The sequence below is a fragment of the Patiria miniata genome, unplaced genomic scaffold (assembly GCF_015706575.1).
Source record: "Patiria miniata isolate m_02_andy unplaced genomic scaffold, ASM1570657v1 HiC_scaffold_6, whole genome shotgun sequence".
NCBI lineage: Eukaryota > Metazoa > Echinodermata > Asteroidea > Valvatida > Asterinidae > Patiria > Patiria miniata.
Genome location: NW_024037073.1, coordinates 581,263 through 653,351, shown reverse-complemented (window position 1 = coordinate 653,351; position 72,089 = coordinate 581,263). Strand labels below are relative to the sequence as shown.

The 72,089-nt window shown below is 39.8% G+C and overlaps 2 protein-coding genes and 1 long non-coding RNA gene across 3 annotated transcripts; all 3 read right to left on the bottom strand.

Moving 5' to 3' along the window:
- Positions 1–23,667: 23,667 nt before the first annotated feature.
- Positions 23,668–28,614, bottom strand: LOC119742710. Its single transcript, XM_038218878.1, has one exon. It carries the CDS (start codon positions 28,612–28,614, stop codon positions 23,668–23,670), a length of 4,947 nt encoding a protein of 1,648 aa, XP_038074806.1.
- Positions 28,615–36,178: 7,564 nt separating this feature from the next.
- On the bottom strand, positions 36,179–38,499 carry LOC119742709. The gene is made up of 4 exons (XM_038218877.1): positions 38,474–38,499; positions 37,523–37,582; positions 37,065–37,160; positions 36,179–36,590 (listed from the first exon to the last, which is right to left on the bottom strand). The coding sequence occupies exons 1-4, from the start codon at positions 38,497–38,499 to the stop codon at positions 36,443–36,445; spliced, it is 330 nt and encodes a 109-aa protein (XP_038074805.1). The 3' UTR covers positions 36,179–36,442.
- A 12,918-nt stretch (positions 38,500–51,417) lies between these two features.
- LOC119742513 lies at positions 51,418–66,919 on the bottom strand. The gene is made up of 2 exons (XR_005272865.1): positions 66,856–66,919; positions 51,418–51,568 (listed from the first exon to the last, which is right to left on the bottom strand). It is a non-coding gene; the product is annotated as an uncharacterized LOC119742513 (long non-coding RNA).
- Positions 66,920–72,089: the final 5,170 nt, after the last annotated feature.

Below are 72,089 nucleotides of genomic sequence, written 5' to 3'. Positions count from 1 at the left end.
CTTGCGGTAATTGTTGCTCTATTGTTTTAACGGGGTTAGCCGGTGATTGCCGGACCTGTTCTAGTTTAACCGCCTGTGACGGTGCTTTATCTATTAATCTTGTCGTTTCGTCATTTATTGCCTTGATCACGCCGGGTAATCTCTCGACCCATTGCGTGTTTATACTCTCGGGATTTAACATTTCTTGGGCGTACTGATGACCAAACAGTCTCTCGGCTAGCGTTCGATTAAATCTTTCTACGATACCATGCGATCGGTGGTTTCCGGGTTCGCCTACGATAATCTCGACGTTTTTTGGGTGGAATCCGCCGTTTTAGAAACCAAAGGTTCTGCTTCGTGGTATCGACTCGCAACGTCGACAACCGTCAAAGCGTATTTATAAGTCTTGCGTTTTACTTTATCCCAGGGTAGGTATAGCACATCCATTTGGTGAAAGTCGTTTGGTGTTTCAAACTCTCGCGAAGTACTCGTAGGCCTGGGTACATACGCAGGACCCGGTAGATAAATTTGCCAGATCGCTTGTTTTTTAAGCCAATCCCTGATTACCTTTTTATCGATTTTGGTTTTTTCGTGTAAATGGTCGACGGCGCTTTCACCTCTCCAATAACCGCTCGGGCTATTTTACTGCAAAGATAAAACTTCGTACCCATTGAAGAACGAGATTATATAAAACGATGTTTGAGAGATGTGAAATATAGTAAATTGGTCGTATACACCGAACTCCAGTTAGTTACGAGCTATTGGAATAGCTAGATAACCTAGCTGCTCAAGTTAAATAAGCTAGGTGCGCAAGTTAAATAAGCTAGGTGCTCAAGTTAAATAAGCTAGGTGCTCAAATTAAATAAGCTAGGTGAGTAGCAACCTACTCAACAAGCTACACATGTATTACAATTTGGTAATCAACAAAAATCAGCAACCTATTCAACAAACGTCAACAAAATACATTTTGCTGTTAGTAAATGATAGCAATATTCGAGTATTTACAATTTCTGGCTATTATCATCATATCGCTTAATTTATCTTTTTACACGTACGAATACCTTCGCTTTTGTAACAAAGTTGCAAAAGCTACAACAAAATTAAATTCGTTTCTAATTAAATGGAGGACCTAAAACTTGCTTTAACGAACGAACAAGATCACAACGCAGAACATAAAGATCGTTTGTGCGGTGTCGTAGCAGCCGGAAACTCTAGAAAGTACTTGGGAAAGGAATACACCGTTAAACATATCGAAGCTCTTGACAGTAACGAACTCGAAAAGCTGTATCATCTGTACGAAACTAAATTTGGAAATGAAATTGTTCAAACCTTTGGCAAATACACTTTAAGTCTATTTTCGCGAGTGTTATCTGTTGTTACACCCGTACAAGTTTTAGGATATAACGTCACTATAGATTCTGAAGAAGAACTCACCAACGACTTGAGTTCTGATCCTATTATAAGCGCGAGTATGGCTGGTATGTTGAGCGACGTTTGTTACAAGTACGGAACCCTTTTATCACCCTTAGTAGCTACGATTATCACAACAAAACATTTGAAATTTAACAAACCTAATATAATAAATGGAAGATCAGAAAGCAGCGACAGCAACGCCAGCGGCTCAACCAGCAGAAACAGAGACACCCCAACCGATAAAAACAACGTCATCACCGACGGTAACGAGAGTGACCAAGACTAAAAATCCTAAACGAATACAGCAGGGTAAAGCTTTAGCCGAGCACAATAGACAGATGAAATTAAAATTAGCAAAAATGGACGTAACATCGGACGATGCTACGAGCACACCAGACTACAACTCTTGGGCGATGTGGGGAGCTATAGCGTCGATAATAGGAGTGGGGTTGCTGGTACTAAAAAGTAAGGCAAATGCGCCGGTAGTACAGCCAGTGCCGGTAGTAACGCAACCCACTACACCCAGCGCCCCCAAAACGCTAGACATGGAATAAACAGCAATTTAAAAATTGTTATATTAAAAACGATGAGTAACTTTGACACCAACGGAATAGCTAATACGATTTATCACGGAGCCGTCATATCGGGTCTTTCGATGGGATACGCCATGGTAGGAAATAAACTACTCAAAATGAAAGCGCCGGATTTAGACAAACTAAGCGTAGAAGATGCGGTTAAATTGACGGGTATTATAAGTGGAGCTCTGGCCACGCAAAATTGGTTGGTGGCCCAGGGTATACTACCGGGCAGTATAATTAAAACGGCATAATTTAAATAGGTTTATTAAATAAATGGCTGAGGGAGGATTTGACTTTGACCCCGTTGATGATTACGATTACGATGACGATGATGATGATGTAGCAGAGACCAATCTGGATGACAACTTTGATACTCCTGCACCACCAATCCTCACTACCGACATAGATGACGTTTTAGATCAAGGAAGAAGCATGGTCACTAATGGTCGCGTTGATGAGTTTTACGATACTTGTGACATATACAATAAACCAATATCTCCGAGATACGAAAAATTTATTCTCAAAACAGACGGTTTATTTTATGACACTGGTAAAGGCTTACTAAGGTTAACGGATCAAAGAAACCCAAACAAATATTTGACTCTGAGGACTATAGAGTTAAATGTAAGAAAGATGGGTTTAAACGGTAGAGATTTTATTAGAAAGGAATTAGGCTTTACGCACTACGAACGTAAGACACTCAGTGACGATCAAAGTCAACAACTGCGATCGATACAACCCGAGAGTATCCCCATGACAGAACTACCCAGAGTCACCGATGAGGTAACCTAGATTATAGACGATTTACAACGCGACACCGGCGCACAAACAGAAGGATTGAATTACAGAGAACTCCATGGTTTAGACAAAACTCTTCAGACGTTGAGAGGTAACCTAGAACTTAATTTAGCGCGTCTCACAGAACTAGACCGAGAGATTGCAGCCACGAGACAAGAACTCGACGAATCTCACAGCGAAGAGGGTCGACGAGAGTTAAGCAATAAATTGAGCGACTTAAACGTTGAAAGATCCGCCAGATTAGAAGCCGCAACTCTGTAGTAAGTATTTTAGCAGCTTTTACTTTAGCCAACAGCACGATAGTGAGTAGCATCGTCGCTAGCGTGAGAGGTGCGGGTGTCACACCTGCGCCATCGCCAACACCTACACCAACACCAACACCACCAAAAGGCGGTATCAAAGAGTGGATTTCAAAACAACTCGCTAATTTTGCATCTGCTCTTCAAAAACTCGGAGTGAGCGCGTTGGGTGCTCTGCCGGGTATCATAGGCAGCGTACTCAGTTGGATATTTAACGCGCTGAGTAAGTCCGTATCGTGGTTGGCCGAACACGTGTGGGCTTTGTTTTTGGGTGTGGGAGCCTTGGTGTTTGCGTACCTACAAAAACGATGGTAGTTATAGTTGTAATTAAAGTTTAAAAACAAAACAACAACAAAAAAAGTTGGTAAGGCTTTTTTGTTGTTTTGTGATTAGAGTGTGACTTATTGCGTTGCCTCGTAAGCCAAAATACCCATACCAACGATAGCTAATATTCCTACCGTCAACGATAATTTTTCGTCTTGGTGAGTTTGTAGTTTCGTGGGCTCCTGGGTTAAAACTGTAGGTGAGGGTGTAGGTGTTGGTGTTGGTGTTGGTGCTGGTGTTGGTGTTGGTGATACAATATCGTTCTCATAGGCTCTGGGGGTGTTGGTGGCGCGACGTCATCGGTGTCATCAAAAGAGTCGTCCGGTTGAGGTTGTAAGTTTAAATCTGGCACCAAACCAGTTTTCATAATCTGGGTAGCGATTTGAAGATTGTTGTTATAGCCGTCGTGCGTTCCAACCCTCAAGTTCATATCCGATGCAATTAAATACAACCCCGGTTTCACGACAAAATTTAAAGGCGATCTGGCATACTGCAAAGAGTCTTGAAATTGATTAATACTCGTTTCCATGTCGTCTACTGCATTGATGATATCTTCAACGAGGACGTTAAATTGTCTCTGAGCGTCTTATCCGGTGCGTGGTGATAATACGCTCGTTTTTGTTTGAGCCTGCGCACCGAGTAAAGTGTACACGTAAGATCTAATCGATTCGTTGATCTTGATAATTCCCGCGGAGGTAAACGAACTCGTGTCGGGTATAAAATCTAACCAAGCCTTTTGTACCGATTCATTTTGTTCGATAAAGGCTACGGTGTAATCGCTGTAACGCCCCGAACCCTTGGGTGGATCTTCCAAACCAAACCCCATTTTAGTCCCACCCATCATATTTTTACGATACTGACTATACTCGAGGTTAAGGTCGGTTGTATCATAATCGTTTCCGGGTACGGGTACGTAAGACGTGTCCCAGTAATAAGCTATACCTAAACCGTTAGAGTTTGTGTCTCTCGTCTGTTTAAAAGACTTGTTTTGATCTATGCCAAACAACAAACAGGTATCAGTAAAAGCTCTGAGATTATAACTGTTGTCTAGAGCTTTAAATGCGTCATCTCCCGGTAAAGGAGCGGCAAAGTCGTACAGGATCTTTCTAACCGTAAAATATAAATGAAAGTTAAAGATGGCCCAAACGTAACGGTTGCTCGCGTTTAAAAGATCGAATCCAACACCGCAGCCCGTAGTAGCGCAGTAGATCGCAAAATTTAACTGATTTTGATAAAACGACATGGGGTGTGATTTCCAACGATCTACATCCTCATCCGTTGTGATGCGAGGCAATTTATAGTCCGAGGTTAAGTCGGGAAACAAGGTTAAAAACCCGTTGGTATTATTAACTATGACCTCCAGTTCACTGGGTTTAGTGCTGTTTACAAACTTTGCTTGGGGTTCAGCTTGATGCTTTAGCTCGGTTGCCTTGGCTACATTTTGATTTACTTGTTTCGTTACCTGATCAGCTATACCTAGTATCTGCTTTTTTAACAACACAAAAGTAGCCATTATTTTAGTTTCAGTTTTAATATAAAAAGACTTTTAAATAAATGCATTCGTTTCACTTGTTTCAAAATGAGCAGACGTTTAACTTAGAAGACGTCGTAGATAATTTAAACGGTCAAAAATCTGTACGCGTAAAAAGGGTGTTGTTTAACGCCGGATATTTTAATATTTCCAGCGCCACGGAGATTGATTGGTATACGAATATAGACGGGAGACCAGCTGAAAGACCTGATGATGATAGAAGATACGAACGGGTTGACTCATATATAGCAGTAAGAACAGATAGAGATTTTATTGAATCGTTGATACCTGCGATACCCTACGACTTTTTAATTAGAGACGAAAATTATAAACGATCTTATAGAAGCGTACGAAGAAGAAAGACTAGACTCTGCTTTAGAATCGATCGAAAAAGAAAAAGAACAAATAATTGAAGACAAAGAAATTTACACAATAAAAGTCAAGAAAGAACACTAACCGACGTACAACGCAATACGATTATATTTTTAATAACAACTTTATTCGAAAGAAAAGGTTTCATTAATGAAGGTAAAAAGATAGCGCTAGAATATATCGAAGGTATAATAAGCAAACCTAGGGTTAGACTAATTAGACAAGCTGGGATAACAATACGGGGAAGTCTTATCGTGTCTGGTGATAATTTAGATTTTATTTCTCCGAGTCTTTTAGCGCCGTTACCAGCTGGAGTCACCGGTTCGGTCACCATACCACCGGAGTGGTACGACGTCGATTGGTTCGATTTCATTTTAAATTATATACCCGGGGTAAGTTTTCGAATATTTAGAGAATCTAAAAAGGTGACGTTGGTGGTTACCGACGTAAATCTCAAATTGCGCTTGAACAGAGAAGTATCTCGATTACTCAATTTACCCAAAGGAAGACTGGTACCCAAAGTGGTGTATACGGGGTCTTACGACGTTAATCCGTTTAAATTTTTGTTTATTCGCTTAAAAACTTAAAAACGGTATAATCGACAAACTGACATTTTCAATCATAGGTGAAAAAGGACAGATCATCAAAAACAGGGGTGTGAGTATAATGATAGAGTTGGAGATCTTTTAATTTTAAAATCTTTTTTATATTAAAACATGAGTATAGATAGTAAGGCGTTATACCCTGATATTTCTGGAGATGTACTCCGATTAAATAGTAACGTTCACGAAGAAACAAAAGTGTACAGACTTAAAAAGATTGAAGAGATTCGATCTTTAATCTTGAAAGAGAGAGACCACCGAGAGCGCACTCATAAAAAAATAAAGAGAGTGATCGATAGGATTAGAAGGATTGGGAGCTGTAGCGGGGGCTGTCAGTATTCCCGCTCTCTTGGGTGTTATATCAGCGCGCCCCCGTTGGATTGGTGTTAGAAGGAACGTTAATAGGCGCTTTTGGTGTAGATATTCTGCTTAGAATCGCGTCTAGGCGATTATCCGCCGAGCTGAAAAAGCACGACCAGATTAAAATATTAGCAGACTCCAAACTTAACACGATTGAAGAATACGTGTCTCAAGCCATCAACGACGGAGATATAACGCACGAAGATTTTATATTGATTACGAGAGAGCTCGCAAAATTAAACGAGCTTAAACAAAAAATTAGAACAAAGACCAGCACAAAGCTTCAAAAAATTAAAAACGATACAGACTTTGAAAAAGAAGTTAAAAAAAGGGTTGACGAACGGCTGGCAAAGGAAAAAAAATCTCTCATCGAAAAACTTACAAGTTCAAATTCTCGGTAAATAAACATTATGAAGGCGATCCACCGAGTTATACCTCTATTTCACCTCTTAGGGCGTCACCCTCGGCCCCGCTTTTATTGTAGTGTCATCGTGTCTTTTTAGTGCTTTATTAAATTGATTTTGATTCACTTTAAATAAATCTCTAACTCGTTCTTTGTCTAATCGAACTACATAATAAAAACACGCGGCTATTAACGACCGTTTAACGCATCCGTTTCCCCTCAATGTTTTGTAATTAACGAGCTTGTTATATTTATTAATTGTTTCTTGGACATCTTCTAAGACTTGCTCTGGACACACAGAAAAAATAAGTTTCTCCACAGTTTTTCTTTTATTTCTTTTTAAAATTGACCAATTGATACGATCTTCTTGCGTGAGAGTATTTCACCGCACGTTTCACAAATTAAAAAACCATTCTCGATGATTATATGGTGATCGCATTGATCTGTTTTATCAGATAGCTCGAGGTTTTTACTCTGAAAAAGATTCATTGATATATCTAATAAAAACCGATACTATTTTTTATAATTTTTCAAGTACTCGTCGGTCTGAACATATTACTCTCCATTTTTATATAAAAACAGCTTCTCTACCTTTTCACAGGTTGAGAAGCTAATTTGTTTATATTCCGAGTTTCAAGGTCACGTGGTGGTGACATCACCTCATTTTAGCGACGACAGATTTATTTTTTAACTCCAGAGCGACAGGCCCTGACTTGGCACACATTTTTCTATTTTGCTCCCGAACCTGACGTCAGATTTCTAAAAATTTGCCGCGGGGGATTCCCCTATATTTTTCCCCCAACTATTTTTAAAACTGAGAGCGGCGTGTCCAGGCTTGCCACATATTTTTTCCATTTTGGTCCCGTACCCCCACCTTCCCTACTACTGCAGGAAATGTAAGTCAGTCAATTCATCCAATTTCTCCGATTTCTTTTCATTCACTATTTTTTGAGCTACAAAACACCACTCTGTGAGTCTGTGAGTTTGTGTATATCTTCCAAAAAAAATATGTTAACACAAAGATCCCATCACATTCATGTCGTGATGACTTCACCTCAATTTTGTCAACTTTTCGTGAAACACATGCCCCCCATATCATCCCAGTATAGTTAACAACACGTAAAAAGTGGAGTATTTGAGCCACATTAATGTGGGGGGGGGGGGGTTACACCCGTTTTGGGCCACGATACACCATGGGTACACCTAGACCCGGCCGGTACGTGGCTTGTATACATATCCACGTGATACACCATGCAGCTCTGCATACATTATCCACGTGACCATGGTGACGTAACCATATCGTCACCAGTCGTCAAAAAATCACCAATTATACAATTAGGCCTAACACTTCATCTGAAACGTTTACATACAAAACAGTATTCATTATCCAACAGACATTTACAAATACAAGCTAAACAAAACAATCTGCTAACATCACTAAATTTTCCGCTAACAAAACTGCTCGTATATCGCAGGTCGTACCTCGAAAGCTGATATATGGTTCTGGGTACTATACTTTATACAGTACATGCACTAGGTTTGCTCGTAGCAAAGATCCTAGAGCGCGTTCGTAGACATGTTCTGAGGCACCATACTAACACAAATAAGAGGGCGCTCTACTAGGCCAAGTTCGCGCAAGGACTATAGTTGACCAATGGTTAACTAACGTTTGCCCGAACTCTGTCTAGTCGACGGCGGTTGACTACGCTAGTCGACTATTTGGAACCAGCCTACTGGTGTTGGTTGCTTCGCTGGTAACCAATAGCCGCGCGCATTCATAACGCTAGCAGAGAGCCAGGATCCAGCAGTTTTGCGATGACATTTTGACCAGCGTTTGACAAGAGACGTTCCGGCACGTTGCTATTAGTGCGCAGGCGTAAGGTATGTCACAAATCAACCACTAGTCGACTAATGGTCCTTGCCCGAACTTGGCCCTAGTTTTGTCCTTAAAACCACTGGCGGCATAACGTATACACCGCCGCGCCACGCGCGCATACATCTCACTGCCTAAACAATATCGCATGGCATAGCTCAGTGCACCGGCGGCGGAACCGGGGGGGGGGGGGGGGGCAGAGGGGGCAGTTGCCCCCCCCCCACACTTTTGAATAGGTAGCTATTTTGCCCCCCCCCCCCTATTGACAATAGGCCTTATACCTAAGTGAGTATGGCGACACAAAATTAGAAAAATGATTCGAAAAATAGGGATATACCGTAATTTTTGGAATATAAGCCGCGCGGTGTATAAGCCGCAGCACGCAAAAATCTGCAAATTAAGATCTGAAGTCGGCGTATATAAGCCACCTCCAAAAATTCTAGTCAAAAAGCTCTGAACCAGTTCCAGTTACACTACAGAAGCTATAAAAAGGGCCACAAAATTTATATCAAATCATTTTCAATCGATACTCTTACAAACAAATATGGAAATTGATGATTAGAAATAAACACCGGGAAGTGCTGCCGGCTGCCCCGTCCCGGTCCCCGGCCTTAAAAGTTAGTGCATGGCCGGCCAGGCAGCCTAGCTGCGCCGCGCCGGTGAATGACAACATTTTCCCGCAGTACGTGAGAGAGTATGCAACCCACCGAGTGTTGTCTGACTGGAGCGCTACAAATCTTGCTTTTGTGGCAACAGATGCTGACATGTTTTGTCTTAAGAATAAACAGGTCCGTTTTTATCTCAAAACTTTTAAAATTTTTGTTAATACTAGCGAATAGTAACGTAAAAAATTCAAGTTTCGATCGTAACTTTCTTCAAAAATAGTCAAAAACAAAGACCCTTTAGCGCCGTAGGAAACGATGCTGACATTTTTATGGACGAATCCATTAATTTTGTAAGGGGTGATTTAGTCCCTGTTTTGAGTTTTACATCGTTTCTTGAATTCGTTTCAAGAAAAAAATATATACTGTGACGTTAAACAACTTATTATCTAATAAAGAAATGTTTCGAACACCATAAAAAAGTATTAGTCGTCTTTTTTCGTGTTTTTTAAATGCAGAAATATTGGTAAATATTGTTCCCAAGAAAGTACACCCCTTCATTACCACAAATGGTGTGGTCCGCTGGGGGAAAGCATGCAGCTAGCTGCACACCACCCATGGTATCACTTTTTACCGCTCGGTACCTTGGTTTCGGTTTGTTAATGACTTTTTAATTGATAATTAATTTCAGCAACACCTCTCTTCTTATACCAGTACATTAACTACACATGTGAATCTTATTTTTATTTTTCAAGGCTCAGCGTATAAGCCGCCCTGTGTATAAGCCGCAGTAAACATACGTAGGTCACACGTTTCGGACCAACTTCACACTTTTCCCATTTGCTTTGATTTTGCTCCGGAAACAGTAACTGGACCTTGCCCCCCCCCCCCCCCCCACTTTTAAAAGTGTTCCGCCGCCGATGGCTCAGTGCCACTGTGGAGATATGGTTTGTGCGCAGGTAGCACTAGAAACCATGGGCCCAGCCCCAATCAACCACAATGCACCCGCAAGTGTATGGCTAAACTGTCCAACAGTTCGCCCGCGCGTAGCATATAGCGCCAAACACCATATAGCAATACACACCACAGCGAGAGCACACTCAACTCATGTTTGTATAGCTCGCTGCCACTTGCCAGATACTACATGGACTGTCATTGCTTTTCTTTTCATTCATTATTTGTATAATTTCGTTCCCTTAAATAGGTTATTTTTACAGCAATTTAGGGCATTTTTCTTTTGTGGTTTGGAAATGTGGTTTGGAGAATTTTGTTTCTCAAAGGAAAACAAGTATCGATGAATGTAATATCGCTTCAATTGTGCATAATAGTGGTAAAGATCTGGCGATTTTTCGTTTAAACGGAAGGGCACAATTTTGAAAGAGAGAGACCTAAAATTAGAGATAATCTTGGAAGATAAGAAGGGTATAATACAATTTTAAAAGGTTACGTATTGTAAGGTTGTGCGTTTACATTTTTTTTTATGGATATGACCTTATATCAGGAGTGTGGTTTCGTTTTGGAATATACAGAGGTGAAGGGATAACTATAGTGTCGAAAATGTGTAGGTACACGTTGACCTTTGGGCTATTTTTGCCCTCCTGGTTGCTACTTCGGGGTAACCTTATGACCCGAAATCACTTTGTTCGGCGATTATGATGCTCATGGACTTTTTGTCTTTAAATTGTATACAAACAGCTAGAAAACAGAACCAAAACCGAAAGAATTGTAGGGGTGGGGCGTTGGGTACGAAAAATGTGTCAGTGTTTCTGGGCGCTCTCTGTTGGTAAAATAACGTCGGTACAGATGATGACGTTAACTTGATTACGAGACTTTGCTTAACAGATGGAAAGAAATACAAAGTGGGTAGTTTGTTCACTTTTCATGCATTTTATTTTATGGGCGGGGGACAATCAAACTTGAACTGACAGCAGGTCGTTTCGTTCATCTCATCTTTACGCAAAGCACATCGGCCGATGAAATACAAATTAAGCTAGAAATGTGTTTGTGTACGAAAACAAGCTGTTTCGTCTGTTTTTGAAATGGCTCTGTGAGATGTGATGACTCATCATAATATTTCATTATAAATGTCATATACATGAATAATACACAACACTATACACAAAGTACAACTGAATCAGACCTTTACTTCTCGGGAGACCCCAGCAAATTGCGCCTTAAATGTGAGGTCACATGACACGTCATCACGACTTAAATTTCCATTTATAACACGTTCCTGTCTGTAATGATTCAACCCAATTGGATTTGTCTTCAGGAGATGTCTTCAGGAGATATAGGGCTTTCAAAAATGCACCTTTAATGTGACGCAGCTTGACACCTGATGACGCCATGGTGACAAGAATCTTTGGGGACCATCTGCGGGTGTCGGTCTATCTGTATACTGAGTCTGAAGTCGAAATTCCATCTACAATCGCGATGTTTAATGATGACCTGGATGTTCAATACTAACATATGAGGTTATCCGAGAACTTGGCACAGGAGCTGTCGTTGCCAAGAAATTCGAGAAAAAATTTGAGACCCGATGAAGATTTTGGGTTCAGCGGAATTTCTGAAAAGTCACGCACGGTCGACTGAATCCTTTACATGCCGAACAATAGGAGTCCTCCGGGGTACCTGTTGAATCGTATGCGCATGCGCTTAAAAATAACAATGATTCATGTTTGTAACCTTATAAATAATTCAACCAAGGCCTCATAAAATGTTAAAAAAAGGTCTCGCGGCTTCGCCAATCTTTCGCGCCGAGTTCGCCCAGGCTCCGCTCTGCTTCGTGGCTTCGCAGCTTCACCAAAGCCAAGATAGCCAGTATAGCGCAAGGTTCCACTGTTTAGTAAACGCTCTAAGCCATTTGACGGCATTTCAACAAATGACGCGGTAAATGTCAACATCCCTAGATATAGATAATGTTTTCAAGATCCCTATAGGATGTTTCAGGAGGAAACTAACCAAGTACCTACTAAATGGGTCGTTCATCGCGTCATCTATTCATGGTGCACTTGTCGGACAGCATGTACAATAAAGTAACATGGGAGTCACGAGGAGGGGGACCAAGGGAATTTTCTTCTTTCCCTTGACAAAAATAAAATAAAGAAAGAAACACAAAATGAAGAGAAAACAATATACAATATACATATTTCCTTGCTGACGAAATAGTGGTCACTTTTACAGACAATCAAATGTGCACTGGCCGCAAATCCATTCTGCTTTCTAATCCTATCGCAATGCACATCTGCTGATCCGATTCGAGTTATGATTCGATCATGGAACAAATCAAGCAAATACTAAACAAGCAAGACCAAATACATGGTTTATTTATAGGCATTTTTTATTTCACAAATAGGAACATAACCGCTGAGCAAAAACAGCAGTTGAATAATAAATGTACAATATTGGTGTATCCCTCAATGAGATCAAGATGGCTTCTCTTTTATTCTTTTCTTTTCTTAAGATTCCTGCTTTCACAAAAGCTAACCTCCACTGTATTTGACCTCTAAAAGTTTGTAATTTTGGAATGCTGATAAACCTGTACATCCACAGCAATAAGGCATCACATTGATAAAATTGTATTACAATATATTGGCAATAAAATGTTACTTTGCCGTAACAATACACTATACATCTAACACCAAAATATACACCTAAATTATTGTACAATGATTTAATATCGTGACTTAAGGTGTCTTATATTTACAGCAAAATACCACAGTGAATAACATCTAGAAGCAAAAGCCCCATCATACTCGGCACAAAAGCGAACGCGAACGCGAGTTTGTGTTGTCACGGCAATTTGCCGCGCTGTGAGTTGGCAAAAGAAAAACCACACTTTTCAACTCTGGCGAATTTATCGGCGAATGCTTCCTGACGTCAGATGCGCTTCGCAATCGAATTCGAGTGTAGTATGAACCGGCCCTTATTCAAACAGTTTGATTACTAAAATATTTCAATTATCGAGAGGTTCCCACAATTCACTTTGATTTTGCGAGTTTATTGTTTTGGTCAATTATGTATTCCGTTTTTAACAGTTCATTTTTCTATTCTTTTTTTTATTCTGTATTTCGAACAATGTATGAACATAATACATGTACATTGTATTGAAGATTTAAGATGGCAGCACAGCTTAATATATATTTTGTTTTTACTGTACAACAAAGTACTACAATTATAGTTTAGACGTTTCTACTTAAAGCGAAAATACTATGAAAAAAAGGAAAAAGAAAACCGCTATAACTTTTCAAGAGATACACAATGCCAAGTTTTCACACGTACCGCGCTTTCACTTTTCTCAAGATACAAATTCACGCAAGGGCCCTTATAGTGATTATTCCAAATCCTCAGTTTGTTTTTACTTTCTGAAAAATATTCCTCTTACCAAATATACTAATTTTTCTAATAATCAATATTCAATATAGTTGTCGAATTTCTTTTGCATTGAATGAAATGTCAGCGCTGTCGAACACAATAACCTGAATGTTTCAGCTGAATTAATCACGGCATCCAAGCAGCTCCAATCGCAGAGCAGCATGCTCATACCGTTCAATAAGCTCAATGCGGACTACCGTGGCGACCACACTCTCAGCAAACAGGTTAGTGACCGGGATTTGGCCATCAGTGTTACCGATGAACACCTGAAATGAATCCCAATGCAATTAACGCGCGTTAGCAACAAAAGTAGCCTCCTTGCAGTAACGTCTTAGACCAAGACCATTAAAAGAGCGGGCAATCTCAACAGAGGGAGTCGTCCTTCCAAACAGAATGCCAACAAACCGTAAATATATAAAAAGTAAACTGTGTGTCCTGGGTGGGACTCACTTTAAAGTTCATATTCAGCCATATAAACCTCACTAGACTGGGCTCCATGGGTTATTACTTCAGCTTCAGAGCATTTTACCTTTTTTTTTAATAAAAGCAATTTTCTCATGAATAACCTTTCTATAGGAGAATGTAGCATCAATATTTTCTGTCGTTGCTTCTTTGGTTGCTATAATTAGACATGATTTCAGAATGGATGAATGATTGCATTAGCATGGAACCGAATAACGTCGTACACAATAAAGCTATCAAAATGCAAGAAAAGCCCAAACGAAATTATAATTTAAAGAAAAAGTTACGTGTACAATATTTTTTTTTTAACTGTCCAACGTATAACAGTTAAATTCAGCTTACAGCAAGACTTAGTCACGATTGATACTCACCTTGATATTTCCGTTTCCATCTGTTACGTGTTCATAGTCAGATGAGGGCTGCTTCTTGTACGCCACCTTGTACTTCTTCACATGCCAATTTTGATTATGGTGGCCTTGTGTGATGACCCCGCTCACCACTGTAGGCTCAACGAGGTCCACCTCGATCCAGGGATTGGCATCGCTCCTGTACACAGAGGGAAGAGAGGATGAGGAACAATGAAATAACAATACTCCGTAAATCCGGTTGTGGAATGGATTTGAAAATTGAACACAATTATTGAAACTTGTTACAGTGTGCAATTCAAATGCGCATCCGGGTTGGGCTTTGGCCGGGGATGATATTTGTTTTATAATGAAAAACAAAACTAAGCAAGAAAAAGATTGTTGAATAAAATAAAACAAAACGGAATGTCATTTTTATATAATGAAAAGGAGAACCAAAAAGGAAAAACAATGCCAAACAAAATAAAACAAAATAAAAAACAAAAACAAAACCCCACTGATGCGATTACATGTGGATGTTCATTAATGAAACACACTCAGGAGCGTTTTGTGACATTATAATTATACTGAGTGAATACTAATATTGATGTAAAAGCGCTTTGATATTGGTTAAAAGTGTACGTAAGAACCCGTTATATAAACATATGAGAGTGAAGTGTCAGGTGTTGTATTTCCCTTTGATACATACCTATAGGCTAGCCATCCTCCGTTATTGTTTAGGCGTGCCTGACTCACAGGGAAATGGGTGTAACTACTGGACGCCGTGAAGCGATCATCGTGGATTGTCCCGTCCTCCATACCAAGGGGTTGCGGGCTTGAACACTCCGCTGGTAACAAACGAGTAAAGCAAACGAAACTGATTCTAATTTAAATAATAAAACATGGAAACATTGTGTGAACTATAATTTGGGGTAGAAAACCTGATGACACTTTTCATCTTATAAACCTCAATGATGAGTAACTGAAGATTCACGAATTCACGAACATTTTTATTCCAATGTAATAATGAAAATGCAAAACTTATTTCTCTTTTTTTCTAGTACTGATATGAAAACGCGATTCCATGATGCTTTCCAAACATTATTGTAACCTGGATTATTCTCTGCAGGCTGACAGTCGAAGTAAGCTTGAATTTCGTCGGAATCCTCGCTCATGAAAAGCTCGTTCAGGTAGTGGGGCGCCCCCTGGCGGTATGACGAAGCAGTGATGCGCATTCCGCCGAGGCGTATAGCAGTGCATTCGCACGGATCTTCGTACGGTAAGAACCAACGGGGTGGCATACCAGAATGTGGGTTGTACTCCGATCCGATGAAGCAGACTTGATGACACGAGATCGTCACTATAATGTACGTTTGCATGGAAAAAATACACTAGTATTAGTTTTTTTTTCATAGATCGGAGACAGTAGGAATGCGCTATATTTTATCATAATGAAAAGTTTGGGGCCCAAACGCGCAAAAGATCAATGTGTGTGAGACAGCTCCACAGCTTGCCCATTTGACCTTGCGATTTGCATACCACATGCAACACGCTGGCCACGTGAACTCACACAACCGACCACTGCAAGAAATTTTGTTTGGTTGTTTGTATCAAATATTTGAAAGAGAACTTCATCCTCTTTACAAAACCACTACCCCCAGTGCGCTCTGACATCGGGTTCTCGAGATACGTTGAGATAAACAACCCAAGGTCTCTCACAAATGGTCATTTTCTGTTCCGCTCCAAGGCAATTGCCTCATACCCCACATTTCCAAGCCAGACATAGATAGACGTAAAGCCAAAAGAATGAATTTTCATAATCTGCAACCCCCAGATTTGTGCGATCGATCTTTCTGGTAATTTCCCCACGTTAAAGCTTGTGTGTACATTTCCGGTTGAGCAGATGCGCGCTACTTTTCATTAAGTTGGGTAAATTTTAGTAAATACAACAGACTAAAAAAACCAAAAAAGCACATTTATATTGTATCGCCATGAAGGCTAACGAGAAAGATAAAATTAGCTCCCCACTCATGAAACTAATATTGCCTTCTTACTCTCCAACATACTGTGGCCTCACGCAGAAAACACTACTGAATCACCGAATAGTAATTGTGCCGCACAGGTATTAACACGGCCAAAGATTGAGGGGGTTGACTGACAAATGGGGGCGCTACTCAAGGAGCTCGGCAGTAGACTCCTTTTTTTTCCATACAACACATTATTCGCTATGGTTGCATAACAATACAAATTAAAAAAAAACACCTCCAAACCATAGATAAGCAAAGGTATAATGTTTCAATTGACAAACAAACAAACAAACACAATTTCAGGGAAACAGGAATTAAAGAACAAATGCAAGGTCACACTTAGTGGGACTCAAACCCATGACCTACGGATGGGGACTATTGTCTGTTCAACTGAAATGTCATCCTTGGTGGGCGTCTCTGTGACCCTCGATAGAAATACTACGCGTTAAAATTCTAGATATGCAGTTATTTTTTTATAATATAAGAAAGACATCCCCGAAAAGGCTTTGTAAATTGCAACTAGAATATCAATTTGTGATAATTGATAAAATCGCCTGATCTGAATGAGTTATACGGCCAAAAATGTACCTCTCAATTCCCTTCCGATAATCTTAGATACATGCAGACTAGTGCCATATTAATACGTACACACAGCCTTAAGTCGACGTATAATCCTACAATTTTGATGATCACTTGATGGAAGTTTTTAATGAAATTTTAAAATATCTTATTTACTTCAAAGATTTGAAGAAAAATATAAACCTGACCATTTATCGTTGGCCCAGTCGGATGCTTATAGCATGGCACCAGTAATCTGCTCAGACAAACTCAGTAAAATCTAGAACCCATCGAAACCTTCACAACATTCTAACATTTCCCATTCTTGTGGAAGTGATGCGAAATAAAACTAGCGGCGCACAGCGAAAGAGACTTAGGGACCGTAATATCGGAAATGAAAGGTCGTAAATGAAATTCTTTCAAGTGATTTTGTTTTTGCAAATTTACTCGTAGAGTACCCACGCAGATAAAATTCAAAAAGTAATTTTTCATGGCGTCGTTACAATTTGAAATCATTTTCCCCAAAAATATAAGATAGAAGGCAAAATTGCAACACAATGAAAAGTACTCACAGATGAGCCGCGAGACCTTTCAGTTTCAGACTCTATATTCATATGTCACCGATACACGGCAAGTACCTCCTCAGTAGTGACGTCTGGTGGTAAACCCATTCTTCACTAGATTTGACCCAAAAAATACTTTAGTCTGCCTCGGACGACCAGGTTTGCACAAAACAATAGCAATCCTTCAAAATATTCTCCAAAAGAGCGTTTTGGAGCCTTTGAAAAGAAAACAATGTGAAGGACAGTGTTCAGAAATGCAAGGTTCGTAGACATCACATAATTGTATCAGGCGCGGGCCATATGTGAAATCTTTTATTACCCAAACCTGAGAGAATTCACAGATTAAAATTTATAGTCACGTGACCAAGTACAATTACTAGGAATCAAATGTGGCCGCCATTGACGCGAAAAGCGGCTTTTTCCTTGTTCCCCCATTTTTTTTTTACAAAACTGTCTTGTTTTCGGGTAGGCTAATTCAAGACTTCTTAATTTAAAAGAAATCAAGAACATATAATATTACCTTATGAATCGTATTCTGCACATATTTAACAAAATCTCGGTTTGCCCCCACAAATAGGTAGACCTATAACGCCCTTTTACGATGACTTTATAGTACCAAAATGTTGACTAAAAACCCAAATTATGAATGTATTTACACATCTGAAGTGACATACCCTCTGTTGGCCAACCAACACAACTGATAATTTCAGGACAATCGGCCGACGTAAAAATTCAACGGAGAAGTACCATTGCAACTTGGGGTTTTATGTTGGAAAGTAAATAGAGGGATGCATATTATGTCCCCGATCCTGATCTAGCTAAGCTTGTCTGCTATTGCCAACAAATCAGTCAGGAATTTGAGGACGTACCTCCCCGGATATATATTAAATCTTACCTGCCATTGCTGACAGCATCACAACCAAAGCTGCTGCTCCGTCCATTGTCCAAGATGCAGTGAATTCCGGGCACAAACGCACTACGATGTATCACGATTAAACCACTGAACAACACTTGGGTAACAGCCTCAACTCGAAAACTTGCCCAAAACTTTGTCTGATTAGTGCAAGGATTGGCAATCCGTCAAATTGTTTGTATTCATCTGATACTCACACACCACAACGATGAGGAATGCGTCTAAAACGGTACCGTGTATGACGCTATGATCCAGAGTCTGTTATGTTGATCGTATATCACCGAGTATACAAACCAAGGCACAGCTCGCCCCAGCAACAACGCAGCCGTGTACCACGGAACAGGCTTACGTCATAGGAAGCCTAGCCAATCATGAATTAGCCTGGAACGTTAAAAAATAAAATGAAACGTGAAGTATTGCAATAAAGAAGTTTTATCTTTGATATTAACGTGATCATATGATATTGACGGGGACGTGAGAAGGCTTTGAAAAGGCGACTAATTAAAACGCATTATGCCCTGTAGCCACCAACTTGCTCAATTAACGAACCTTCATAATAAACCACTAATGAGTTTTTGGAAAAATGTGAAGCGAGAGCGCAGACATTGTAATTAAGACGTTTTGTCCGTGATATTAACGTGATCGTAGAATAATGATGGGGAAGTTAGAAAACCTTCAAATGGCGACATATTAAAACGAATAATGCCCTGTAGCCAACAAGCGTGCTTCAATTAACGAACCTTCATAATTAACCACAAATGAAAGTTCGGAAAATGTGAAGCGAGAGCGCAGATATTGTAATTAAGAATTTTTGTCCTTGAAATTCATAGTGTTTACATAAATAATAATTCGAAGGCATCATCAGCAGGCTATCAAAAAGCAACATATTAAAACCAATTTACTCGCGCAGTATGGCCGAAGGGTCTTCCTATATTTTTTTTATTCATTTAAACTTCTTAGCCTATAATAGAGTTGTTTACATTTGAGAGGTTATAAGAATTTAAACCAATCGAAAAGTGAAAATACATTGTAATTGAAGTGTGGCATTATATATCCTTCGACAACTATTCACAAGAAAAGAAAAGAAAATTTAATGTTCTCTTATGCATAACAGAGGTCTCTATGGAACAGTGACATTATATAAGCGCCTAGTATTGAAATATTTCAATATAGTCGGTTGATGTCAAGCATGGGCGTAAATCCTGCAGGTAAAAGGGGAGGACATATCGCCCACACATGACGACAAGGGGTTAGTTTTGAGGTGGTGTACGTGTTCTACGGGTGGGCGTGTGGGTTTACATTTTACACATCGTGGACCTTAAACACAATGGAGGACAATAGGGTCAACGATTGACCGAATGTCCACTTTTGATTTGCGTGTACAAAACACATGAGATGTCTTCCAAAAAGAACTGGCCAGTATGACTACAGAAACGTTATGGGCCAATGCATTCTGGAAACAACCAAAACCCGTCGGGAATTGGCTTACTCATAATTGAGGTTAATAATAGTAATGTGGCTGTTTTTCTTAATAGTGTTAGAAAATAATGAAGTAGGAAATTGTAACGAGTTAAAATTGGCTATGGTTGCACTACTTTGATTGACTGAAATATATTGTATTCAGTATAATTGAAAGATTTTCCACCAGAAAGCGGTAAAATTTGTTTTTGGAAGTTCTAAGCGTTGTACCCAAAAGTTTTTTTGTGGTGGTGGTGGGGAGGGGAATCCCCTGGCCATGGTTTCCCATAATTGGCGGGATATTGTATTGCCTTCCATATACTTGTGTACAAAACATAGGAATGATCACGGTATAGTGCATCTTATATGGATTACACCGTTGATACTAGAATTGGCAATGCGTTATTACTTAACTTATTGCGCATGAAGGTTACCGCTGCCTTCCTGCTGTCAATTAATCAGTCTGCCGACGTGGTTGACCTTACATTATTATAATTAACGGCCAGTGTAAAAGAAATTACTATATGAAGTCAAAGCACTGTCTGTAATATTACATCAGTATATGACGGAAATGACGGAATGACGGAAACATTGTACTTTTACCCAATTTCTTTCATGGTATATGCAACATTTACAAATTTTACAAAACAAAACTTCCAAATTATTACAAAATATCGTACTTGATTAGTGCTTTCACATCATGGTACTTGCCGTCAGTTTTAAGAAAAAGTAGATTTTTTTGTAGCAATTGTAAACGGTGGTTATGCAACCATCATTGGGGAAAAAACTGACTATTTTTTCAAATACCAACTCCAATTCACCAAAGATAGTTTGTCCACATTTTATTTGCGATCAGTTACACATCCGTAAACGGGTGCAAGCCACCTAGTCTGGTTCCCTGAACTGAACATTCCCTGCCATCTGTAAATTACTGCGTCTCGTCTGCAGTAGCGTCAAGGAATCGGACTACAATGATTTTTCCTTGTATTTTTGCCAGTATTAATGACCACAAAATTTAGCTAGGTCAGTGTAACAATATTTGTTACAAAATACTTATCTCAAACTTTGTCCATTTCTACAAAAATACAACAAAAGCAAATGTTCTATATTACCTATTAATACAAATGAAATAGGAACAAAAATTTGATGATATATATGTGTCACCATATTTCAGTCTGTACAGATCAGGTACATTGTTTTTTTTTTATTTACTAGGATGACTAACTTATAGCAGCAGCAGTAACAGTAGCAGCAGCTGCAGCAGCAACATCAGCAGCAGCAGCAACAGCAGCAACAGCAACAGTAGCAGCAGCAACAGCAGCAACAACAACAACAGCAGCAACAACAACAGCAACAGCAGCAACAGCAGCCAGGAGCAGCAGCAGCAACAACAGCAGAAAAAGCAACAACAGCACTAACAGCAGCAGCAACAACAGCAACAACAGCACCAGCAGCAACAGCAGCAACAACAGCAGCATCACCAACAGCAGCAGCAGCAGCAACATCGCAGCAGCAGCAGCAACAACAACAACAAAAGCAGCAGTTACAACAGCAGCAGCAGCAGCAGCAACAGCAGCAACAGCAGCAGCAACATGAGTAGCAACAGCAGCCAGCAACAGCAACGGTAGCAGCAGCAGCCTGCAGTAGCAGCAGCAACAACAGCAACAGCAGCAACAACAGCAGCAGCAGCAATTGTTTCAAAATTGGAGAAGGTTTATTCGACATTAATGAGAAGGTTCTTCTTACAAGCCGGATTCAATTTGTGGTCTCCCGCTCCAGTCGCTTCGCATCTTCGCCGTTTGGTATAATGCCGGTAAGATAAGGCATGGTGGCCTTGACGAAAGGCTACCTATGTCTATGCTCGCACGCAAACGCACGCACGTACGTGTACATGCATGGAAAGCGAGCTCTGTGACTTTCCATTTTTTTTTTTTTTTAGCTAATTTGATTCATGCATTGTTTTGGCCTGGATCGAACATATTTCAGGTTGGAAAATTATTCCTATGGCATGTAAAACAAAATTAGGCATCACGCCGATGGGGGCGAAGATTCCCGAATTAACTGCGCGCGACCACAAACATGGATCGTCACCGTGCACTGACGATCACCAAGGCCGGCGAGTACAAGTGCGCGCACAATGCCCAGCCAACAACGATAATTATAACTGTGCGTGCATAATTACGCAAGCACACACGCTTACACAAGCATATAAGTGGGGTTGTCGCTGTATCTCAGATCGCAAGTAACTTGTAGACTCACACTAGTCACAGTACATGTATTTCACTGAAGTGTCAAGTGTTTAATTTTAGGTGTTCCATTAATCCTCCATGTTATAACTCACTCCGTGAAAACTATATTGAAAAACACAAAAGGAACCGCAGTTAAGTACATGAGAAAACCCTAATGAGAAACCCTAGTTTGAACCAGTCACATTATCAGGCTGACCTTAACTTACATGTACATGCACAGTACACTTGTAAACACACATGTGGTATGGCAGATTAACATGAACAATATGAATGAACATGTGTCAGCGACGAATTGCAACATGTATCCTGTCCTTAGACAATCACAGAATTTATAGAAAGAAATTAGTCAAATAATTCTTGATCAGCACTCGAATAATTAATCAATTGAACTTGTAAACCTATGGAATCACATGTGTACATGTACATCGCTACAATAAACATTGGGCAGGATCTATAATGCATGTACGATTATTGTGTTTAAGTTTCATTTCTTATAGCAAAGTTTGGCCTTACAATGAATTAAAACTATCTTATATTTCTATTAAACATTTAAACAATCATAAAGGGTACAATTTATATTACCTCCATGCCTCTGTGTCTTCATGTTTGACTGAATTTAATGACTGTAATTCTGAGACACAACGCGTGATGAACTTAAGCGCGGTAAAACTTCTGGTCGCTTGAGGGCGCTATAACGAAGCACCGTCATCAGTTACATGGCTCCCCTAAATTAGGACACTAATTTACCTCAAGTACAGCAAATAACAATTTCGGCCAACCTTACACATTATGGTAGTCTCAAGTCTGAAATCTTAACTGGGAGCGGCGGAGGCATTCCTAATGCAGAAATACAACTTGGAGTAAACAAACACATGTAAAGTCGAACAACATTAACAATGAAAAGTTAAATTACAAACTGCATAATTCCAAACATCAAAAGGGGGAATATAAAATCAAATCACTTAAAGTCTACTATATTGTACACAACTGCTGCGGGCACTCTGGTATTAAATTTTGCCCTGTCTAAGTGTAGATCAACAAACTCCAAACAACTTTTAACAGATAATCAATGCTGAATTCCAAAGAATCATGTTTTCAACTTGAATCATCTGAACAATAAATTTTCACACAATTCTCGAGTTAACACAGTTTCAAACATCATCAAATTGGGTCAATTATCGGTTTCAAATCACCAATTGAATCTAATGTCTTAAATTTAACAGTCATGGCTCATCCGGTGGGGATTTCCTCAGTCTCCTGAATGCACATACCTTAGTCTCTTTAAGGCTCTGCTGGGAGAATAAGAACCAGTTTGTGGATTGGGCGCTCCAGAAATCGGAGAGGCTTGATGCGCTTTCCCTGGTTGTCGATCTGTGCGTCACCCATTGCCAGTTTCACCTTGCGGACATGCTTGTCGTCAGATGGGTAGACTTCTTCGATCCGCGCTAGTGACCAATGATTTCGTGGTGTGTCCTCATCCTTCACGATCACAACATCTCCGACGCTGGCCTCTCTCTGGGGTTGGGTCCACTTTTGGCGAGCTTGCAGACTCTGTAGAAACTCTCTCCTCCAACGCGTCCAGAACTCATTGATGAGATGTTGCACCCTCCTCCATCGCTTTGTCGAATACAAGTCCTCTCGCTGGAAGTTTCCTTTTCATCTCCTTTCTACCCTCCTTGATCAGAAACGGCCCGAAACAGTCCATTCCACAATAAGTGAACGGTGGTGCTGGTGTGATCCTATCATGGGGCAGATCTGCCATCTTCTGTGTCTGTGCTGAGCTGCGAAGTCTGTGGCAGGTTATGCACCCTCTGATGATTCTGGAGACTGCGCTATTACCTCCTATTACCCAAAAGCCGCTTGCTCTCAGCAAGTTGAGCGTCATCCCTCGTCCTTGGTGGGCGGTCTGCTGGTGATAATGGCTGATCACCAACTCCGTCAGATGATGCCTTTGGGGTAGAATCGCTGGGTGTTTGGTTTCAAAGGACTCGTCGGATCTTCTTATGCGGCCTCCCACTCTCAGCATTCCATCTTTGTCAAGAAAGGGATCCAAGCGTTGGAGATGGCTGGCATTCTTCACACGGCGTCTGGTTTGTCTTTCGGTTTCACCATCATTTCTCAGGGATTCGAGGATAGAAATCTCATCAGCAAAGGACTCCTTCTGCAGTTGCTTTAGTATCAGCAACTCGGCCTGATGCAGATCTTCAACCGTGACTGTTTTTTCAACAGGTGGTACTGGGGCTGCATTTACAACTGGTGGACGATGCTTCACCACACAACGTCTCTTCAGGTGAGAGATGAAGCGCAGACAATTTGCGACTGCTCTTTTTGCATGGTACCAGTTGGAGAAGCGGTTCAAGCGCTCCAACTCGAAGACAGGTTGGTTGGTACTGGTCGCAAGAGCTTGACTCTTCTTCACCTCTGGGTCGTCTTGTCTCACCTTGAAGCTCGACTGATCATCGCACCTTGGAATTTTCTCCCTCCACAGCATTTCTGGTCCGGCAAGCCACAGCGGTGTCTCAATGAGTTGGCGTACTGTCAAGCCCCGGGATGCTGCATCAGCCGGATTATCCTTTGTGTCAACATGACGCCATTGTGAAGGAGAGGATACATCCCTGATCAGCCTGATTCTGTTGGCGACGAAAACGTGGAAACGCTTTGAATCATTGCCAATGTATCCCAAAACCACACTACTATCTGTCCAAAAGAACTCCTCATAGTTGAGATTAAGTTCCTTCTTCAGGAATGAGCTGACTCTGACGGAGACTACGGCGGCAGTCAATTCGAGGCGAGGTATCGTCACAGGCTTCAGTGGTGCAACTCTAGACTTCCCCATCACTAACGTGCAGTGTACTCTTCCCTCGGAATTGGTAAGTCTCAAGTAGGAACACTGGCCGTAACCGCAAGTGCTGGCATCCGAGAAGTGATGCAGCTGGGCCGTCTGTACCTCACCGAAGTCAGCAGGTTTGTAGCATCTCTTTATGGACAGTGACTGCAAATTTCCCATGTCATTTCTCCACCTTTCCCATCTCACCCTCAGCGCCTCTGTAAGTGGGTCGTCCCACCCGGCAGACTCTCTACACAGTTCCTGCAGGATTTCTTTGCCAACCAGCACGACAGGTGCTAGTAAGCCCAGCGGGTCGTAGACTGACATGACGGTGGATAGTATGCCTCTTCTGGTAAGGGGTTTGTCTTGAAGCGTGATCCTGAAGTTGAATGAGTCTGACTCGATGCACCATTGCACTCCCAGTGCTCTCTCTATTGGAAGATCGTCATGAAGGAGATTGACCTCTCTGATGCCCTTTGCTCGATCCTCAGCCGGTACTGAATTGAGTACCTCCCTCGAATTTGAGACAAATTTGTGTAGATGGAGACCTCCCTTCTTACAGAGTTGTCTGGTTCCGGATATCATGTCAATGGCTTCCTTCTCAGACTTGACAGACCTTAGCCCATCATCAACATAGAAGACATGAAGTATAAAATCCGTCACTTCTCTGCCGAACTCTGACACATGATCTCTGGCTAGTTGCTTGAGTGCGAAGTTGGAACATCCGGGGGAAGACCCTGCCCCAAACAGATGTACCTTCATGCGGAATTCACCTGGCGGTTGATGATAGTTTCCCTTCGGCCACCAAAGGAACCTCAAGTAATCTCTATGGTTGTCAATGACCCTGAACTGGTGAAACATCTCCTTAACATCACACATGAATGCGATCTTTTCTTGTCTGAATCTGCAGAGCACTCCTACCAGTTTATTTGTCAGATCTGGTCCTGTAAGCAGGTGAGAGTTGAGCGATTCGTCCTTGTACTGCGCACTGCAGTCAAAAACAACTCTCAGCTTGTTAGGTTGCTGGACTCCATGATGTGGGATGTACCAAGCGGGACTATCACGGTGAACGATGTTGGGCACTGGCTCAGCATACCCGTCAGCAATGAGTGCGTCCATGAGCTTGGAATACTTCTGCTGGTACTCTCTATCTCGTTCAAATTTGCTTCTAAGGTGTCCAAGTCTCTTGCTCGCCATGAACTTGTTGTTTGGTAGGTTGGGTTCACCGTTCTTGAAAGGCAATGCTGTCTCATAGTGGCCATCTTCTGTGAGGTGGATGGTCTCCTTCATAATGCTCAGAAACCGGACATCATTCTGTGAAAATGATGAGTTGTCATCCCTTGCTTCACAGAAGTCAGCTTCCAGCAAGCGTGTAACTTGAAGGGGGCTTATTTCCTCCTTTGCTGTTATACCTTGGGTGAACACTACTTGACTCTTTGTAGTTTCGCAGTTGTGGGTCAGGTCTGCTGGAAGTTCGCAGGCTGTCAAACGATGACTGAAGCCGATCTTGTCATCTACACAGCTCTCGTACTCATCAGGCTTCATCACACCAACAATGCTCCATCCCAAGTCTGTTTTCAGACCATAAGGCCCGTCATCAATTGGTGGGATAACTTCCCGTGGGGCCAAGGCTTTCGTGCAGTCATATCCAATAAGAAGACCGATCTCACATGGCTGCACTGGAAGCAGGTGCTCCTGTAGTCGAGAGAGATGTGCATGTGAGCTTGCCATATCAGGATTAGGGATGTGACTTCTGTTCGCAGGCATGATGTTTCTTGAGTAGGTCGCAGGGAGGGGGATTTTCTTATCGCTGTTGTGAGCACGAACAGCAAGTCCTTCTATTCTCTCACTGGGGATTCTTTCGTCTTTGCTGGTCATTGTAGAGAGGAAGAGGTTTACCTTGACACCTTTCAGTCCCATCGCAGTCTTGGTGGACTCAAGGATGAACGATGTATCTGATTGGGTATCGAGAAGAGCATAGACCATTCTCTCGTCAGGTGCTGATCGATGTGACAACCAAACTGGGACTACCATGGTACTCTTCGCAATGTCCTTGTTTGAGTTGAGATGGCAAACACTAGTAGTGTGTGAGCTTAGTGAGGTGTGGTTCTCAGGTTTCTCTAAGTTCACGGTTGGTTGGTCAGTCTGGTACCTGTCACCATGCAGCAGGGTTGGATGTCGCTTCATGCAAACTGCACACACACTTCTTCTGCGGCAATCCTTTGATCTGTGGCCTGGTCGAAGACATCCAAAGCAGAGACCCCTTTCTTTGATGTAGACCTTTCGATCTTGAAGGGTCTTTGCTGCAAACACTTCACAGTTGTCCAGGTTGTGCAATTTCTTGCACAGCACACAGGTTTGGGGGCGGGCCTTGTACTCAGGTTGTTGCTTGGGGGGTCTATCAGTTGACACGCTAGTTGAAAATGACCTTGCACCAGCATGTGATTTCTTCCTGTCATACCGTTCTTCCCTTAGACTGTGGACAGACGTTACAGGATCACAGGCGATGTTAGCTTCCTTTTCTACAAAGGAGGCAAATGTTTGAAAGGGTGGGTAGCTTCCATTCTTCTCCTTCCAGTTGGCAACGGTTCGTCCCCACCTCCCGATCAACCAATCTGGTAGTTTAGCCAAAATCTTTCTGTTTTCTCTCTCGTCATTGAGATGGTTGAGGTTACCGTTCTTCTCCATGGCTGTTTGGCACTGGCGGAGGAAGTCCGATAGTCGTCTCAGTCCGAATGCATCTTTGGGGGCCACAGTCGGCCATGAGTCCAGCTTGTCTCGAAATGCATTGGACACTATGAAGGGATCACCGTATCGTTTGTCAAGAGCCCTCTTCGCTTCTTTGTATGCGGATTCATCGTTGACAAGGGAGAAGCCACGCACCAGGTCTAGTGCCTCGCCCTTGAGATATTTCTTCAGGTAGAAGAAACGTTCGGCTGGGGGTACGTGTATACCACGGTGCTCGATGAGAATGTCGTAGCCTTGTTTCCATGTGATATACTGCATGGGATCACCGGAGAAGACGATTGGTTCAGGTGGGGGCAATCGGTTCATTTTCAATTGCTCCAGCAGGCTTCCTGTTAGAGTTTTAATTGCGTCGTCTGTCGGTGATTTCATGTCGCAAGTTGGCGATGTGAACTGTCCGTTCTCTGTAGGGGTGGTCAGTGGGTCGGTGTTCGGGGGTGAAGGGCTGGATTCATTCTCAGGAGTTGGATTCGGTGAGTCCATTTCCTGATTTGTTGTCTCGGTGCAATCGTTCTCAATTGCAGGTTCACTGTCAGGTGCAGGTAAGTTAACCCACTGTTGACATTTGCTTCTGGCTGAACTAGATTTGAGGGAAGCAGCTGATGAAGCAATATCTCCTCTCAACGCAAGTATCCGCTCATGGGTTAGTCTCATTAGAGCGGCATGTTCTACTTCAGCATTCTCAAGCTGTTCGGTGCTGTCATCGGGCAGATTCGATGTCGACAGAAACTTGGCAAGAGTTTCTTGGATTTCGATGGCTTTGTCCATAGCCTGTTGTGACGCGTCTCTTTGTAGCTTGACATTTGAAGTTTCCTCTTCATCGCAAAGCAGAGTTCTCAATTTGTTCGCAGTTCTCCGCCATGATGTCAAGCTGCTTCGGAATTCCTTCCGTTTCACGTCCGCATGCCACTGGATTCCCTTCTCCGTTTGCTTTGACTCCCTCGCTGTCTCCTCAGTCATCTTGAGGTCGCAGTATATTCAGCAGGGAGTTGGAGCATCAAATATAGTGTGGAGGAGTTTTCACTGTCGCTGTATCTCAGATCGCAAGTAACTTGTAGACTCACACTAGTCACAGTACATGTATTTCACTGAAGTGTCAAGTGTTTAATTTTAGGTGTTCCATTAATCCTCCATGTTATAACTCACTCCGTGAAAACTATATTGAAAAACACAAAAGGAACCGCAGTTAAGTACATGAGAAAACCCTAATGAGAAACCCTAGTTTGAACCAGTCACATTATCAGGCTGACCTTAACTTACATGTACATGCACAGTACACTTGTAAACACACATGTGGTATGGCAGATTAACATGAACAATATGAATGAATATGTGTCAGCGACGAATTGCAACATGTATCCTGTCCTTAGACAATCACAGAATTTATAGAAAGAAATTAGTCAAATAATTCTTGATCAGCACTCGAATAATTAATCAATTGAACTTGTAAACCTATGGAATCACATGTGTACATGTACATCGCTACAATAAACATTGGGCAGGATCTATAATGCATGTACGATTATTGTGTTTAAGTTTCATTTCTTATAGCAAAGTTTGGCCTTACAATGAATTATAACTATCTTATATTTCTATTAAACATTTAAACAATCATAAAGGGTACAATTTATATTACCTCCATGCCTCTGTGTCTTCATGTTTGACTGAATTTAATGACTGTAATTCTGAGACACAACGCGTGATGAACTTAAGCGCGGTAAAACTTCTGGTCGCTTGAGGGCGCTATAACGAAGCACCGTCATCAGTTACAGGGGTACTTCCTTTGTTCTCGTGTCCTAATGCCAAAATGCTCTTATTTTAACCAGAATTGTGTCCGACGGTCGATTATGTCCGCCCCATTGTGTCCGACGGCCGATTATGTTTTGAAAAATATATATATAGGTGTATTAACAAGCAATGGCAGCCATTTTGAAAAGTTAGAAATTACTCGTCTACCAATAGTAACTTTTCAAATTAGAAATCTGCGACGGCTCTATAGCCAAATATCTGCAGTTACAATCCAAAGATTTAATAATGTCAGTACACAACCAAATGAATCCGGCGTAATCGACCATCTAAATACAATAGGTTGGACGTATCCCATCGTCGGACACAATGGGTCGGACATAATCGGCCGTCGGACACAATGGGTCGGACATAATCGGACGTCGGACATAATGGGTCGGACATAATTGGCCATTGCTCGTCAAAATCTGTTGTCGGACGTAATCGACCAAACGGACATAATGGTCGTGAACAGACGTATATCACTGAGTACAAAACGCCACTCGCTCACCTCAGCTGCAAAGCAGCCGCAGACCGCGAACAGACTGACGTCATAGGAAGTCTAGCCAATCATGAACGAGTAACGAAAGCAGAAACGTTTCTGATTTGTTCAATCTTACAATATAGGTGGAGCTAACGCTGGAAGCGGGTAACGTAACAACCAATGGGTATCCCCCTTGTAATTACAGTTGCAAATTTTTACAAAATAGCTTGTGGAGCAAAAGGACCATCTTGACGACCATCGCAGCCATAAACATTCACGAATGGATATGAAACGGTGCGGCACCGTGTCCGCGCGGAAACGGCTTCCGGTAATAAACACAGAATCCTCAGCATCAAACAAGGTTGGTCTAGATAATTACACAACCGTGTATACAATGAACCTTTAGAAAACGATACGCATCGAGAGGGCCGTAATTACTATGAGAAGGACAGAGAAATCGTATTTTTTTCGCGCTGTCATTTGATTCAAAATATTCCCAAGAGTCAGAATATCAAGTTATATTTTATAAAAATGTTTCAGTTTAAAGGCAAATCACATATTTAAAGGTGCAGTTTTTCTGCAGTGGGATTTTTTAGCCCATTGACTTTGTAGACGTTTTCAAGCCACCATTTTTATAACTTGGCGATCTGGAATCGTCATCAAAGTTACAGTCAAGGAAGACCCTCATACAAAAATTATGCCAAGACTATGACGTCATTATGACGTCATCACCTAATTTTTTATTGATTTTTGAAAATTTAAGTTTTTCCCATAGGTTTTGTAAACGTTTTTCTATACTGTTATTGATCTTGCTGAGATGTTCCTCAACTTCAGCCGGGAATTAGTATGTGAAGGATGGAGAAATCAGACTAAAGTTTTCCTTTTGTTCGATTACAAATATACCCAAGAGTCAAAATATCAAGTAATATTTCATTTTTCAGGTTACACGCATATCACGGGACTTGAATTTAAAGGTGCAGTTGTTTCTACATGGGGTTTTTTAGTCCGTCGACTTTGAACATGTACATGTTTTCAAGGCACCATTTTCCTAACTTAGCAATCTTGAATCGTCCTCAGTGTTATAGACAACAAAGACCCTGATAGAAAATTGATGCCAAATTTATGACGTTATGATGACGTCACCCTGTTATTTCTTATTATTTTTTTTTCCTATACAACACTGATATATATAGTTCTGCACTTCAGCCGAGAATTACTATGAGATGGAAAGAGAAATCGTATTTTTTACGCTCTGTCATTTGATTGAAAATATTCCCAAGAGTCAGAATATCAAGTGATATTTTATAAAAAATGTTTCAGTTTCAAGGCAAATCATGTATTTTAAAGGTGCAGTTTTTCTGCAGTGGGATTTTTAGCCCATTGACTTTGTACACGTTTCAAGCCACCATTTTTATAACTTGATGATCTGGAATCGTCATCAAAGTTACAGCAAAGGAAGACCCTCATACAAAATTATGCCAAGAATATGACGTCATTATGACGTCATCACCTAATTTTTTATTGATTCTTGAACATTTAAGTTTTCCCCATAGGTTTTGTACACGTTTTTCTATACAACACTGTTATCGATCTTGCTGAGAGGTTCTCAACTTCAGCCGGGAATTAGTATGTGAAGGAAAGAGAAATCAGACTAAATTTTGTTCGATTACAAATATACCCAAGAGTCAAAATATCAAGTATTATATAACCGACATACGGATCCTTGTCAATTGATTAGTGGAACTCACATCACGTGGCATTCGTTATATTCTGCTTACAAAATTTAACACTTTTATTAATCCGATTGTTTTCAAACTTGGTACAGACTAAAACCACAATAACATAATGAGCACTGTCGAGTATTGTTACGATGACGTCATCATTAGACATGTGACGTCATTGTTAACTTGTTTATTTTAAGTCCCTATATATCTCATGAACAGTAAGTCAGATGGGGTTGAAACTTGGTATGGGGGTACGCCGGGATGTGTTACAAATACAAATTGAGGTGACGTCATCATGACGTCATCTTGTGATTATATATATATTTTTAAAAATTTTGAAGACTTTTGTCGTATCTCACAAACGCAATATTCCAAAATCCAAATTCTTTTTGAATGAGGTTGTTAGACAAAACTTAAATGCACACAGTTTTGCACAAAACAGAAAAACATGACCTCAATTAAAAAAAAAACATAATGGGGAAAAGCCGTATGTTCTGTTGGAAACAGACACAGAGCTCTAGTTTTTTGGCTTTTTCGCAAAATTTGCGAAAAAGCCTTTCTTTTTGTTCTGATTTTTAGGTGTTGGGCCTCAGCCCAACACCTATTGTTATTGTAAGAATTTACTATTTTTTTTTTTGTCAAAACGAAAACATATATGAACTTCAATTGTCAATACATGAATGCACAACCCACTGAAGATGTGCTTTTTTGCAACTACATCATCATGACGTCATCATGGGTCACGTGACGTCACTTCAAAAAATAATAAATTTAATCTTTGAAATTCAATATAAAATTAACCGTGAGAGACCGGAACTTGAATTTTGCGGGAATCGACATGATAATACATGCTCTTCCTTTCATCCTGTGCGCGTAAAATCACGTGACCCTTCCTTCCGGTCGAAACCGGAAGTGCCTAATAATTTGAAAGTGGAAAAAGATATGAACTTGCTTTCAACGGTGTTGGTGTCTGCCTGGATTGACCTTTAAAAAAAAAACGGGTGACGTCATGAAGAGTTGGAGCGCCCCCTAGCGGCAGGTTAAAAAACGCGAAAAACGCATTTTCACTTGATGTCTGTGGCGAAGTTTGCGGTAATCGCTTCAAAATTAATGTACATGATGACCATAATGCAGACAACACCTGTGCGCGAAAAAAAATGATTACGTCATCAGACCGGAAGTTACAATAAAAAGACCTTTAAACCTTCAAAAATTGCTAAAAAATCAACCGTGATAGAAATAATCAAGATTTGGCTAACTATAGCACAGTTAAAATAGCTCTTCAACTTTCTGGTAATGACGTCACAATGACGTCATCAAGTATCATATTACAAGCAATCAAAGATTTCTAGATTTAATCTTTGAAAATCAATATAAAATCAACTGCTTCAGATTTGATTTTGTTTTGTATAGCAATCGATACAATATTGCAGGGTCTTCATTTTTGGTATTAAGTGCAAAATCACTTGACCCTTCCTTCCGGTCGAAACCGGAAGTGCCTTATTATTTGAAATTGGCAGAAGATGCGAACTTGCTTTCAAAGATGTGAGTGTCTGCAAAGCAGTACTGTACAAAAATTTTACAGGTGACGTCATCAAATGTTAGAGCGCCCTCTGGCGGCATGTTGAAAAATTCAAACATGGATTAAAACATGCATATTTTGAGTTGATGTGTGTGGCAAAGTCTGCGGTAATCCATGGCCCAACACCGTGTGGTTGTTCCTACAACCTCTAGGTTTTTTGGCTTTTCTTTTTGGCGCCAAAAATCCCATAGACTTTGTATACGATTTTTCTCTGCAGCACTTTGGGTATTAATCTTTGTCAGACATCATTCAAAGTTGGCATAAGCATAGTCCCTATAGCAAAGATGTGTCCCGAAGATTGATGTCATGGTGACGTCATCGACTAATTTATTATAGAATTTTGAATATTTAATTTTGCCCATAGACTTTGTACACAGAAATAAAAACAAAATTGTCGATTTTCAAAGGGCATTTTCGACTGTTTGCCAGTTATTCATTTACACCACTCTTTGTTCAAGCAAAGACCCTAAATCAAACAACATTGTGTGATGGTGACGTGATGGTGACGTCATGATGACGTCATCCGGTATTTATTTATAGGCAATTAAATTGTGACACTTTTAATATTAAAAAATGCACAAGAAATCAACCGTACGCGTCCGCAGCATTCTGTTGCCGGCCAGTGGTAGAGTAGGTTGAGGTCTTTATTTCATTCAGTGTGCGTGCAATCACGTGACCCTTGCTTCCGGTCGAAAGAGGCCGAAACCGGAAGTGGCTTATTATTTAAAAGTGGTAATAGATATGAACTTGCTTGCAACGGTGTTAGTCTCTTGGCTGATAGTATTCTTTAAATCATCTACCGATGACGTCATGCAATCTTCGAGCGCCCTCTAGCGACAGGTTGAAAATTTTCAAAAGTGAATTTTGAATAGATGTCTGTGGCGAAGTTTGTCGGAATCGCCCAAATATTGGTGTATATGATGACCTTGACCCACTTAAGACGTGTGCGAAGTTTTAGGCGTATGGCGTCATCAGACCGGAAGTTCCGTTGAAAAGACCTTTCCTTTTTTCAAAAATTACTAACAAATCAATCCGCACAGATATAATCTTGAATTACCCATTAAATGATAGCGTAAACATTTGCCTCAACAGTGCCAAGTTCCCAGCTTGTCAAATTGTTCACACAGTTGACACGGCGTCGGCAAAAAAATATCCTTGCGCAAGTTGCAGCAGAGAGACTAAAAGATGCCTTGTGTGTGCATGTATACATTGACCAGATTCGGCATCGCCTGCTTCCCATACACCACACATGCACGTGGTCGTGAGGGCGTGTTTTATCAGGACTTCAGGTACAATTACCTGTATACCACGAACGTACATGTACATAGCTTACGTATAACTGCCCAAACTGTCGTCTTGAAAAAAAAAAACAAGAGGACTACATGTATATGCACATGCATAGTGAGTGTGCATATCGGCACTTTATCTAGCTAGCACACTGTAATTTCACTTTTGGCCGTTTTGATTGTATTGTGCCACTGTTTTACTGCCAGGCCAAGTGCATATCTCATCACGAGTTGTGACTGGTGAACATCGTAAACGGTGTATGGTATAAATATTCACATGATTGGGGGCGATTCTCTTTACAGAATTTCATCGATTGATTGACAGTGTAATAAACCCCCAAACAGGTGATCGCGATACAGAGTTTGCCTTTTGTTTTGTATTAAATGCAAAATTGGCCCTCAAAATGACAAGTACCCCTCTGTAGATCTTCTCAAGATGGACAACTGCTCCTCGAAAGCTTAATTAGTCGACCGCTCACAACATTGAAATTGTGGCTCTCCTGAAGAAGGAAACTGACTCCTGAAAATAATAGTGCTTTTCACGCGAATAAAACAGACGCTGAACTGGCCACCAAAAGCAAGTGCCGCTCTCGCAATTACAAAAAATGGAGATGCACTATCAATTTGCCCAATGAAGACAATGTGTCTAATTGTGCCCCGACCCTTCTCAACGCGGTATCTGAGAAACACTAATGGGAAGAAAGTTTGACATCTTTGAAATGGTGTATAAAAGTTTCGTCAGAAATGTTTATTGAAAATGAGCTTTGATGAATGACATGAACGGTAAACATTTTCAGGAAAACGAATTACATTTCAACTAACAATTAATTGAGAATATTTCTTACAAAAATGACACTTTAGTTGTTAAAATGTTAATAATAATTGATAACATAACTAATCTGTAATTGAAAAAGTAATCTCAAATATTTTGTTTGTCAAAAGAATTATCTTTAGTCTAAAACTATAGTATTGTACAGATTTCAAACTGCAGACAAGACTTATGGTATTGTATGAATGAGATTGGCTACATCTTCATGTAATGTAAAGACAACATTCCGCATACATGTACAGTGTATACCTTTTTCTGCACTCTGTACACTTTAAGTATGTGGTTATGGTTTGTCCTAGTGATTTAAAACAAGAATCGTACAAATCAAATTTATCTTCTTCACCCATGATGAAAAAATGGGCAGTGACAACGACAAATTTGTGTGCTTGTTACAAGTGAAATCACTGGTTTATGTGGTCATAAATATCTGCACGACAGTAAAAAGTTTGAAATTCGTTTACTTCGTAAAGTTATGATTACATGAATCTGGGACTAAGGAACGTTTTCAATTGTGTTAGAAAATACTGAAATACTAAGAAAATGTTCTTGACTCTCTATAGACTCTCTACAACTGCCAAAGTGGCGTCAGGTTGCAACATTTTTTTTGCGTCACACGTATAATGTGTTGGTGTCCCTGTTACATGGCGAGCCATGTTATTTGTCATGTAAGTAGACAATCAAGTCAGAATAACAAAAAACATTATGTTTAAAGTACTAAGATCCACCAGTTCTATAATTTGAAACTGCAAAAGGTTAAAGAAAATATTTTGCATCCATACATAAAGCATGTCTAAATTTGGACCCGTTATTTATAGAGTGACAAGATGACAAGATGAAAAACTTGAAGATAATTGCTATTCACATATCAATTGCCAGACTTTACATAAACATTTAGGCTTATGTCACTAGCAGTCACGAATTATCTCATGAAGCCAACAAGGTCTGTCACTGCATGGAATGCAAAATAACAATGTTCCCCGCACCACCGTGATGGGTTTGTTATGAGTGTTCTTTTGGACATGCAAGCAGTCTTTGTGTACATTTCACGGTTGTTCATATGTGAGAGAATGATACACATGTAGCTTGTAACAGCAGAAGTCAATTTGGGTTCTTAATACTGGCTGAGATTGTAGAATCACCAAGTAACTCCGTATAGCTGGAAATGTGTGATGGAAGAATGTTGCCGACAGTGTGGAAGCAGATAGGTTGGCATAGCTTCATTTCATGGGCTACAGAATTTGCGTCCCTGAATAGAATAAAATGCGAAATGGTTCATTGGAAAAAGTACCATACTAAAATCATGTCTGCTAAAAAAAAGCATATCAAATATCACTTGCCAAATTTTTAGCACCTACTGGACACAATCACTTTAAAAGCTGCCACTTGCACTTCAAGTACAATATTTGCAGGAAGAGTTAAAGGTTTGCATGGTGGACATGATCAATGAATGCGAGTTATGCAGAAACACCATGTGATTGATATCTCATTTGAATTGTGTGGTTCTGAGAAAACTGGTTCTTCTCAGAATCACACAAATCACAAAGAGATATCATTCACATGGTGTTTGATTATAGCGCAAACCTCTCATTCATTGAGTTTAGTCAGTACTCAAAGAAACTATACACAGAAGCTAGCAAGTCTTTTAAAGAAAGAGTCTTGATCTACATGTTTAATCTCCAATACCACCACCACCCCCCCTTAAAAAAACAAGCTCACTCACCAGAACAATGTTGAATACTGGCATGCACACTGATACTGATGCAAAGCACACTGGTGATAACTTTGAGAAAAGATGTCGATTTCAGCCTGATGACTTCTATGTACAATCGAGTGGAAACAAGAACGACATGTATGAGAATCTATTAGCTTCATTAAAAAATGAGAGTTAAAGGTTTGGATAATGGACATGATAAATGAATTGGATTTATGCAGAAACACTATGTGATTGATATTTCTTTTGAATTGTGTGGTTCTGAGAAAACTGGTTCTTCTCGGAACCACACAAATCACAGAGATATCATTCAAATGTTGTTGTTTTTTAGAGCAAATCTCCCATTCATTGAGTTTAGATTCAGTACTCAAAGAAACTATACAAAAGCTAGCAAGTCTTTTGAAAGAAAGAGTCTTGAGCTACATGTATACTACCCACCCCACCCTCACCCCTTACAGCTCACTCACCTGAACAATGTTGAATACTGGCATGCACACTGATGCTGATGCAAAGCACACTGGTGATAACTTTGTGTGAAGAGATGTCGATTTCAGCCTGATGACTTCTATGTACAAATAAGTGGATACAAGAACGACATGTATAAGAATCTACTAGCTTCATTAAAAAATGAGAGTTAAAGGTTTGGATGGTGGACATGATCAATGAGCAAGCAAGTTTTAGTTTGTAAAAGTAAACCACAATGGATGTCAGAATATTCATCTGAAAAGGTGAAAAGATGACACCTCTTAGAAGCTTGTACTCCCACTACTCTTCATGCAAAGATTAAATTTAGCTGGTCAAAAAAGGAATATACATGTATACTTTACAGTTATTCATTAGACATTGAAATTACACGTACATTAATTTTTGGGGGGAAAACGTTATGTGATACAAATGATGATTATTCACTAAACTATTGCTAGTAAGTTGACAAGCAGAGTTCTGAAGATGTTTGAATCTTGATCTTTCAAGATAATGTTTGACAATATCTTCAATAAAATTGCTCAAATTATATAGTTATAAAAATTGCTTCATGGTAACTGTAATATGTCGGAATCACTGCAGCATCTACCATATCCATATTTCTGACATAAACGTGGTCAATCAATGTGCCGTTTTCTGTTGTTTCATCATTAACACACTGTCTATAACCATAATCTTGCATTAACTTTTCAATCTGTGAACAGTCTTTCAGAATGTCTTCATTAAAATCGCCCATTTTACAATGCATCTATTGGACACTTTATGAAGTTCACTCAGCAAAATTTTAAGATAGTCAACAAATTCGTTCATCAAATATGAAGCCGGACGATAAATTACTGCCACACAGTATGACATCTGACTAATTATCTGAAATGCAATATGCTCTAGATTCTGAACAGGAAGAGTCAGTCTGCTAAATGTTCTGTTCTTTCTACCAAATACTGCTACACCTCCACGACATTGCTGCTTCAACGTTTGTGTTAGTTTACTTGTATTATCATATGAAGCACTTTTCCCAGTTCCAGCTCCACCTGTCACAAATACATGAAATGGTTCAGGATTTTTCCCATTTATTTTTTGTAAGCACCAATTACGAATCTTATTAAAGACCTGTCTCTGCTCTACGTTCAATGATCTTAATAAATGTAGTGCTTCTTGCTTTGATATTTTTGCTGGATGTGGTTCAATACTACATATTTTTTCTACCATTGCATCAGCTTGCAAATCAGGGATATCAAATTCATTGTCTTCCTCTGATACTTCTTCACGTTCTGCTTCACACTCAAGTCTCTCTTGCTCAGCCTTAGGACAAATCAAAGCCCATGCATCTTCCTGAAGACCAATTTTTTTCAGATACTGTTCTGCCGCTTCAAGAGAATCAACATTTTGTTCATATATGGAGCGGTTACTTTCAAGAATGTACCTCACAGATTTCAATTGACCATTAAGATTTACTGCACCATTTTTATAAAATTCTGCAAATGTTTCAAACTGAGGTGGTTTCAAATGCACATCTACACGATATGGAAGAAACAACTGCAATATACTTTGGTAATATTTCTCAGGATATTTACTCTCTGAAAATCCAGGGTATCTTATCACTGCAGGTTCAGTTTTACTGCGTTTCTGTATGTGACCCAAACCATCTTTCTAGTTTGGAAACATTTATTTCAATGATGTCATTCATTACAATTATGTACAATCATGTATAAATTAAGAAAGGTCAGTATTAATATATATGACAGTTATGTACACAGTGATTACTAATAAGTGTAATATTAAATGACAACAGTTAGGTATAAGGTTAAGCAGACGCTTTTGTGCCCTTACCTATGGACAGAAATACAACCAAAGTACTGTAACAAGGGACAAACAAAACACAACGGGAGACAGACAGGACAAGTGTGTGAGACAAGGCCTAAATATTAATGCACATATAACATTTCAATTTATGGATATGACTCGATAAAATGAGTTTTTAAATTTTTGACAAAGACAGATAGCGAGGGTAACAGTTTAAGAGAATCATCTAAACTATTCCAGTACAAGGTGCCTTGATGAATCACACTGTTTTTTGACATTGACGTCCTGTTAAATTGGACAAACAGATTTCCCCTAGCACTACTTCGGGTGTTATATACATGAACATTAGATGCTAAGGTAAAACAAGAATCAAAACAGGACTAGAGTAGATTATGCTTAAATTTAAACATTAATTTTCCTAAATTAAGGTAATATAAGTCATTACATTGTAATATATTTAATTTAGCAAATAACGGAGCAGAATGATCACGATAGCCAGCATTTGAAATTAAACGAACTGCTCGCTTCTGTAAAGTAAGTAATTTGTTACACTTAGATGGCAAACTGCCCCAGGTCAAGATTGAGTAATTTAAGTATGGTAAAACAAATGAATTATACAATGTTAATAAAATCTTACTCGGAAGATAATATTTCAAACGATTCATTATTCCAACGTTCTTTGATATTTTTGTCGCTACTTCATCAATATGATGTTTCCAAGTGAGATTTTCATCAATAGTTACACCCAGAAATTTAGTTATCTTAACCTGATTAAGCCTTGAGTTATTTAAATTCAGAGGAACAGATTGTGTGTACTTGTACTGATTGGCACAAAAAATCATATAATTTGACTTGACGACATTAATAGATAATTTATTTGCGAGAAGCCATGTACTGATCTTTTCAAGTTCCATATTTAGGTTACTAATTGCTTCATCTACATTATCGTGAGTGTACAACAAACTTGTATCATCTGCAAATAAACAAAATGTTACAGTGTCTGAAGTATTACAAATATCATTAATATAAAGAAGAAATAGTAGAGGACCCAATACGGAACCCTGAGGTACCCCGCACGTAATGAATCGGCTAGTTGAAGTTACAGATTGAAACGATACATACTGGTTTCTGTTATGCAGATAACTTTTCAGAAGGTCCAAAGCTGTTCCCCGCACTCCATAATGATCTAATTTACTGATAAGAATATCGTGATTTACAGTATCAAATGCTTTTGATAAGTCTAAGAAAATGCCTATGGAGAAATTATTTTGATCAATTGCATTACATAATTTATTAACTACATATGATATCGCTAATTCAGTTGAACGATTTTGTCTAAATCCAAATTGAGACTCAGAAAGAATATTATTTTTAGTGATAAAAGATACCAATCGTTTGTAAATAAGCTTTTCAAATAGTTTTGAAAATGTAGATAAGACTGATATGGGTCTATAGTTGGTAATGTTATGCTTACAACCTTTTTTATATATCGGTGTTACTTGGGCTATTTTTAGATCATCGGGAAAAACTCCAGCTGTCAAACACTTGTTAAAGATGTCAGCCAAAGGCTTAGCTAAAGAATACCGTGCTTGTTTAATGACAGAAGAACTTAAACCATCAAATCCAGGGGCCTTCCCAGAAGGTATTTTGTTAAGATAATCAACAACCTCTTCCTTGGTAATAGGTGTAAGAAACAGTGAATTTGGACATTTGTTGCTTAGAAATGTTCCAGTTCATACACTGGTGATTTGTTTTTCTTGTTAGTGTTTGCATTATATATTATCCTGTATTCTGAGCAAAATGTGGCAAGGCACATCACATTAAATTCATCAAGATCTGGTCTTGCTTTCATCACTTTCACTTGAATTATTAGATTCATCCTCTTCTTGGTTTTCATGTTCATCTTTCAAAGGATTGTCCCATTCACAGTTAATCTCAATTGCACTATACGATTCATAATGCTCCTTTAGATACCGTAGTGCACGCTCAACATATGTTCTCTGCTGACATATTGATACTGATAATATCCTTTGAATGACAATTTTCTCTTCAACTTAACTTTGATTAACTGATTGTTATTTCCACATCTAGGTAATGATGTTACTGTTTCTGAAATATTTGATGGTACACATACAACTGGCCCATGCACAGCATTCTGACCTCCTCTGGGTAAAGCCATCATTTTCATAAATGCTACATTAATTGCAATCAGATGTTCCTCCAATGTATTCAAACAGCTCAATTCCTCAGGGATCTCTTCCAATGCCAAATTGTTTGCACAAGCTTCTGCTGGTATCTTATTCTGAAGCAATTTTCTATGACATGTAAAGCAAATCCACAAACTTGATCTACTTGATTTTGACACACGACACGTATCACCACAGTTTCTGTTGGCTTCACATGTATGCAAAAACTTACCGGATATGCTATCAACACATTTATATTTGTCTTGATTACACTTTACCACCTGCTTTCGAAAAAGGAGTTTATGACAAACTGCACATATTGTATTCAGGTCCTGATGATAGTACATCTTGCCTCCAATTTCTTATTACATTGCTCATAATACGTTGACTTGATCTCTTTCTATTTGCTCGTTGATTATTCCTTTGCTTCATATTCTCACGATAACGCTGATCCCTGTGATATTTAGCTTTCTGAAAATTTATCACTTTCATCCTTTATAATTTGTTCAAAGAGTACTTCTTTTTAATAGATTTAATAAGAGCATTTCTGTAGGATAAATCACTATGGTACTTCTTTTTCATAGATTTAATGAGATCATTTCTATATGATACATCACTGTGGTACTTCTCTTTCATAGATTTAATAAGGCCATTTCTATATGATACATCACTATGGTACTTCTTTTTCATAGATTTTATAAGACCATTTCTATATGATATATCATTGTGGTATTTTTTTTGGCAGTATTAATCTTTTGTTGTTTATACACTTTATTCTCATGGTATTTTTGCCTCATGACTCCAGTAATTTTTGCTGCATTCTCTCTGTATCTTTTTTTGCCATACTCAATAGCACCTTGTCTGCATTCCACACATTTATGGTATTTTTCTTTCTTTGCACACTCCTTTTTTTCCCTGCAGTCACTCTTTACTTTGTGTTTTTGTACATGCTCTTCATTTTGTTCATCTTTCTTTCTTTGATATCTTTTTCTTTGACGGTCTGTATCAGATTTTTGCCTCATCCTTAAGTTTACACGTTTACGTCTCTTTGAAGTTTCCAACACTGGTGTTTTTGGATGAATTTCTATCATGCTTCTCATTATTGTCTAGAACCTTTCTTCTGAACCCACGTACACTTGTCACTAAATCGTAATGTATTTGATTCTTGTGATACAAATAAATTCCTGACTTTATACAACTACCGGTATCAGTACTACTGGCTGGACATATTTCTATTTGAAAATAAATACCACTTATTAACATCATCATACGTATAAATACCGACATCCAACATGTGTGCTGTTACAATGATTTCGACCTCAGTAGCCCATGTACCATGACAACACAATCGCTCCCTCATTACATAGTCTTCCACTGTTGTATAACCTTCACGTAAATATCCCTTGAACAAAGCTGCATTCTCCAACAAATGATGAACAATTGCCAATCTCAGTAACATATGATTATCTTCAGTCCCTGATATAGCATAACTAATAGCTCTGTAGAAACAGTTACCATCACCTTGGATTGTCTTTATAGAACCAGGTTTACTCAACTGCTAACATCTCACGGGAATTTCATGAGCATCTAGACAAAGTGTTGTCAGACCATATTTTTGACACAATGCAATCTTATGGTCATAATCTAATGGAACAAATTTCAAATTGACTGGTTGATAAGATTGTATAATTTCTACATCACGTTCACTCTGTTCTTTTCTTTGTACATTACTACAAGATGGTTCACTGCTTCCACTGACAGTTTCACCATCATTACAGACACTGACATCATCTACCCAGACAGTAACACCTGTAATTTCAAACTGTTCATTGTCACTGACATTCATAGACTTTCCAAGTTCAGTACAATACCTGCACACACCTTGCCATGATGACACACATTTGAGCAAGCTTCTGCCTTCACTGTGCTGATGTCCATGCTGATTTCTAGAATGTGAATCAAAAATGTCATACATTCCATCTTTAGCAATTACTGCAAATGTGTTGCCTTTGAAACAAATGAAACAGGCACAGTATTTCTGAATTGTCTGCTCTACTGCCCTACTCAACGGAATCATATTGAACTCAGTCAGATGTCCTTCTTCTGCAAAAGTGCCAGAAACAGATTCAGCAATCTTCATGTGGAAACATTTACCAAATGCATCTATCTTATCAGGCAACTCACTTATTAACAAATATTCATTCATCATTGTAGAGCTCCGAGACAAACAACTGTATAATTCATTCCCAGTATTCAACACAAAATCCACGTCTTTGCAACTCCACATATTTAACGGCTTAATTCGGCTATAGAGGATTCCACACAGGCTCATACAAACACATTGTCTTCCAGCCAGTTCCGCAAATCTGAGATCACCTTGGTGGAAGCTACCTTGAATACATCTGATTTCTTTAGTCTCATTAATCTTTGATTGTCTTTACAAGAGCAACTGTGTTTACTACTACATGTACATACATGTATTTTGGCTCTGAGTTTTTTCTTGTCACAATCTTGTGCTAAATCTTCCATGTTGTCTCCAGCTTTTCTTTTGGACTTAATTTTCTCAACACTGTTCTTTTCATTCTGTATGAACACTCGCTCTTTCCTTCTACTTTTGCAATTAACATCTCTACTTTTCCTTGCAGACTGACCTCTTGTCCTCTGTACATTGTCTTGATTTTCCTCATTCTTATTCTTTTCACTACAACTAATCTCAGCATTACTTTTCTTGCTGCGTGAAAAAAATAACCTCCAGTCTGCTGAACAATGCAACATCTTTCACCTGTATTTAAACATGCATGTTTGCAGTCCATGTTATCTACATGCTCAATTTTGTCATTGCCTGCCTGTTCCTCACCTTCATTTCCATGTACAGTTGAAACTTTAATGTGCTCTTGCGAGCTAGAAACACATTCAGTGCATGACTCAACAGCTGCTTCCTCCATGTACACTTCAGATGATGGCATCTCAAATTTGTTCTCATCTGTCGGAATGCCAAGATCATACAACAAAGAGTCATGGTAGGTTCACCTCCCACATTTTAGACACAGCCATGCTACGGATTTGCTTGCAAGCACAGACTGAATGTTTGCAAATCCCATACAATTGACATGATAGTAGATTTTACAAGTATCACACTTCACAACTTGATCGTGTTCACTAGCCACTTGATCACACAACCAACATTGCTTGACTTGTACTTCGTTTATAGAACGATTCACATCCGTAACTGCTGACTTCTCAACACTACATCTCTTGTGAAGTTTCCGTCCTATATTCCCATTTAGTCCATCTGAACATTTACTTCTCTTCAACAAGACCTGTTCATTCTTATGTTTGATCGACTTCCTTTTTTGGCTTTGCTCTTTATTTTTTCATTTTCTTGATAACATAAGACAGACTTCTTTTTGTGTGACTCTGCATACTCTTTTGTGTTTTCTCATGGTTCCTCCTCTCTTCCTTACTCATACGCTGTTCAATGACCTTGCCATTCCTCAACCTATGCAATGCTTGTCTTCGTTCACATCTTCTGATTTTCTTTCTGTTCGGTTTTGATACCCTCTTTGTCTCTTTGATATACTCTACAACACAATCCAATACCTGATGTCTACTGCAGCATGTTTGCCCACTGGCCTTCAACCTTCGCACTGCTTTCTGCTGTTTCAATCTCTTTTTGGTCATTTTGTTGATTCTCCACTTCTTCCATCGATTCACATATCTTTCAACATCTGCCACAGGAACAAACATGTACACAGGTTCTGATTCACACACATGTTCAGCATTAGACTCAAGCATGCCTGTACGTTCTTGTATGAACTCAATGATACACAATGGGATTGCATTTTGTCCACACTTTGATTCTTGTTGGAAATTTGGTTTCCACACATCCCCTGATATAATAATAATAATAATAATAATAACACGATTTATAGCGCGCATTTTCGCAAGTAACAATGCGCGACTAAGGACAACTCCAGAAGACAATTTACAGATTATGTGGAGAAAACAGATCAGTTTTCAGTCTGCCCTTAAAGTTGTCAAGAGAACTGATGTTGCGGATGTTGTGTGACAAGGAATTCCAGCATCGGGGACCAGACACTGAGAAGGCCCTGTCCCCTGCCTTTTTGAATGTGCGTGGAACTCTAAGGTTGTTACTGGAGCGGAGGCCACTTGAGTGATCCCATTATGTACTGCGGCATTGTGTTTTGAAGTGCTTTGTGTATGAAAACTGCTGTTTTGAAGTTGATGCGTTGTCTTACTGGTAACCAATGTAATTGTTGAAGGAGTGGAGAGGCATGTGTGTATTTGGGTTGAGATAATGTGATACGAGCGGCATTGTTTTGAAGCCGTTGGAGTCGATCAACCTCATACTGATTAATACCATTGAGAAGAGAGTTGCAATAATCGAGTCTGGATAGTACAAGTGCTCGGACAGCGGCGTGGCATGTGTTTGTGTCTATGTATTTACGAATCTTGGATATGTTCCTGTTGTGGTAGTTGATAGATTTGCATATGTTTGCTACGTGTTTGCTCATTGTCATGGAACATTGTCATGGAACTGTCTTGAGTTTACCTTAAAAACATTAACTGATTTCAACTTTGTCATCTTTGGCTACAAATTGACAATCAACTTCAGTTTTGTAATCTTTAGCTCAGAATTGACAATCAGCTTCAGAAAGTAATCGTTGCCTTTGAATTGGCAATCAACTTCAGCAAGTAATCTTTGCCTTTGAATTTGCAATCAACTTCAGCAAGTAATCTTTGCCTTTGATCTGGCAATCAACTTCAGCAAGTAATCTTTGCCTTTGAATTGGCAATCAACTTCAGCAAGTAATCTTTGTCTTTGAATTGGCAATCAACTTCAGCAAGTAATCTTTGCCTTTGAATTCGCAATCAACTTTAGCAAGTTATCTTTGCCTTTGATCTGGCAATCAACTTCAGCAAGTAAACTTTGCCTTAGAATTGGCAATCAACTTCAGCAAGTAATCTTTGCCTTTGAATTGGCAATCAACTTCAGCAAGTAATCTTTGCCTGTGAATTGGCAATCAACTTCAGCATGTAATCTTTGCCTTTGAATTGGCAATCAACTTCAGCAAGTAATCTTTGCCTTTGAATTGGCAATCAACTTCAGCATGTAATCTTTGCCTTTGAATTGGCAATCAACTTCAGCTTTGTAACTTTAGAACAAAATAGCTTTAACACAGAACACGTTTAGCTCACAAAAAACAACTTCAGCTCACATATAACAACTTCAGCTCACATACAACAACTTCAGCTCACATATAACAACTTCAGCTCACATGTAACAACTTTTATTCATATGATATTTAGGAGATGAAATGTTGGAGTGAATGTGGAATGAACTGAACACACTAAGGAATGAAATGAGATGACAGGGCAGGGTTAATGGGACAGACACACTGGACGAACTGCACAAAAACAGACCAGAAGGAACTTGATGTCTTGGATGGTGTCACGACACTCTTCATTTCTGAAAACAAAATAAGAAGAAAAAATACATTTGTAAATGAAGTATGCATACAGTTAGGGTAACAACTAGTGTGTAACAACCGCAATACAATTCTTCACAAAATTGCCTTTTGTCTTGCACAACATGCAGATTTGTGTAATACTCAAGATTTTAAAAGACACATGATCAACTAGAATCAAAAGACATTTGCCTTTTTCAAGTGACTTAACTACATTACAGTCACACTCTTGGGGGGGGGAGGGCGATGTGGGCTTCAGGAGTATGTACATTTTTGAAAAGGAGGGGAAAGAACTGAAGACAAACCATATATGTATTGTTCAACCATTTTGTACCAGAACATACTCAGGACTCGTGAACATCTGTCTGTGGAGGGCATACACACCCCTCCCCCCACCATAGTTATGTAATTGATGTTATCTTCCACTTGATCACATGCACTCGCATGCAAATATCACATGCAAAACATGTGTCGAACACAAAGGTCAAGCAGGTTGAAAAATGCATACAGCATACACATCTGAATCCGTACGCGATCATGCCACACTTTATACAACATACAGATCTTCAGACTTTTGGCATCATGCTAAAGGAGGTTAGATTGTAAATACTTTATTGTATTTGTAAAGGACTTTTTTATTTTGTTTATAGTCAATCCTTAATTTGTGAAAAATACCATTGCAGTAGTAACACTTTAGTTGTCATCCTATTTCTAAATGTTGAACGTCAATAAGCATAAGGGTCTGACGTCTGACAAATGATGTACCAAAGAATTTAATACACCACTTTGTAAATTGATCATCTAATGCAACACATCATATATGTATAAATTGACCACAGCAACCCACAAAATTAATAATTAACATAGACTGCTTTAACAATACTGCCTACTTTGTAGTCACCTAATACGTACTCTTTGGGGCATTTCAATACAGTTGTATGCCGCTGTAACCATATTGAGTCAACTGAAATGCTACAAAAGACAAGGGCCTACCAAGTAACCACATTCCTCAAAGATAACACAATACGATCAAACCATCTGGAGAAAAGATGTTCAACAAAATCACTTCCATGAAATTTCAATTAATAAATTTTCACTGACTACACCATCCAATTCAAAATAGATCATGTCAGTTCATAGCAAACATGCATGCAACATGTAGGTAGGAAACATAGATCATTATGCAGGAAATGCAAGTCAGTAAGTTCCATCTAAAAGATTGCACTAACAACAGCCATGACAGCCTCAGGTCATATACTCCGAACAATTTAACTTTTATAGCTCCATGCCTACACTAGTACTCCGATTTCTTTTCATTCACTATTTTTTGACCTACAAAACACCACTCAGTGAGTCTGTGAGTTTGTGTATATCTTCCAATAGAAAGATGTTAACACAAAGATCCCATCAATCATATTCATGTCGTGATGACTTCATGCCCCCCCCCCCCCATATCATCCCAGTATAGTTAACAACACGTAAAAAGTGGAGTATTTGAGCCACATTAATGTGGGGGGGGGTACACCCGTCCTGGGCCACGATACACCATGGATACACCTAGACCCGGCCGGTACGTGGCTTGTTGTATACATATCCACGTGATACACCATGCAGCTCTGCATACATTATCCACGTGACCATGGTGACGTGACCATATCGTCATCAGTCGTCAAAAAATCACCAATTATACAATTAGGCCTAACACTTCATCTGAAACGTTTACATACAAAACAGTATTCCCATTAGATAGTGGATATTTTGCAGGAGGTAATGACGGCAAACTAACGTTTACTAAAGGTTTGCCGGCGGCAATCCATATCAACAGAGGGCGCTGTACTCTTTAAGATAGGGCTGAATTATAAGATCATATTGTATCAAATTCCCATCAAAACATGTGTAGCACGTTTGGTGTAGTGGTTAAGCACAAACTCTGGTGAGCGGGATGACTCGGGTTCGATCCCGATCCCCGCCACATTTTTAAGGTTTTTTTTCCCATCCCCAAATAAATAAGAATATTCTTCTTTTATTATTTTAACATGTCTGAAACATTTTATTGCAGAGTATTACATTTTCTTTTTCAGATTTGTGGCTCTGGAGGATTTTTTTAAAAAGGGAAATAAAGTCCGAAATTATAAAATGGTCTGAATCCCATCTTGTGAATACGAGGTCACAACGATAATATTGGCATGGAGCCAGACTAAAATTTGTCACCGGAAAATGTTTAAGTAAAAAAAAAACAGTAACTGCGCATGTTCAGTGCATATCCGGCAAACTAACGTTTACTTAAGGTTTGCCGTCTCCGGCAAAACATCCACTGCCTATTCATTATCCAACAGACATTTACAAATACAAGCTAAACAAAACAATCTGCTAACATCACTGCTATTGTGTGAATGCAAAAAATGTCACCGCCCCATCGCATCCGTTATGCGTTCAAGCATCTAGATCTAGCAAGGAACTACGAGTCAGCTGAAACTCAAAAACCGGCTGTAAAATGAGTTTCGTTCCAGCAACACTGGGTCTACTTTTTTAATGCACATATGTGTGGTTCAGTACATCACAAACACTATGTCAAAAGTTCTCCAGAAAATATGCTGCAGTTTTTATTTTACAATTCATCAAAGTTTGCCATGTACATGTATGTATGCTAAAAACTGACATTTTCCGGTTTGAGGCCTTGCGTTGGCACTTCCAATTTCAAAACTACAGCACTATAGCTTGTCACATCCTACACTCTAGAAACTCCTGGGTCATACTCAGTCTGCTCAGTCCATTTCTGGGTCAAAAATTGACCCCTTTTTGAGTCATAAATGACCCCTTTGGAGTAAAACAGACATGTTTCTCGGTCATTTTGACTGAAATGTGTACTTTTTTGCCCAGAAAAGGACTGAGCAAATTTGGATTCAGATTCTGGGTCAATCTGACCCAGGATATTTTAGAGTTAAAGAATATGTTTTATGTACATTGGCAATTAGGTAACACAGAACACGACCCTTTGTTTTCTCATCTGGTAGACATCACCACAGTCCCTCTTCCAACAATATTTCACTGTAATCCAACTTGTTATTTGACAGCATACAACAATGCAATTATTTTGAAGGTTTATAATGCAGTGGTGGAACCAGCTCATCATTAAAAATGGAGGTGATTTTAGAGTAAATAAATACTGGTACATGTAACCAGCAGGAGAAACAGGAAAGCAGACAAGACATGCCCCTTCAAACAAAGCAAACTAACACGTTAAAAAAAAAAAAAAAAAAAAAGGGGTCCTATGCCCCAAACCCTCTGGATCTGCTGTGGTGAACCAGGTACGTCACTTAAAGAATCTCTACTTGTAAGAAAAACCACCTTTTTGGAATGAAAAAGGCTTTAAATACAATTATAAATCAAAGGACCATCAGAAGTCAGAGTCTGGTTTAATAATTTCAGAAATCAACCATTGTATATTTATTTGCTATCTGATCAAAACAGCCCTGGCCATCTTGGTTTGGAGAGAAGCCTTAAGATCAGTCTTTTGTTAAAGAAAATTTCAGCTATTTATTTAGTGATACATTGATTAGCACCGAAAAATATTTACATGTATATCAATAAAAAGAAAACAAAACCTTAACTCATGCTATTTTGTATGCTTACACAGTAAAGAGAGTGATTTGGCGCGTCATATGTGGCTAGTCTCACTGTTAAAATTCACAGAATTTGCTGTTCTACTGGTACTTATTTTTAATTAATGAAAAGAATAAAAATGAATAAAACCAACACTAATGAACAGAAGGATACATGTACATGTAGTTTTGAAATCTAGAAGTTACTCATTATTTTCATTAAAATGTCAAATGCTAACTAGTCGTGCTGATACAACTTCAAGTAAATGTTATCACTACATCAAAGTTCTCATCAAATCTTGTGCAGTAACGGCATAACAACAGGATGGAGCGTATGTCTTGCTTTCTAAGCCAAAGTTTCAGTTTTGAATCCTCCTCTGAAGTCGCCAGAGATTCAACCACACCTCCAGCAGATAAAGTAGCAGTGTAGATGATGTCGCATATATTCCAGGAAAGAGAGCTGTGGATATTCTCTTCTAAGCCGATATGTCAACTTACCAGTTCTGTAAAAAAAAAAATAGTAAAATATAGACAGGTTTAGTATCTGATGATCAAAAACAAAGATTACTGTGGACATGCTTTAGAAGAAAGAAAACAACTTGTTCAATCTAGAGTTAAATTACTAGAAAGATCATGTGCTCGATCCTTTTGCCTTCCACTGTAAATATGTAAACATTGGTAGCTTTTGAGAACCAACCTTTTCAGCTTCCAAAGCAATATCAAGAAGTTTTCATTTTGAATATTCTATTAAAGTTTATTTTTGTTAGCACTCTGAATAACAATCGAAACGTCTTTAATACCGGTATAAAGATGCAAGGCCAGTTCCTTCGGCTTCTAAATCATTTCATGATTCCAACAGTTCAGCAAGCTGGGACATTCTCATGAAACTTAGTTGTTGATCGGGGTTGAACAGTCAGTCGCAAAACATCTCCCTTTTCCCGACGTTCATCCTTTATATATATAGAATCAAATAGTAAATTCTATAAAAAGCTATTTTGCTATTTTATACAAACGAAAAGACCACCCTCATAGCTCCTCCATAAAAGTATCCTTCAACAATGGAGAAAGAGACTGCACAACATTTCATTATTTTGTGCAGTACCCGTTGTAAGTTGGCAGCTTAATGTTAGACATTTATTTTCAGTGCCAGAGGTACTCGGTTTGAATCATGGAATTAAAAACAAAATAACCTTTTTTACTGGGTTTTTTAAAGAAGATATATTTGTCATTGAAGACATTTTCCTTCATTGACTTTAGAGAATTTCCTTAAAAGGAAAGCAAAGTCCGAGAACCATTCGGTAGACAAGTGACGTACCCAACAGTCGACTGCCGTAGAAAAAAAAAAGGGGTTTTTTATTACCAGGTATCTGTTATCATTTTGAATGGTATCTTTTGCAAGAAAATAAAATTTTCCTATGCATTTTCAGTTGACGCCATCCAAATCAATGCCGTTCTGTGCATTCACGGTGAGTAGTAAGGGGGGCGGGGGTACGGGACCAAAATCGAAAAAATCTGCGGCGAGCCTGGACACGCCGCTCTCGGTTTTGGAAAATTAGGGGAATCCCCCGATCTCCAAAAAAAAAAAAAAAAAAAATCTGACGCCGGGAGAGAGAGAGAAAAAAAAAAAAAAAAAAAAAATATCTGACGTCGGGTGTGGGAGAGAGAGAGGGAGCAACAAAAAAAAAAAAAAAAAAAAAAATCTGACGCCGGGGGAGAGAGAGAGAGAAAAAAAAAAATGTGTGCCAAGTCAGAGCCTGTCGCTCTGGAGTTAAAAAAATAAATCTGTCATCGCTAAAATGAGGTGATGTCACCACCACGTGACCCTGAAAAATATGTGAGTCACCACCACGTGACCTTGAAACGTGTTGAGGCATGATAAAAATTTGGCGTAAACAACGTGACCTTGAAAAATGTGTGAGTCACCACCACGTGACCTTGAAACTCGAGACAAAAAATTAGCTCCTCTACCTGTAAAAAAGGTAGAGGAGCTGTTTTTTAATATAAAAATGGAGAGTAATATGTTTAGACCGACGAGTATTTGAAAAATTAATAAAAAATAATATCGGTTTTTATTAAATAGATGGAATACTTTGGGACGTCACAACTTGGGGATCAGTGCGATCATCATATAATCATCGAGAATGGTTTTTTAATTTGTGAAACGTGCGGTGAAGTAGTCACACGTTATTTTGATTTTTCGGCAGAAAATGCGCAAGAAGATCGTATCATTTGGTCAATTTTAAAAAGAAACAAAAGAAAAACTGTGGAGAAACTGGTTTTGTCTGTGTGCCCAGAGCAAGGCTCAGAAGATGTTCAAGAAACAATCAATCGTTGATGGCTTGAGACACGTATTCTTCAATCGTGTTAAGTTTGGAGTCTGCTAATATTTTAATCTGGTCGTGCTTTTTTAGCTTGGCGAATAATCGCCTAGACGCGATTCTAAGCAGAATATCTACACCAAAAGCGCCTATAAACGTTCCTTCTAGCACCAATCCAACGGGGGTTGATATAACACCCAAGAGAGCGGGAATACCGACAGCCCCCGCTATAGCCCCCAATCCTTCTAATCCTATCTCTACGTAATTAATAGTGTCGATCACTCTCTTTATTTTTTTATAGGTGCGCTCTCGGTGGTCTCTCTCTTTTAAGATTAAAGATCGAATCTCTTCAATCTTTTTAAGTCTGTACACTTTTGTTTCTTCGTTACTATTTAATCGGAGTACATCTCCAGAAATATCGGGGTATAACGCCTTACCATCTACACTCATGTTTTAATATAAAAAGATTTTAAAATTAAAAGATCTCCAACTCTATCATTATACTCACACCCTTGTTGTTGATGATCTGTCCTTTTTCACCTATGATTGAAAATGTCAGTTTGTCGATTATACCGTTTTTAAGTTTCTTGAAATCCTCGACTCTATCAGGCTCGGGTTTGCGCGTACCCACGGGTACGATTTTTAAGATGTCAGACGGACGACCATCAAAAAAGTTTTCACTCGTACTTAATTGCGGGCAGCGAATAAACAAAAATTTAAACGGATTAATGTCGTAAGACCCCGTATATACCACTTTGGGTATCAGTCTTCCTTTGGGTAAATTGAGTAATCGAGAGACTTCTCTGTTTAAGCGCAATTTGAGTTTCACGTCGGTTACCACCAACGTCACCTTTTTAGATTCTCTAAATATTCGAAAACTTACCCCGGGTATAGAGTTTAAAATGAAATCGAACCAATCGACGTCGTACCACCCCGGTGGTATGGTGACCGAACCGGTGACGTCGGGTGGTAACGGCACTAAATGACTCGGAGAAATAAAATCTAAATCATCACCAGACACGATAAGACTCCCACGCATTGTCACCCCAGCTTGTCTAATTTCTCTCGCTCTAGGTTTGCTTATTGTACCTTCGATATATTCTAGCGCTATCCTTCTACCTTCATTGATGTATTTCCATATGTCATATAAGATGTTTGCAAAAAACTTAAGCGTATTGCGTTCTTCATCTGTAGTTGATCTTATTCGCAATTTATCGACTATAGGTGCTTGTTTTATAGAAAGTTGTTTTTTTTCTTCTTTGAGTAATTCTAAAGCAGAGTCTAGTCTCTCTTCTCCATATGCTTCTATAAGATCGTTTATAACTCTATTGAAAGTATTTTCGTCGTTAAAAAAAAAGTCGTAGTTTATCCCAGGTATCAAGGATTCGATAAAATCTCTATCTCTTCTTATTAGTGCGTCGGGGTCTAAATTATACCTATTCACTCCAAAAGCAGGTTCTCTTTCAGCTGATCTCGCGTCTATTTGCGTATACCAATCAATCTCCGTGGCGCTGGAAATATTAAAATATCCGGGGTTAAATATCACCCTTTTTACGCGTACACATTTTTGACCGTTTAAATTATCTACGACGTCTTCTAATTTAAACGTCTGCTCATTTTGAAACAAGTGAAACGAATGCATTTATTTTAAAGTTTTTTTATATTAAAACTGAAACTAAAATAATGGCGGCTTTTATGTTGTTAAAAAAGCAGATACAATCAATAGCTGATCAGGTAGCGAAACAAGTAAATCAAAATGTAGCTAAACGACAAGCTACCACCCCAGCGCATGTACTAGACAGTCCGTATCTCACTGGCGAACTCGAGATTACGGTCAACGCGTCTAACACGTTTTTAACACCGTTTCCCGACTTAATCTCAGACTATAAAATATCTCACCTCAATACCAACGATGCTGTACTTCGTTGGAAAATAGACCCCATGTCTTTTTATCAAAATCAGTTAAACTTTGCGATCTATTGCGCTACAACGGGCTGTGGTGTTGGAATCGATATTTTAAACTCGAACAACCGTTACGTTAAAGCCTTATTTAATTTTCATCTATACTTTACGGTTAGAAGGATATTAAACGACATGGCCATAGCAATCCCGGGGGAAGACTCGTTTGACGCTCTCAGCAACACCTATGATCGTGGAGCATTTACCAACATCTGTCGGACGTTTGCCATCGATCAAAATAAGTCTTTTAAACAGACGAGAGATCAAAAGACTTATGGCTTAGGTCGGCTTTTTCTTTGGAACGAAAAAACAAAATCGTTTTTACTCTTGCCGTTAGACTATGATAAAAACACGACCACACTCGACGATTTTATCAACCCCACGGGTGATAAAAATTGGGGTTTAGACGATCCAAAAAAACACGATGCTTTTTTTAAGCATTGGAAGGGTTATCTCGAACAAGACGACATCGTCAAAATGGCTTGGTTAGATTTTATACCCACCAAGAGTTCGTTTACCTCCGCGGGAATCATAAAGATCAACGAATTGATCAGATCTTACGTGTACGCTTTACTCGGTGCGCAGGCTCAAACAAAAACGAGTGTATTATCACCGGGCACCGGATTAGACGCTCAGAGACAATTTAACGTCATCGTTGAAGATATCATCAATGCAGTAGACGACATGGAAACGAGTATCGATCAATTTCAAGACTCTTTGCAGTATGCCAGAACGCCTTTAAATTTTGTCGTGAAACCGGGGTTGTATTTAATTCCATCGGATATGAACTTGAGGGTTGGAACGCACGACGGCTATAACAACAATCTTCAAATCGCTACCCAGATTATGAACACTGGTTTGGTGCCAGATTTAAACTCACAACCTCAGCCGGACGACTCTTTTGATGACACCGATGACGTCGCGCCACCAACACCAGCACCAGCACCAACACCAGCACCAACACCAACACCAGCACCAACACCAGCACCAGCACCAACACCAACAACACCACCAACACCAGCACCAGCACCAACAGTTTTAACCCAAGAACCCACGAAACAACAAACTCACCAAGACGAAAAATTATCGTTGACGGTAGGAATACTAGCTATCGTTGGCATGGGTATTTTGGCTTACGAGGCAACGCGATAAGTCACACTCTAATCACAACACAAAAAAAAGCCTTACCAACTTTGTGCTGGTAAGGCTTATTTTTTGTTTAAACTTGATAACAACTAGGTACACAATACCGTTGGCGCCAGAGGCGCCTTTACTACCATCGTTTTTGCAGGTACGCAAACACCAAGGCCCCCACACCCAAAAACAAAGCCCACACGTGTTCGGCCAACCACGATACGGACTTACTCAGCGCGTTAAATATCCAACTCAATACGCTGCCTATGATACCCGGCAGAGCACCCAACGCGCTCACTCCGAGTTTTTGAAGAGCAGATGCAAAATTAGAGAGTTGTTTTGAAATCCACTCTTTGATACCACCTTTTGGTGTTGGTGTTGGTGTTGGCGCGGGTGGGGCACCCACACCTCTCACGCTAGCGACGATGCTACTCACTATCGTGCTGATGGCTAAACTCAAAGCGGCTAAAATACTCACTACGGTCACACCTTGTTCTCTAAACAGAGTTCTAATCTTTTCTGCCAGAGTCGTGTCGTCGCCTAATATTTTATTAATCGTTTCTTTGATTCTAGCGATCTGACTTTTGAGCCCTCGTTCGTTGGCTTTTGCGGCTTCTAATCTGGCGGATCTTTCAGCGTCTAAGTCGCTCAATTTATCGTTTAACTCTCGTCGTTCTTCTTCGCTGATCCTATGATCACCTAATTCATGTTCGGCATCAAATATCTCTTGGTCTAGTTCTGTGAGACGCGCTAAATTAAGTTGTAGGTTACCTCTTAACGTCTGAAGACTTTTGTCTAAACCCTGGAGTTCTCTGTAATTTAACCCCTCCGTTTGAGCGCCGGTGTCGCGTTGTAAATCGTCTATAATCTCGGTTACCTCATCGGTGGCTCTGGGTAGTTCTGTCAAGGGGATACTCTCGGGTTGTACTTTTTCGAGTTTATCTTTTAGTTTGGCAAGTAGTGTTGGTTTATAGTCAGCGATTTTGAGGGTGTCGCGAATAAATGCGGTTCCATATTTACTTTGTAAGGTACTTAATTTGTAATATATTCTTTGACCACCTCGTCTATAAGATAATGGTTCTCGACCTTTATATGTTTTAACGTATAGATTTCTGTCTTTACCAATTTCAAAATCGTTGGGGTCGATAAACGCGGGGTCTATATTATTTTGTTTGTAAAATGAATCAACATCTTCTTTTATTAGTTCTATAGATAAACTGCTTATTGTACCCGTGCCCAGGACGCTTTCTGTGTCTAGCGGTGGTGTAGTAGTATCAAAAGTATCGTCCCAATCTAGATTGGTCTCTGCTACATCATCATCATCATCGTCGTAATCATCTGTTCTTTCGTAGTCTGGATCTATCTCAAATCCTCCATCGGCCATTTATTTAATAAACCTATTTAAATTACGCCGTTTTCATTATACTGCCCGGTAGTATACCCTGGGTCACCAACCAATTTTGCGTGGCCAGAGCTCCACTTATAATACCCGTCAATTTACCCACATCTTCTACGCTTAGTTTGTTTAAATCTGGCGCTTTCATTTTGAGTAGTTTAGCTCCTACCATGGCGTATCCCATCACCAGACCTGATATGACGGCTCCGTGATAAATCGTATTTGCTATTCCGTTGGTGTCAAAGTTACTCATCGTTTTTAATATAACAGTTTTTAAATTGCTGGTTTATTCCATGTCTAGCGTTTTGGGGGCGATGGGTGTAGTGGGTTGCGTGACTATCGGCACTGGTTGTACTACCGGCGCAGTTGCCTTACTTTTTAGTACCAGCAACCCCACTCCTATTATAGACGCTATAGCCCCCCACATCACCCAAGAGTTGTAGTCCGGTGAGCTCGTAGCTTCATCCGATGTTACGTTCATTTTTGCTAATTTTAATTTCATCTGTCTATTGTGCTCGGCTAAAGCTTTACCCTGCTGTATTCGTTTAGGATTTTTAGTCTTGGTCACTCTCGTTACCGTTGGTGACGACGTTGTTTTTATCGGTTGAGGCGTCTCTGTCTCTGCTGGTTGAGCTGTGATCGGTGCTTTCTGATCTTCCATTTATTATATGAGGTTTATTAAATTTCAAATGTTTTGTTGTGATTATCGTAGCTACTAAGGGTGATATAAAAGTTCCGTACTTGTAACAAACGTCGCTCAACATACCAGCCATACTCGCGCTTATAATAGGATCAGAACTCAAGTCGTTGGTGAGTTCTTCTTCAGAATCTATAGTGACGTTATATCCTAAAACTTGTACGGGTGTAACCACAGCTAACACTCTCGAAAATAGACTTAAAGTGTATTTACCAACGGTTTGAACAATTTCATTTCCAAATTTAGTTTCGTACAGATGATATAATTTGTCGAGTTCTTTACTGTCAAGAGCTTCGATTTGTTTAACGGTATATTCCTTTCCCAAGTACTTTCTAGAGTTTCCGGCTGCTATGACACCGCACAAACGATCTTTATGTTCTGCGTTGTGATCTTGTTCGTTCGTTAAAGTCAGTTTTAGGTCTTCCATTTAATTAGAAAGGAGTTTAATTTTGTTGTGGCTGTTGCAACTTTGTTACAAAGGCAAAGGTACTCGTAGGTGTAAAACGATAGATTAAGCGATATGACGATAATAGCCAAAAACTGCAAATACTCAAATATTGCTATCATTTACTATAAAGCTAGTTTAGTAGTTAGCTGTAAACAACTCAATAGTTAGCTGTAAACAACTCAATAGTTAGCTGTAAACAACTCAATAGTTAGCTGTAAACAACTCAATAGTTAGCTGTCAACAACTCAATAGTTAGCTGTCAACAACTCAATAGTTAGCTGTAAACAACTCAATAGTTAGTTGTAAACAACTCAATAGTTAGTTGTAAAGACCTCATTAGTTAGGTTATTAAGCTACTCAAGTAGCTCGTAACTAACTGGAGGTTCGGTGTATACGACCAATTTACTATATTTCACATCTCTCAAACGTCGTTTTATATCATCTCGTTCTTCAATCGGTACGACGTCATTTTCGTCTAACGCTTGATCAAACGATGTTTTATCCTTGCAGTACAATAATGCCAACCAAGCCGTGTTTTCTCTATAATCTTTTAAAACGCTGTTGTACTTTTGGGTCAATAACCAACAGCTGTGATTGACGTGTCTTCCGCTAAACGCCATTTTGCTTAACGCGCACGTCTTTTTACGATATTTAATCTCTTGATCCGAAGAGCAATCGTCCACGATAAACAGCGTGGCAACACCTTCGAATATTTTACTGTAAAAATCGATCGCTTCGTTGAGCGTCATCTTGTACAATTCCGGATCGCAGAGGTATACCTCGGGATCTGCTTGAATCCACTTTCTGGAGATGTACGTTTTGTTTTTAAAAATGGTAGGGCAAATGATGACTATAACTTCAAATACGTTTTTATAGTCTGACTCTAACAGATCCAAAATCCATTTGGTTTTACCCGAATTTGTTTTGCCGACGATTAAAGCGCAATGCGGTTGTGTCATTTTAACTTAACAGAGATTTAAAATTCCCGTCTTCCAAGGTCAATTGAGCATCCATGACCAAAAAGACGTACATCGTGAGGTCACCTTGGCTTTCGGCTTCTCTGTTAAATTGAACGTTGATGCCTCCTCCGTCTCCGAGTTTCCTACCGGATCCGTGAGCGGAATTGTCGTCGTTACTTCTAAAATCGAGCCACAGACCGTACTTGTTTTTTAGATAGTCTCCGAGGTCACAACCCGTCAAATTTAAGTCTTTAGCTACTCCGCGCCCGCTTTCGGTATCGCTGTCTCCAAAGAACTTGTTAATTTCGTTCCAGTGTTGATATTGAAACATGCCTTGACTGTAGAGTTGATTGGGTTTACCTTCTACAGTCACCGATGTTTTGGTTAGTTTTGGATTATAAAATCGCTGCGGGCTTTTCTCAGTGGGATCTTTAAACAAAAACAAAATACCCTTGAGACTCCTGATGGGTTGATTGACGCTGACGTTCCAAAGCGTGTCCGATTTGTTGACGGATCTAACTTCTAGCGAGTGGATTTTATCAAACAGATATTGCATTAACCCCTTGTGTTTATTCCTGATGGTGATAGCTAGGTCTCTGTTGGTCACCACTTCGTATTCGAGAGACAAGTCTGAGATAGAATACATCGCCGCCGTATCTGAACTGTTGACTACTTTTTCGTGATCGTTAAACTTTATCTCGTACGTCAGAGGTTGGTTTAAACCACTGGGGTAAAAAGGGTGATGCGAAGTCAGTATGTCAATGTCTAGGGGGATACAATATCTGTTACCATAGGCATCCGCGATAGCTTGATCTTTACCGCTGTTGGCACCCGCGTTAGCATCATTTGCCCCCGTTCTTATTTTAGACACGTTTTCTTTTTCTATGCCCGAGTACGCCATGTTTCGAGTTGCCGAGCTGTTGATCCAATTGTCTTTAAAGTTGTGATACACGTCGGCGTTACGATAACTTATAATTTCGTGACCTTGAAGCCTGACGCTGATTTCGCTGACTAAATTTCTGGCCAAATTGCTAAAAATGGTTCTATTGTTGTCGCTTTCAGCGTCGAGTTCTAAACTAAAAGCTAGTTTACAAGTGTCGGGTACGATCACGTCGTCTACGCCCAATTGAGGAAACTTAACTCTCAGCGTTTGCCCCGCCGATATACTACTAGGATTGTGGGTAATGACCACCTCTTTTCTCTCGCCCTTGATAGATCTGGGTATTTTTAATAGCCTGCTGGGATTGAGCTTTTTTCCGTACGCATTCATTTTATTTATACGAGTTTTAAATTTAAAGATATCTGTAAGCCAAGAAGCCCACCAAAAGCGTTCCTCCCGCGATAAACACCAGTTCTTTTTCTATTTGTTGGTCGCTAGGCTCGTAAAAATCTTCGAGTTTGGGTTCGCAGGGTAACTCGACGTTTTCTCCGGTCATTTCGTTGTAGTAACGCAACGCTTGGTCTACGTTGGAAAATGTTTGTTTAGAGGCATTTTGTTTTCTGATACGTTCGTTGAGAAAATCGAGTCGTTTCGTTCGTTCTCGTTGCCACTGATATCTGGCGGCCGAGAGTTGTTCTGTCGCTAAATCGTGTCTCTTACGCTCTTCGCTGCCATCATCCCTTAGACTTGAAAATAAAAAGTTTGAACCCGAAAAAGCTAAGGCATTTATGATCGCGCCTCCAACCATCATTACAACAGCTGAAGCCATCTATTTAATGTATAAAGCCTTTTAAAATTATTATTATAGTAAATGATGGATAAACTTCAAAAACTGTATTATAGCCCGAGCGGTTATTGGAGAGGTGAAAGCGCCGTCGACCATTTACACGATAAAACCAAATTCGATAAAAAGGTAATCAGAGATTGGCTTAAAAAACAAGCAATTTGGCAAATTTATCTGCCGGGTCCTGCATATGTACCCAGGCCTACGAGTACATCGCAAGAGTTTGAAACACCAAACGATTTTCACCAAATGGATGTGCTATACCTACCCTGGGATAAAGTAAAACGCAAGACTTATAAATACGCTTTGACGGTTGTCGACGTTGCGAGTCGATACCATGAAGCAGAACCTTTGGTTTCTAAAACGGCGGATTCCACGCGGGATGCTATCGTCAAGATTTACGCGAGGTCGCCTTTGAGTTACCCTAAAACGTTGAGAGTAGACGCCGGTACCGAATTTAAAGGTGCATTTAAAAAATGGATGGCTTCAAAAAACGTCGAGATTATCGTAGGCGAACCTGGAAACCACCGATCGCAGGGTATCGTAGAAAGATTTAATCGAACGCTAGCCGAGAGACTGTTTGGTCATCAGTACGCTCAAGAAATGTTAAATCCCGAGAGTAGAAACACGCAATGGGTCGAGCGATTACCCAGCTTGATCAAAGCTATAAACGATGAAACGACGAGATTAATAGCTAAAGCACCGTCAGAGGCGGTTAAACTAGAACAGGTCCGGCAATCGCCGGCTAACCCCGTTAAAACAAAAGAGCAACAATTACCGCAAGATGCCATGGTTAGATATTTATATTACCCGGGCGAGCAAGAGGGTGGAACCTCGAGAAGAGCCACGGATCCCATTTGGAGCGTAGACATCTTCAACGTGGAAAAAAGAACGAGTCAATTTAAAATGATTAACGGTAAAAAAGTCACGACGGGTCCTACACTTTATTACCTTCAAAACGGCCCAAAAAGGAGTTTTGTGAGACAAGAGCTTCAAGTCGTACCCGAGGACACGCAATTACCGCCTAATTAATATCTAGATTACGGTGGCCATAAGCGAGCGTGTGTATTCCATCCGGTAAAATGTACCTCTTTGTGTCCAACGGACTCAACGATAGTTTATTTTGAGATATGGTGTAAAGGATGTGATTTTCCGATCTAATGTGAGTCATCGTTTCTGTTTTAGATTTATTTTTAAAGATGCAGTCGTAGTAGTGCCGGTGTTTTAATTTTTTGTCAGTGACCGATTTTGTGACCCCCTTGGCTTTTTTAAGAGTGATGTTGTTGTCATCCGCTAAAATCGAGTACATCTTAGGTCTTACGCAAACGGCTTCTTGAATGACCTTACCTCCAAATTCGTCTTTAAATTTACCGATCACTTTCTTATTGGTTGAGTCGTATAACTCGTGATCCAGATTGTAATTTGAAAAGTCGTAGTGTCGCCCGTGAGATTGCATGTCTTTGTATATGTCATCCGTGTAAACGACAATCAACAGACTGTCCGTATCCGTATACATCAACCTGATTTGATCTCTGTACTTGTCTTTCAATCGGTTGTAATAAAAATCGTACATCAGCGTCTTTGAGAGATCTAAGATGCTCACTCCGCAGTAAATGGGTTTGTTTAACACGGTTGTCGTTTTATATGTTTCGACAAACGACAGGTCACATTCTGGAAACGGCGTTGTTGTTTTATAGCTCGGTTTTTGAATTATTTTTTTGTATTTTTCTTGATCGCTCTCGTTATTGTCTCTCAGTAGGTAACCGTCTATTCGATTTCTAACGTTTTCCATCGTCTTACCAAACACGCTGTTATTCATCAGTTTAAAAAAGTCTTTCTCAAAATCAGAGGTTGCTTTGGTTCGGAGTTGCGTGTTTTTATCGATGTAAGATTTCATCCAAGGCGCTTGTTTAAATTTTAACACGCGATGTACCTTTTTTAGTTTCAAACCTAGATTGAGGTATGACTGCAACGTAACGTAGTGCAACACGTATTTTTGTTTTGGATTAAGCGTACACGTTAATTTTTGTACGTCGCTACTAGGTTCGGTATCCAATAAGTCATTTTGATAATCAGACATCCAAGCTTGGGGTACGACGATGTTTTCGGGTGCTAGGGGATAATCGTTATGTTTGGTGTGTAGATCGTACGGGTAATCGAGGTCTACTTCAAAAAAGTAACCGGTGTTGGACGTTTTCTTAAGCGTTAATATTCTTTCTTCGGTAAACGGTTTTGAGGGTGTCCATTTAAAATCGCTGTACGGTAGATATTGACTCATAGCCCAACCGTACAGATTGTTGGCATCCAGATAAGCGATATAACTCGAGGGTTTGTTTGAATCGTAGTCATCGAGATATTGATTATTTGCTTTGTGATGTCTCATTCCACCCACGCTCGATATGCCTCCTCGTTTTGCTTTTTCAAAAAATAAATGTTTGTCTACGTCTTGCAATAGTTCGAGTTTAACTTCCGAGTGTTTTAATAGAGCATCCCACGACAATCCAGGTGCGGTAAAATAATTGGCTGGATCTAACCCATAGTTTGTAATACACGTTCTTCTAAAGTTTTCAAATACGCCTGCAAGTAATAACGTATCAGTCGTCACGTACAAGTCGTGATATTCTCCTAGATTTTGTATATTAAACTCGTTCCACACGCGTTGAGCTCTGTCGTAGTCTTGTTGCGATATATTTTCGTCTTTTAGTCTGCTGTAAAACTTGCCGATGGGTGGTAGGCTGGCCTCTTGAAACTTATCAAACGAGTTCATATATTCGTAGGGATAAATTCCTTTTTGTAATAGCAAGTCAGAATGTTTAAAATGCTTTTTGAGTAGCTGAAACGACTCTTTTGGGCAAGCTTTCACTAATTTATCCAACGACGATGCCATAAAACTTAACGAGTCTAGAAATCGTAGATTTCCTATTGAAAACGAAATATACTTTTCTGAATTTTTAGCGATCACTTGTATTTCTGTTTGGCTATCGTATTCTGTCATTCCCTGCATGATTAAATGCGCGTCGTAATTTTGTAAATTGTGAAAAAAGACTGGTATCGGTGTACAACCGGGTTTAATTTGTAGTTTGAGGTTACAATAAGCGTGTGCAGCACCCCTATATTTACCAGTGACGTGGCAGTGATCTCTCACCTTTCTAAATTTATTGATTCTCTTTTGGCAGTCAAGACATTTAGACTCGATAAATCCCTTACTGTTTTTGCACTGATATTCTTTTATTTGTTTTATCGTCTTGGGTTCCCTGGGTTTCTGGCACTGACAGTTGCTCGAGTAATTGGGATAAATTGCTTTCTCGCAAATCCAACACGTGTTTGTTTTATCGTGATGGTCTTTAGCTCGCTCGTAAAATTTCATGGTTTGGGGTTTTTCAAATATGCAATTAATATCGCTTTGTAATTGTAACAACGTCGTTATAAATCTAGTTGAAGCGTCTTTGCCTCTATAAGTCTCTTGATACACATTTTTACCGTCGCATCGGACGACAACTAGCGAATAACCGCTAGCTTTGTGAACGTTAATCTTTTTTGTGTTTGTCTCTTTGTCTGAGTGAGTAGGTTTAGATGTCAGTGTCTGTGTGGGTGTTGTTGTTTGTAGTATGGATTCAAAGTCAGCATAAATGACAAATGGTGCTTTTTGTTTGTGCCTATAGTTTTTAAATTCTAATATCGGTACGTCTCTTTCGCCTGGTTGCCCGTCTATGTATTTTGGTTTACCCATAGGAAATACAATCTTTGATGGATGTGCATCTATACCCTTACAATCGGCGATATGTCTGTCTAATTTGTTTTGATTGGTAAAATGGCATAGACATCTTCGACAAAAATATTTCTTACATTTATGTTTTGTAACGTCGTACATCAACCTCGTAAAATATTTTATCCAACAATAGTGATGCTTGTCACCTTTAGAAATCAAAAGCAGATCGATCTCTTCTGCCCCGTAGTTTTTAGACACGTATAATGGATATATCTCACCCTCATAACCGTATACGTTTATCGATAAATTATTTTGTCTTTCTATCTTGGGTATCTGATCGACCGGTGTCGGAAAGTCAACGCCTTTAAAACTGAGTCCGTCGTCTTTGGTGTATACAACGGGTTCTTTTTTATGAATTTTATATTTAGGATTGTTTTTTATGTTATTTTTTACTTTATCCGTATACAACCCAAGAGCAGCTCTCAAACACCATCTCAAACACTCGTCGTCTTTGTTTTTGATGTTTATCATCGCCTGCTTAATTTTAAGATGTTCGGGTAGGTTTATGTAAGAACTACCTCTCGCTGGATTATATCTGTTGATGTTGATGTATAACGCCATTATCTTTTTTAAAACCCAGCCCGATCCTTGATTCGTATACCTTTCATCCTTTTTGAATAGCTCTTCGATCTCTTCTCTTAAAACCTGTTTTATTTGACTTTGATTTAAAACGGCTTTCGGCTTGCTATAATGAATAGCTTCGATCGTTTCGATCGTACCATCCGGTTTGGTTTTTTCGTATTTTATTTTGATTGTGAGCTCCATTTTTAAACCTCTCAGCTCTCTCAATTCTGACTTGATTTTATTGACTATTTGTTCCTTGTGCGAATCAAAAAACTTGATTAAATCATGGTTATAAAGTCTAGGGTTTAATTCCCAGTTTCTGTAGTAATTTCTAAACCTTCTCGTTTCTCTAAAAGCTGACTCTGTAAAGTATTCGGGTTGTCTGTATGTTTTAATCGCCGAGATTAAATCTTTTTTCAAAACTCGTCCTTTATAACCCGTCGGTACGTATTCTAGATTTTGTTCGTCTACAATCTGTTTGAGCTCATAAAGTTTCTTTTTCCTCAAGTTTTTAAATTGACTTTCATAATGTTTTATCCCCTCGATGTAAACTTTACGAGTAAGAGAAACATTTTCATTGTGCGGTATATTATACCGCTGCACGTAATCACGCAGCGTGGCTTTGTTCCATTTAGAATATCCTTTGACGGTCGGTCTAAACATATTACTCTCCATTTATTATAAGAAATATAAATTTTTTTTCTCATTTTTTTTGGAAGACAGACTTTAGATTTATAAGCAATCGGACTCACCTCATTTTAGCGACGACAGATTTTTTATTTTTTTTTTTAACTCCAGAGCGACAGGCTCTGACTTGGCACCTTTTTTTTTTTCTCTCTCTCTCCCGGCGTCAGATTTTTTTTTTTTTTTTTTTTTCTCTCTCCCAGCGTCAGGATTTTTTTTTTTTTTTTTTTTTTTTTCTCTCTCTCTCCCAACGTCAGATTTTTTTTTTTTTTTTTTTTTTGAGAGATCGGGGGATTCCCCTATTTTTCCAAAACCGAGAGCGGCGTGCCCAGGCTCGCCGCAGATTTTTTCGATTTTGGTCCCGTACCCCCGCCCCCCTTACTACTCGGTGCATCATGGTGACAACCAGCTTTGTTTTCGCAGTTCGTTTGTATTGTTTTTATCGTTGTGTCACCCCCAGTTTCCCTCAAAGAAATTAAAACCTTACCCTTAATTCAAGGCAATTTAACCAAAACATGCATTTTTGTTCTCTTTTGGGGCACATAAATACACAATCGCCTTCATTATAATGTCATGTAGGCCTACCTCCAACGGAAGTTCTGCTTGTTGTACTGTAATGTAGCAGCTTGTCCTTGAAATGAGGTTTTCATCGAAATCAAAATCCTGGTTGAGTTTGTGTGCAGCATGCATGACATAAATTATGGATAGGCAATTCAAAGAAACTTGAACTTTGCCCGGAGCTTTTTCGGTGAAGAAATCTGGGTCTCAGCTGAAGTGTCTGGTTTGTGTTTTTTTGCAGCATTGAGTCGTTTACTAATACTATCTATAAAAACCGCCACGGGTGAGGTCGGCCGGCCGGACTGCCTTGTTTACATGGGCCGGCCATGCCGGTACTCGGTAGTGTACTGTACATACAGACACAGCAGATCCACGGGCACGGCCCACACATCGTGGGTATATTCGGCGATGCCACTGTGAAATTCAGCCACTCTTTGGCACAGGAAGCAAGGGCGGATCCAGGGGGGCCAAAGGGGGCCATGGCCCCCCCCCCCCCCCCCCCAAAAAAAGAAACCAATTTTTTTTTGTTTATGTGACATCGCAATAAAGGCAGGCAACGAGTACACCACCATCTTTTCCTCCAAAAAACATTGGTTAAAGTGGTCAGAAATTGCCTCAGATCGCACCACAGAGCATCTAGAATCCAACAAATTTTCGGGGCCCTTAAGCGGGCCCCGAACCCCACGCCGTAATTTTTTTGACCCACTTTTTTGGGGGACCAATTTTTTTTTTGGCCCCCCAAAAAATTGTGTTCTGGATCCGCCCTTGACAGGAAGTGAACTTACTATCACCGGACATCAGATCCTTCGCATTTTCCCCCTCAAACGTGACAGATTATGTGTGCAAACACTTTCTTTTTGCATCGGTCGATGTTTACGTTGACGCACTTTTGGCAATGGACGCCGCCATGTTTGTTAAGTGTCATGACCTGCGACCTCATAAATGGTGTCTAATTGGACAGTTCACATCACATGGTACGATGCGTCACACGCGGCGGATATTTTAACGTAGGCGCGGTACGTTTTTGAACGTCCACAATGGGCAAATAGTTCGCTTTTTCGAGTCAAATTATAAAAAAACTGCGGGACGAAATGTGGAGAACTTTTGTAGTATCATTCTTTGGTAGTGTATTTCGGTAGAACCGTTAAAAAATTTTAGACCCGCGATTGCTGGAGCGAAACGAACGAATTTTCCCATCCAGCTGACGGCCTAGAGTGTGAATGTGATTTTTGTCCGTGAAACATGTCCTTTTATCGACCGCAGTTATCTCTGGCTAATAACCTTTGGACGTCACACTGGGAAGTACTTTTTGTCGTCTTCTACACAGAAATAAATTTGACTTGGTTTCAATCAAATTGACCGGAGACCACTTGCACCATGCACTTTTGACCAATCGCGTTCGCCCATTCGCCCATCTTAATCACGCATGCATCTTCTTCATTAATTTGTACACTGCTATAAAGTAGAACCTCGTTTTTGTTTCAAAATGACTAAAATTTGCAGTGGAACCTAGATTTCGGCCAGATTTTCTTGTTTAAATCCTGATTTGATTTTAACAAAATTCTAAGTCGCGTTTACTGCTTTTTAAAAGTTACAATATGACGAGGGGAGGGGTTCTTTGCGGAGTAATACTAAAGGAATTATTTGGCTCAGGATACATTCTTGAAGGTGCCGCCATGTTGTTGGGCTTTCAGTGATTTTCCAGTGTTTGTGCTGCTTGTGGAAACTGAACGTAATCTTTTAGACACATTGACATACTCTTCCAATTTTACTCCTCTTCAATTCTCTTTCTAACTTAACTTACGTGACCTGGTCTACCTTAGGGTGAAGAAACTTTCTCCGTTGATAAACTCAAGAAAGTAGGTAAGCCGTGTTGACTTATTTCATGCTTACGCCAATTAATGTCTCCATGAAGTCACAAAATAACTTTAAACTTAACGCCACTGCTTACAAGTATCGGAGAGGGCGCTACTTTTGGAAACTTCGGCTTCAAAGTCGACAAGCGATGGAGCTGCATCTCTCTGCTGAAAACTGAACTGATAGTAGAACTACATGCAAGTTGATATCTCGCTCTTGACTTTTAGAACAAGTCAACTGGAATTTTCAAGCGGAATATTTGAATGAACTCGGTCAAAGTAGACTTCCACTTTTTATGTTCGGATGATTTGTGTGAAATGAGGCGGAACCTTAAATGTGCACGATTCTGAAGGAGATCGACTTGGCAAGTTCTTCGGCAATGGGTAAGTCATATGAACTGATTTTCGGAGGTAAGTGAAGATTGAACCAAATTCCTCAAATTTCGACCTTGATGACGTGCCAAAATATTACGGAAAAGATCGGTTTTTCTTTAAACGTAAGGCTTATCTGTAAGCCTTAAAAATGGGCTACATTCCTCCATTTTGTTAAATAGGATCCCCTATATGATTGAGTCGTTCTGAACATTATATGCGATAAAATCCATTGATTTCGACTCCGGAAATGTGCATTAAATATAAAGCAACCCCTACATTGTTTGAAATCCTTTCCTTTTGCATTTAGAAAATGCCGCCTTCACCCCGACAATTTTCGTCTGCTCCAAAATAACACAGAATGGGGTTTTCATAATCGGTTGTATGGAAGACACTAAATCCCTAATCTATCTATCTATCAAGTCGACTCGAGACGTTGCCGTGAGGCCGTCTTGAGGCGGGAACGATGCCTGACGCGCCACACCTCCCTTGACTCCATGCAACTGGCCAACTCCTCCTTCGTCTCGACTCCTGCATCCTGCATCAACGTCATTAACATAGTTGTCCTTGGGCGTCCAGGCTCTCGTATGCCATGCGTTGGTTCCCAAGCCACGAGCTTACTAGCAGGCAGCTCAATAATTTTCGGCATTTGTAATTTGCATGTGAATGGCGCGCGCGTGCAGCAGTGACCCGAAGCACGTGCTCTACTTGGGCGTTGTTATATACTCTAATTGTCCAATCAATGGCCTTGTTTTCATAAACTGTGCATCGGTTTGTCAGCTGAATGGTGTTTTTTGCCCAAGTAAGTAAATTCATCTTGGACATGGAAATGCACAATTAACATCAGATGTTTTGAACTGGCATCTGAGAACTGATGTGAATTTTTTTGTTTGTTTGGTTGCTTGCAAACACTACATTGGACGATTAAAAAAATATCTGTGAAGAAACTAAACGCACTATACCAGCACTGCACTACAAGAATAGACCAATCCAGTAAGCCCCGCCCACTGTGCACTGGGCAAATTAACACGTACATGCTCCTCTCCCAATGCCACACTGCATTTTCCTGTCGCGCGCAGCATACGCGCGTGCACGCATGTCGGACTTTTGTGCACGCACGTCGGACATAAATCACGGCTGTGATTGGTCAGAACACCATGGAGCGGTGCTTACTGGATCGGTCCATTTGTTCGCTCGTACCCCCCCCCCCCCCCCCCCCGCCCTGCAAACAGGACGCTGGGATACTCTGATGAATTCACGCTCTGATTGGTTGGATTTTGTGTGACCAGTGACCAGCGCGCCATCAAGGTCATGACTCTGCAAGGTTTGAAACGGCCAATAAGACTGATTCATTACTTTTTTATTTCAGTTAAGAGATGTTTTTTTTCTCGATGAAAAGCGTAATAATGTAGGAAATTCTGTAAAACGTATCTGTGTTGTAAATTTACAATTCCCGTCACTCGTCTCAGGCTCCGTTTCGAATCACGAACGGTCGGCGGGTTGCGTTATGCGACGCTCAAAATTTCGTCCATATGGTCCGCAATGAAACAGAAATCACATCCGGTATGGAATGTGCGCAATTCTATGGGAAGTTTTCGGATAGCATTTGCGCACATTGTCTAACTGCGGTCTTGAACAGCTGCAGCCAGATGCTTTATACATAGGTCATAGGCCACTTCCTTCACAAGATTCTGTGAAGCTCATCAGGGTGCAGACCAGTAAATCGGTCCGAAATTGCCTGCGCCGATCAAATCGCGATTTGCATGCCCTCAAAATCTTCGGTATTTGAGCATGCTGTGGGCCATGAACTTGAGGGTTTGTAAAAAATTTGGGTGGAAGCCGTGCCCAGGACTGGGAGCTTGCAGTTCTGTGTAAATTGGATGTAATTTGGACCCTAAAAGCGCTCTATTTTGCAATGGACTGTAGGCATCGTTTTTCAAAATGGCGATGGGCTTCAGGACTATTTTCAGGGGTGATCGTCTTCAGATTGAAATTTCTCCTAAAAGTCATCAGTTGACCCCCCGTAAATTGAACAGAAAATGAAAGATGATGAAATAAGCTTTAATTTGATGTGTGTCTCGAACACCTTGGAGAGTTGTGAGTATTTTTCCCGAATTTTTGAAGTGGGAGCACTTACCATTGGGGTCTATGGAAGTTTATTTACTGGTCTGCTACCTATAGTTTCAAAACGGCGCCTTCCATCGTTTGTTGTCAAAATGTTTGCGCAGACGCTTTACATTCCACGACAGTGTTTTTTTAAGGGGGCGGAACCTGGGGGGGGGGGCTGCGTTTCAAAAGGGGTCAGCAATGGCGGTTCCGCAACAAATGCGCCCAAAATCTGAATGGGGCCGATGGACCGTCATCCGATCACAACAATTTCGAGCGAACAAGGGGGGGGGGGGGTAATTTAGGGTCGGAAGGAGCAAAAACTCAATTAACTCCCGTTGGGGGCGCCCTACAGTAAGGTAGCCGCAAACAGAGGGCTTGTTTTCAGGCCAGAAATCGCAGTCAGAGATTTTTTTTCTCGCAATTTTTTGATGAAATATGAGTCATCCATCCTTCCTCTTGCCGTACAAGTGGTTTGGGGAATTTTTTCAAAACCTCGCTTCTTTATAGTTTCAAAATGGCGCCTTCCATCGTTTGTTGTCAAAATGTTTGCGCAGACGCTTTACATTCCACGACAGTGTTTTTTTAAGGGGGCGGAACCTGGGGGGGGGGCAGCGTTTCAAAAGGGGTCAGCAATGGCGGTTCCGCAACAAATGCGCCCAAAATCTGAATGGGGCCGATGGACCGTCGTTCGATCACAACAATTTCGAGCGAACAAGGGGGGGGGGGGTAATTTGGGGTCGGAAGGAGCAAAAACTCAATTAACTCCCGTTGGGGGCGCCCTACAGTAAGGTAGCCGCAAACAGAGGGCTTGTTTTCAGGCCAGAAATCGCAGTCAGAGATTTTTTTTTCTCGCAATTTTTTGATGAAATATGAGTCATCCATCCTTCCTCGTGCCGTAGAAGTGGTTTTGGGAATTTTTTCAAA

Coding starts and splice junctions, on each gene's coding strand:
- LOC119742709 (XM_038218877.1), bottom strand. CDS start 38,499: ATGTCGTGGAGGTGTAGCAGTATTTG. Junction 37,583..38,473: donor TGGAGGTGTAGCAGTATTTG/GTAGAAAGAACA, acceptor CTTCACACAAAG/TTATCACCAGTGTGCTTTGC. Junction 36,591..37,064: donor CAGTATTCAACATTGTTCTG/GTGAGTGAGCTT, acceptor TATTCTATTCAG/GGACGCAAATTCTGTAGCCC.
- LOC119742710 (XM_038218878.1), bottom strand. CDS start 28,614: ATGACTGAGGAGACAGCGAGGGAGTCAAAGCAAACGGAGAAGGGAATC.